Below are 72,089 nucleotides of genomic sequence, written 5' to 3' on the forward strand. Positions count from 1 at the left end.
ATAGAAAGGCCTGTGCCCCTGAAAATTCAGATAGAGATAGATGGGCAGACTCTCTGAAGCTGGGAGAAAAGCCAGCTTCCTTAGCATGGGACTTGTGCGGTTACACAGCGCCCCATTCTCCCAAGGAACCCTGCCCTTGGTTTGATGCTGTGCCTTCACTGTCTTGAAATTAATACTAGTTTTATCTTTGTACCTGTCTTTTATAAGTGAGTCCTATAAGTGGGGGAACAAGTGCCTGAGCAGAGAGATAGGTGGGCAGCAGGACTCAGGCAGGAACACATGCAGGTTCAGGTTCTGGGTCACAGCAGGCTGTGTGAGAGCTGAGCACTGGGCGGGGCCACCTGTGGTGTCTGTGCCTGCTTTGGACTAGCTGGGGCTTTGACATGCAGCCAAGGGTGTATTAAGTATTGTTGGGAAATTACTACAAATGCAAAGTGTTTACCTGGACATTTTAATTAAGTGGCTTGGTAGTTTCTTACACAACTAACATACTCTTATCCTATGATCTAGCAATGGTCTTCCTGAGTCCTTTTATCAAAAGGGTTGAAAACATGTCCACACACAAACCTTACACAGGTGTTTTTTGGCAGTTTATTCACATTTGCCAAATAAATAAATGGTGTTACATCAAAACAATGGAATATGATTTGCTGCTAAAAAGAAATGAACCATGAAGGAGTGAGGAGATAGGGGAAACTTAAAAGCATTTTACTAAGTGAATACAACCCATCTGAAAAGGCTACATAGGGTATGATTCTGGTCCTCTGACTTTTTGGAAAAAGCAATACTATGGAGGGAGTAAAAGACTGTGGTTGCCAAGGGTTGAGGAGAATAGCAGGGATCAATAGAACACAGAATACTTAGTGTAGTGAGCCTTGCCTATATGATACTATAATGGTGGATACATGCCTTATACACTTGTTCACACCCACAGAATGTCGAACAGCAAGAGTGAAACCTAGAAAAACTGTGGGGTTTGGGTGACATGATGTGGCAGTGTAGGCTCCTCTGTTGTGAAATAGTCATGGGGAAGGTGATAGTTGGAAGCCCATACCTGTGTGGGGGTATGAGGTGGACTGAAAGCCTCAGTACATTGGCTTCATTTTTTTAAAAAGAGATTTTATTTATTTATTTGACAGAGAGAGATCACAAGTAGGCAGAGAGGCAGGCAGAGAGAGAGAGAGGAGGGAGCAGGCTCCCTGCTGAGCAGAGAGGCCAACATGGGGCTGGATCCTAGGACTCTGGGATCATGACCTGAGCCGAAGGCAGAGTATTTATCCCACTGAGCCACCCAGGCATCCCAGCCTCATTTTTCTTTGAACCTAGTTGAGATAGTTGAAAAGAAAAAAGTCTTTAAAATATTAAATTCAGAGACAAGAAACTAATATGTATAAAGAGTTAAAGCAATTTATTTTATTTTTTAATTAATTTTTTAAAGATTTTTTTCACTTTTTTATTTGACACAGAGAGAGAGGGAGAGAGAGCACACACAAATAGGTAGAGCGATAGGCACAGGGAGTTGAAGAAGCAGGCTCCCCTCTGAGCAGGGAGCCTTATGTGGGGCTCAATACCAGGACCCAGAGATCATGACCTGAGCCAAAGGCAGAAGCTTAACCAACTGTGCCACCCAGACTCCCCAAGTTAAAGAATTTTAGAAAAATGTCTCCCCTTGAAACATTACCTAATGACAAGTTTTCCCTGGTTTTTGAATAAAGTTCCCACATTTTCATTATGAATTGATCTCAAAAATTGTATACGTATACCTGGCTGGAAATTTTGAAACTCCAAACTAAAGTTTTAAGGAAAAAGCCAGAATGCAGAAAGCAATTAGGCGGTTTTAGAAAGTGCTTCTTGCTTTCCACATTAGTAAGCTCATCTGCCTTCTCGAGTTTGTCTCGATTCTGGAGATTCTTTCTTTTCTTCATACAGTTATATGTATAGATATATATAAGAAATACATCTCCGAAAGAATATCCTGCTTACCCATGGCTCAGCCATGGAGCCCTCTGGTCTCACTGCCTATGAGGAGTTTTCCATCAGTGAACAAAGTCCTATTTTATTTCATGTTAATATTGATATAGTTCTCCTTGATACACTATTGATCTCATAGAAGAAATGAAAGCCAAGATAGGATCTCATTCTAAGAACCATGTCTCTGCTTCTGTCGAGTCCTCAATGTAGGCTAGGATCAACCTCAAACCCACTAGAGAATAGTCTTGGGGTTCCATGATGTAGGCAATTTCACCCACTCTGACACCAGTCCAGAGTGTGTACAACCAGTCCTCGATACATATTTGCATTGTTATATAGTATAAGAGAAATTTAGAGTTGGAAGAGCCCTTAGAAATCCTTCAGTTCAACTTAATTTTACACATCAGAGACTGTATCCAAGATGACCCTATGGAACAATTAGGTAGTGAATAAGCTGGGCAAGAAAGGAAGTGGGTTTCCTCACTTCCGGTTTAGCATTCTTTCCCCTGCCTCCTTGCTGTCAGGCCATTGTGCTGGGTAAAGAAAAAGCATCTAATGCAAGCCCAGCAATATAACTGCAACATTGCTCTGAGAAAATTGTGGTCCATTTAGTTAGAATACCTGAATGGAGAGTTCTAATTTATGTAAATGTTTGAGACCTTGGGCCAGAAGGGAGACTCAGGATGAGTCACTATGATTCTACCAGCAAACTCATACATCACTCACTGTTTCTGTAGGAGGAAGCCGGAGGTGATGGTGTCATGTGAACACCAACATGTATTTCTAAGGACTTTCCCAAAATAACAAATATTTATTATCCCAGGTGCACATCCCTTGAAGGCAGAGTGAGTATAATGAGCATAAGTCACACATGGTTTGCAAAATGATCACTGGGTATTTAGGGGTCCTGCAGCTGGCAGTTCATGAAGATGGTAGATGATGTTTTCCTAGGCCATAAGGAAAACAATATTCTATGAAAACATGATGGAGCTGGGAATTTTACACAAGGGATGGCCTTATCTGTGCAACAGTTAATCCATGGAAGAGAGTCATTCATATGAATGATCACATTGAGTTCTGAAGGTCACACCTAAAAATTACAAAAATTGACCTTCCCACCAGGAGAGGGAATTTTGCCCAGAGAAGAATTTGAGAATTTTTACTTTATGGGGAGTGGAGGACGGAATGGAAGATTCTCAGAATCAAGAAGTTTTCCACACATAAAAACATATTTCATATATATGCATATATTTATATTTTGAGTTGATATTCTTCACTATAGCTGTCTTTAAATCTTTCAAGGTGGGAGGGGAGGATGCACATGAGTTTTATTCTTTGTCCTTTTGTGGATCTAAGAGCAGGTATCACAGAAATTAGGAAAGTCTTGGTCTTGGAAGTGAGGTAGTCTTGGTTTCCCAGGGACCATTACTTTCTTTTCTTTCTTTTTTTTTTTTTTAAGATTTTATTTATTCATTTGACAGACAGAGATCACAAGTAAGCAGAGAGGCAGGCAGAGAGAAAGGAAGAAGCAGTCTCCCTGATGAGCAGAGAGCCTGATGCGGGGCTCAATCCCAGGACTCTGAGACCATGATCTGAGCTGAAGGCAGAGGCTTAACCCACTGAGCTACCCAGGCACCCGGGACCATTTCTCTTGATCAATTCTTTAGGACCAGTTTCTTTTTGGTACCATTTCCTGAGAACATACAGTATTCATGCTTCTGTGAATTTTTTTCTCACAGAGGTCATCAGAAGATTCCAAGATTATCACATGAATGAAAAAGGGGTGTTGGAAGAGAGAGAGAATTTGGAAACTCACAGGACTAGAGAACTTTATCAATGAGTCCTGGGGAAAGAACACTGTCGTAGCATTTAGGAAAAATATGGAATGTGAAACAGTGTTGACCGGAAAGCATGACAGGATGGATAGTGGATTCTTTAGAGAATATTCTTCTGAGTCTATGAGGCAGCATTGCATTGGAGGACATGCCATCTATTTTGATTTGGGAAAATGAAAACACTTTAAGAATAAACTCATATAGTTATATTTTCTGAGTTTGCAGCTTGATTATTTCTCAGAATTTCTACTCTGTATTTCAATACTTTGCATTATATAAGACACATAGCATTCAAATAGATTTCTTAAAGCATGTCAGATTTCTCTATGCAAATTTGTCCCTCAGAGACACAGGCTAAGTGAAAAGCATTTGCCCAGCCAGTTCAGTAGAGATGAGACCATAAGAAGGCAGTGTACCTGCAGAACACGTGGAGGGCTCATTTTAGTGCATCTGATGGACTAGACTATGGCAGAAGGAGAATCTTTTTCTTATTGGCTGGTTGACAATATGGGAAAGTCCTCTGTTAGAGGAAAGAAGGGGCAGTCTGGTAAGAGAGGGAGCTGAGCTGGCTTGAGGCTCTAATTCTGAATTTGAGCTAATGGTGTGGAATCATGAATACATCCATGGGAGCTTTAATCATGTTCTCGTGGCTGCAGCCGAACTTTGAGTTCAGAGTATATTGGTGGATATTCTTCAGAAGTCAAGACTGGCTTATTCAGGTTTCTCCACTTAGTGTAGAAAAAGAGCATTCTGAAGCACAATAACCTGGAATCTCTACTCTTTTCTCTGACCTTTTCTTTCTGCACAGGGTTCAGCCAGGGAGAGAATGTGGAGCAGCATCCTTCCACCCTGAGTGTCCAGGAGGGAAGCAGCTCTGTTATCAACTGTGGTTATTCAGACAGTGCCTCATAATTCTTCACCTGCTATAAGCAAGAACTTGGAAAAGGTCCCCAGCTCCTTGTGTAAAGGCCTACTTAGCTAGAGCAATCCCATCTTGGTAGAACAATCATTTTGCTGTTTATGCAGTGAAATTAAATGGACCCTGCCCCTCCAGAAGAACTTACTTAGAAACAAGACTGGGAAACCAGTAAAATGTGACCAACCAGTTACTGATAAAAGAACCCAGATGCAAGGACGATTCAGGCCAGGTGGAGGTATCCAATCAGTAAAGTGCACCTACTACCTCCCTAACCACCAAAGAATGTAAACTCCACCTTTTGGGTAACCAAACTAAGGCGCTAATTCTGACCAGAGTGATAGGCTAGTTCAAACAGCTACTAAAGGGTAAATTGTAATTCAATTGGCCACCCGTGTGTCACCTAGTATGACTATGCAACTTTTTCTGTGTGCTATAGTCTCATTGTCCAGGCTCAACCACATGGCCTTTGCCATATAAATGCTGGTCTGTGAGCCTCGGGGTGGGGATTGCTCTCTCTGTAAGAGACAGCCCCAACCAGTCAGTTTGATTCTCGGTGCTGGCATGAAATAAAGCTTTGCTTTACCTTTGCTTTGTATCAGTCTTGCTCCTTTGATCATGGACCCCAACATTTGGGGGCTTGTCCAGGATTAAATGACGAGACCTGAGCCAGCATCAGAATATCTGGGAAAAGCCTCCGGAGGTAAGATCTCAAGATTTTATTCTGCGAGATTCTTTCTGTCTGTCTGCTTATGGAGCTCCAGGGTTATAGCCCACTGGGGTGAAGCTGGATGCAGCATTGCTCCCCAGGGCTGGAGTGGATGTGGGGATGCCTAATTCCTCCACTGGTAGATCGCCAGGGGGTTTAGGTCCCCCTAGGCGGTCAGGGGACTGAGAAAATCCCCATCAGTGGCAGGTTGTGTTTTTGAGTTGGGATTATATCTTGCACATCATTAGACCTGATATCTGGTCAAGTAAGGGCCGCTGGGTCTGCAGTTGTCTTTGTCTTGTCTATTTGTTGTCTGTTGTGTAGTTTGTTGTGTTTGAAGAAATGGGGCAAGTGGGGAGTAAGTGACACCCCTATGACACACCTCTGACACCCCTAAGTCTTGTTTCTCAGCATTTCAAGGATTTTCAGGGTAAAGCTACCCAGCTGGGTGACAAGATTTACCAAGGAAAATTAAAAACACTCTGCCAGTTAGAGTGGCCCACTTTCTCCACAGGGTGGCCACCAGAAGGAACATTTGCCTTGGCTCAAATCTACTGTACCCAGAGTAAGGTTTCCGACCGCCATCGAGACCAAATACAATACATCGTGGCCTGGCGATACCTGGTGGAAGAGCCTCAAGTCTCACCTTTCCCCTACTAACAAAAGCATTTTTCTCCCTCTAAGGCAGGTAAGATCACCACAACCAGAACAGAAAAATGAGAGGGAACCAGGCAAGAAGACTGTCCTGCCTCTGTCAGATGTGGAGGACATGGAACTTCCCCCACCTTATCTGTCCCCTAAACCTGACTCTTGGTCCCAAGATACCCTTACTAGTCCACCTCATATGCTGTCGGGATCCACCTATGGCACCACCAAGCAGAAAGACCGTCCCAATCCTTCCCCTTCCCTCTACCCCCCTCTGCCACCCTCTACCTCACCGGTTCCATTGGCACCAATGCTGCCTCTCTGTGAGGTTGCTCTACCAGATGGGAGATAGCACCCCCACCTAACCTATATCCCTTTCTCCTCTTCTGATATCTATAACTGGAAGGCCCAACATAAATCCTTCTCTGTCAATCTCAGGATTTAATTAGTCTCTTGGAGACTGTCTTTCTTACCCACCAGCCCACTTGGGTGTATATTCAGCAGCTCCTTATGGTCCTCTTTAATGCAGAAAAGAGGGATTGCATTACGTGAGAAACCTATAAAGTGATAAATGAGAGACTTGGCTGGGACCTCGATTCCTGGCAAATGAAGGACTACTGCCCAAAGGAACCCCCCAACTGGGATCCAAACTCCGATGAAGGTAAGGAGAGCTTACGATCTACCGCCAGGCTCTACTGGGAGGTCTCTGTGTGGCTCCAAGGAGACCTATAAATTTATCTAAAATTAGTGCGGTGACTCAAGGTAAGAATGAGTCCCCGGGGGCTTTCCTAGAAAGGCTTATTGAGGCCTATAAAATGTATAGTCCGATTGACCCTCAGGTGCCTGAAAATCAGAGGCCAATAAATTTTGCTTTTGCCAGTCAGTCAGCCCCAGACATAAGGAAGAAACTTCAGAAAATTGAAGTTTGAAGGGAAGATTTGAAGGGAAGAATCTGATTGAGTTAATGGAAATAACAGAAAAGGTGTTTAACAATAGGTATGCACAGGAAGATGGAAAACAGACCAATAAAATAGTTAAGGTTTTGGCATTACATGAGGCAGGAAAGAGACAGGAGGCAAGAGGTAATTGTAAAGGGAAAAGGCAGGTAGGAGATGGTCAATGGAAAGAAAAGCCTAAGCACAGAGAAAACAGGTGGGAAGACTTAGATGCAGACCGGTGTGTTTACTCCAAGGAAAAACGACACTGGGCCAAGGAGTGCCCCCAAAAGAAGGCAGCAATGTGGGGCACCAAAGACAGAAGGGACCATGGTTCAGAGCCCCTCCCCAAAACTCATGTCAAAATTGAGGTGGAGGAGAAATCAATTGATTTTTTTGGTGGACATGGGAGCCCAATTTTCATCACTACTTAAACCTATGGGAGAACTATCTGGAGAGGAAGTCTGGGTACAAGGGGCAAATGACACAGAAAGTCATAAATGGACAACAGAAAGGACTCTAAATTTGGCCTTGGGAGTAGTCAAACATTGATTCTTGGTCCTCCCTAATGCCTCATATAACTTGATGGGAAGAGATCTCCTCCACAAACTATGAGCTGGCATTCAGTTCTCGGAAGGAGATAGAACTGTAACTTTGAGAGAACCCACTGTGCACATGCTTGTGGCAGCAGTAGATGAATACCTTCTTTACAAGCCAGACTCAAAACCAGAGGAGACGGTGGGTGGGTGAGGGAGACCTTTTCCAAACTCTACAGGTCGAATTTCCTGAAGTCTGGGCGGAAGGGAAGCTCCCTGGCTTGGCCAAGGGACAGCCTCCAGTGGTGGTACAGTTAAAAGCGACGGCTACGGCCATTCGCATCTGGCAATACTCCCTCCCCTGGGAAACAAAGGAAGGGATCAGAAAACACATTAACCACCTCCAAGGAGATGGGATCCTAGTTCCTTACAAGTCTCCATGGAACACACCTTTGCTTCCCATCAAAAAGGCTGAGACTGGGGAGTACCGACCCATTCAGGAATTGTGGGAAGTTAGTAAATGGGTTGAAGATATCCACCCAACAGTGCCTAACCCCTATACCCTACTCTCCCTCCTGGGCCCCAAAAGAACTATGTATACCATCTTAGATCTCAAGGATGCATTCTTCTGCATACCTTTAGCAAGGGAGTCTCAGCCCCTTTTTGCTTTTGAATGGTCTGACCCACAGGAAGTGTTCCAAGGCCAGCTCACCTGGACAAGACTTCCCCAAGGATTCAAGAATTCACCCACTATCTTTGACGAGGCCTTACACAAGGATTTACATGAGTACAAAACCTCTAACCTGGGAGTCACTCTGTTACAGTATGTTGATGACTTGCTAATAGTCACTGAGGACTATAAGTCATGCTTGCTGAGGAGTAGAGCCCTCTTACAGACTCTGCAGGAAAAAGGGTATCGGGTGTCAGCTTTGTCAGAGCCATGCCACTTATTTAGGCTTTGATCTCCATGAGGGAGTGCCTTCACTCTCTGAGCCCAGGAAAGAGGTGATCACCTGATACCCCCACCCCACCATGCCCTGACAAGTGGGGGAGTTTCTTGGGATGGTGGGCTACTGTAGACTATGGATACCATGGTTTGAGGAGATTGTCCTACCTCTCTACAAACTGATTAAAGGAGGACTCACTCAGCTGAGGCAGAAGGAGCATTTCAGAAATTACAAACAGCCTTACTGAGTGCCCAGCATTGGCCATCCCAGATGTTACCAAGCCCTTCCACTTGTATGTGGATGAAAAGGCAGGGGTGGCCAAAGGAGTTTTGACTCAGACTCTGGGACCTTGGCAAAGGCCAAAGCCTATCATAACAAGAAACTAGATCCAGTAGTGGCTGGGTTCCCCCCTTGCCTCTGCATAATTGCTGCCATGACCCTCCTGGTCGAGGATGCAAGTAAATTGTCTTTGGGTCAAAATCTCATCTTGACCAACATTCATGCTATTTAGGGACTTCTCTGGACTCCACCAGACTGATGAATGACAAACGCCTGAGTGATGAGTATCAGGCCCTCCTCCTCAATGAACTGAAAGTGACTTTCTGGCCCCAGGTGGTGCTACATCCAGCAACGTTGCTACCAGAGGAGCTGGCTGACCACCCATATGACTGTGGGGAAGTCCTCACCCAGGTCGCAGGAATAAGGCTGGATCTCAGAGATGCTCCCCTCCCAGATGTAGAAATGACTCTGGGAGTAGCTACATGGTTGATGGAAAGAGGTATGCGAGGGCTGTGGTGATTTCTCCTGAGCAGGAACTCTGGACAGTAGCCCTGCCATGAAACCTTCCCACTGAGTGGGAAACTTGGAATGTCTCTGGAAGGAACCATTTACTGTCATCCTGACTACCCCCACGACAGTAAAAGTGAGGGCATTGGGGCCTGGATTCACTTGGGTCACGTCAAATGAGCCAAGGACGAGGATGCCCCCCAGAGATGGATTCCACTGCCAATGGATCCTGCCGATAATGGACTAAAGCCAAGACTAAAAAACAATGAGTTCGTTGAGTTAATTGTTGCTCCTATTGTTACCTATTTATGTAAAAACTTCTGAATCACCTCATCAGACAGAAAAGTATAGATGGGAAATTAGACAAATGGAATTAGTAGAAGTAGAAAAGGTTATACAAAGCAGTGAATGGCTAACTCATCAGCCAACTGTGCATTTAATGTAACCATATGTCAACTGGCACCCATAACCCCCTGCATTGCATACACCCCTTATTACATGTGTCCTAATACAGGGGTCCATACAGAATATGGGGGGCTTCAGACTATTACTATGCATGATAGGGTTGTGAGACAATAGCCTCTGACTGGGGAACAAACCATGATCCCCATATAACTGTAGTACCCACCAGAACGAACAACTGTGTAACACAAAAAAAATTTGTCAGGAATTTGGCTGTGGGGATCTTCCCCTCAACCACGTCCTGGCAGTATAGGAGGTTTTGTGCAAATATATCTATCACAATCATCAACCCCAAAGACCGTCTTTGGGAGTATAGCCAATCTTGGGGCCTCAGATATTATAAAGCTGGCACAGACAGAGGCGGGCAATTCACCATCCAAAAAATAAAGATTAGAGAACCACCCCAGCCTATAGGGCCAAACCCAGTTTTAAATCCTCCCAAGCACCAAAATCAACCAGACAACCCATCACCCCAACTCCAAAAGAGGCTGTCATGGAGGATAAAAAAGAGAGTGTTGACAATGACAACAGCACCACCAAAGTTTTACTCCCATTGGTAGATTCAATGTTTAGCTTTTTAAATACTTCAGATCCTAATATTACTCGGGACTGTTTGCTATGTTTAACCCCCCCCCCATATTATATTGGAATGGGGGCCAACCTTACCATAGGGATTCGGAAGGGACAGATTAGGAATGAAAGTTCTTATGACTCTTGTGAATGGGGAAAGGTGCCTAGACTAAACCTAGGGGATATAGAAGGAATGGGACTTTGCCTTGCGAAACAAAAAGGAAAGCAAGCTTCCCAATATAAGGACCTCTGTGAGACCATAATAGCCCCTACTGTCTTTACTAACTTCCTTAAGGCTCCCGCTGGGGCCTGGTTTGCTTGCAGTTCAGGACTCATGCCATGTCTTAATCTTGCTTTGTTCCCAAACTCTTCCTGGAATGAACCCTGTATAACTGCCCACATACTTCCCCAAGTAGATTATTACGGAGGAACCGAGGGGTTTCATCATTTACTGCAGGGATAGAACGGACAAAGCATATGGTTCCCATCCTAATTCCAGCACTAGTGGTGGCAGGGATAGCAGGTCCCACAGCAGTAGGAACCGCAGCCTTAATAAAGGAAAAAGTAGATTTTGAGGCTCTTGGGTCCCAAGTAGATGCTGACAGATGCTATATGCATGAAAATATAGACAAACTAACTGATTCCTTGAGCTCTTTAGCTAAAATAGTACTGCAAAAATAGAAGAGGGCTTGACATACTATTCCTAGAAAAAGGGGGCTGTGCATAGCCTGGCAGAGAAATGCTGCTTCTGGGTAAATCACACCGGAGTCATTAAAAACAGTCTGATGGCCATTAAAAAAAAAAAAATAGATGAGCGCAAACAACAACACAGAACCCCCCAGGGATGGTATAAAAGTTTGCTCAACTGGTCTCCGTGGATGACTTCCCTAATATCAGCAATTTCACGCCCCCTAGTTTTACTATTACTAATGTTACTTTTTGGCCCCTGCATTATAAACACCCTAATGTCATTTGTACAAAAGAGAATTGGGGCAGTAAAAATGTTAATCTTACAAGCTCAATATAACCTCTTACAACAGGAGGACATAGAACTGGCTGAAAAGTCAAGGATTTGACTAATCTCCAAAGAAAAGGGGGAAATGTAAGGGCCTATTTAGCCAGAGCAACCCCATCTCGGTAGAACAGTCATTTTGTTGTTTATGCAGTGAACTTAAATTGACCCCCCCCCCAGAGGAACTTTCTTGAAGCAAGTCTGGGAAACCAGTAAAATATGGCTGACCAGTCCCTGATAAAAGAGCCAGATGCAAGGACGATTCAGGCCAGGTGGAGGTGTCCAATCAGTAAAGCGCACCTACTATCTCCCTAACCACCAAAGAATCTAAACTCTGTCTTTTGGGTGCCAAACGAAGGCGCTAATTCTGACCAGAGTGATAGGCTAGCTCAAACAGCTACTAAAGTGTAAATTGTAATTCAATTGGCCACCCCTGTGTCATCCAGTATGACTATGCAACTGTCTCTGTGTGCTACAATCTCATTGGCCAGGCGCAACCACACGGCCTTTGCTCTGTAAAAGCTGCTCTGTGAGCCTGGGGGTGGGGGGTTGCTCTCTCTGTAAGAGATGGCCCCGAATGGTCGGTTTGATTCTTGGTGCTGGCACAAAATAAATCTTTGCTTGACCTTCACTTTGTATCAGTCTCGCTCCTTTGACCATGGAACCCAACACTTATATACATTTGTTCAAGCATGGCTACAAAAGAAGGCCAAAGACTCACTGTCTCATTCAATGAGACAGCCAAACATCTCTCCCTGCACATCAGAGACACCCATCCTGAAGACTCAGCTGTGTACTTCTGCACAGCAAACACACATTGCTTCCCAGGTTCCTGCTGCCTGCACTGAAACCTGGCAATGGGGCAGCCGCTGTCCTTTGACACAGACCTTCAAGGATAGCTTTTGTGCTGTTGTTTATGTACAAGTGGAAGCTAATGCATTAGACATTAAAAGCATATAAGAGGAAGAGTAAGCTCCTGATGACCTGGACAGTTAGAACATTTTGTTAGAAGACTTTTGCCTAATGGATTCTTGAAGGCAGTTAGTAATGTTTTATCTTGAAATCTGGGTTTTAAAGATGACTTAATATTTGCTATCAGACTCCTTTCCTATAAATAACTCCTTAGTAAGAGTATAACTGTCCTTATTATGGATGGACTCAAACACTGTGTTCCAAAAGAAGCATTTATGATATTTATGATTCTGAAACATAACTGGACATATAGAAATATGGAAAGTATATATACGGAAATAAAAATTCTGTGATCACATAATATTGCTAATATTGCTTTTAGTGTCTAAAAATCCTTATTATAATTATGATTGTGATTATTTCACTTTATATATTTTGATTTGAGCTTGCCCCTTTCATCAATTTTTTTCCCCTCACAGATCTGCTTTATTTTATTTTTTAAGTTAGTCATTTAACATGTGTTTTAAAATAGCTCTTTGAGATATTTTACTTAATTATATTTTCATATTAATTTTGTTTTTCTGTATTTCAGGCAAAATTTGAGAGCCATTTCTATGTCCTTTGATTCCTTTCTTGTTCAGAAATTTTGTCACAGGTTTCCCTGTAGCGCCCAGGGATGGTAAGTAATATTTGTGTGTTTGAAGGAAATTAAGCAGGGAGTGGTTTGACAATGTGAGCTTCAGATAAAACTCAGAAATTTATTCTCATTTACAAAATTCTGTATCTGTTCACAAAAACATTTTCATAGAATTTAGGAGACAGGATTTTGTCTTTTATTCACTGCTATATTTTCAGTAGGTAGAACAAACATTTTCACATAATTCATTATCAGTAGATGTTAACAAAGGAAGGAAAGAAGAATTCTTCTATTCATAATTTAATTTAAGCTTTATGATTGGATTGAATTTGTAAATTTATTTATGACAAATAAAATTCCTTGAAGTGTATGCATGATTATTTGATTGTTTTACAACATACTGTTTCTTTCTATTTATATATGTCTCTAATAGTGTGCAGTGGTTTGAAGATAATTCAATTTTTCCTGGACCTGTAATTTTGTGTTATCATTATAATGAAAACTTTTCTTTCTGAGATATATGGGAAAATATTTATATGTATGTATCAGCCACCTTACTATTTTTTTTAAAAGATTTTATTTATTTATTTGACAGAGAGAGAGTGAGATCACAAGTAGGCAGAGAGGCAGGCAGAGAGAGGGGTGGGGGAAGCAGGCTCCCTGCTGAGTAGAGCCCAATGTGGGGCTCAATCCTAGGACCCTGGGATCCTGACCTGAGCTGAAGACAGAGGCTTTAACCCACTGAGCCACCCAGACGCCCCTAAAGATTTTATTTATTTATTTATTTGTCAGAGAGAGAGAGAGAGAGAGCCCAAGCAGGGGGAGCAGCAGACAGGGGAGAAGCAGGTTACCTGCTAAGCAAGAAGCCTCATGCAGGACTCAACCCCAGGACCCTGGGATCATGACATGAGCAGAAGGTAGAGACTTAACCAACTGAGTCACCCAGGTGCAGCTCAACCCCCTAATTATTATTAGTAGATTGCACAAAGGCATTTGGAGTAATGGCTAATGTAGTGATGACCTTGTTACCAACCTCCCTGCCGCATATATTCATAGTTCACGGAATTAAACATTGTTAATGACAACCTTCTTTTTAAAAAATGTATTTTTCTCTAGTGTTGTAGAGACATCAGTGGAGCTAATGAAGTTGTGTAAATATTTATTTCTCTCATTCTTCCACCTCTGCTCAAGGGTAGGCTCCTTACAATGTTCCTGCAGGTCTTCCTCACTAAAGATGGATATGATTGACAATTGTCATGGTGAGAGTGGTTTCTTTAGGCAGAGTTACAGTTGTGAGTTATTTGCCTACTGGCTTTTTCTTATTGGGAGATGCATCAAATTAAATTCAACTTATCACATCTGACCAAAGGAGGTTAGAACTGTAGCCCAACACATAAATGGGCTTGATTCTTTCCCTCCTTACACCGCCAGGTCCTGTGCATTAGAGGGAAGATGACTCCTGATCCGTGCCTTTCCTCCAAGCCTAATAATGAAGTCAGAAAGAAGCATACTCTATATCATTCGTTTATTTCCTCTTAAATCAATTAGAGGCAAAAGAGAGGGTGCAGTTCCTACAGGTTTGAATGCTTGGTCATACTGAGGTGAGAATTGATGCAGTAGAAGAAAACAAGTGTTTTAGCCTGAGTGTGCACTGAGTCTCGATCCAGATACATTCAGGTTTAAACCTTCATCATGTTTGGTGTATTTGTTTTCTATGTCTTGGGACAAGGTAGTACAAACTTTTAGGCCTTCTCTGGATGCTGTGAAGTCTGATTGGGTGCTGAGATTCTTTTGGTTGCTTTCTCTAGGATAGTGCTGAGTGAACTTGGGTGATTCTCCCAGTCTGGGAGAGTGGGGCTGCTCTCTGCGCATGCTCACTAGCCGCTTACAAAAGCTCGCAGCTGTTGCCCCCCTGTGTGCATGCACTGGTGGGAGGCCACAGGGTGGGAAGAGTATGGGTGAGGGGCTGAGTGTTGTGTGTAGTGTTTAGTGTAATTAGATTTGTTTGTTGTGTGTCATCTGTATTCCCATTTAGTTTCTGAGTGTTCTGCTCTGTGGTGTAGTTTTTACTAGTGTCCTTTCCTTCTTATTAACACCTCTAGCATTAATCCTCCACACTGGAGGTTTACTTGCTTCCCACCAGTCTTATCCACAAATGCTCATAATTAGGAGCTCTTAGGGGAACACTGTGAAGGAGCAGAGTGTGAATTTTCCACTTCGTTCCTGTCCTTGACTTCAACACTCCTTCAATATCACTTTTGGCCAACACCTGGCTCAGTTTGCACACTTCCCAGCACTGTTTGTTTATTGTTCACACTCCAAAATCCTCATCCTCTCTGTTTCCCTCCTTCCACCTCTAACCCCATTCCTACAGTGCCTTAAAATTTGGATGGTGATGGATGGTTGATAATTGGTTTGCATTCTAACACTCTCATATTTGATCTGAAGGCAGATGTGTAGAGTAGAAATCTTAAAAAGAATCTCTTAAAATGTTTTTAATTATAATTTTTTACCATTTTAACATACAATTTACCATTTTACCAGTTTTTAAGTGTAGAATTTACTGGTATGAAATACATTTACATTGTTTTTCAAAAAGAAACACCATTGATTTCTAGAATTCTTTTCATCTTGAAAAACTAAATATTTGTAGTCATTAAACAATAACTCTCCACTACTCCATCCCTCCAGTCTTTGGGAACTACCATTCTGCTTTCTCTTTCCATGAGTTTGACTAGTTTAGATATCTCATAGAAGTCGATTCTGCAGTATGGGTCATTTTGTGACATTTGATTTAACATAATCTACTCAGGATTCATCTATGTTGCAACATGTGACAGAATTTCTTTCCTTTTCAAGGTTGAATAATCTTCCAGTGTATGTCATATCCCATTTTGTTTATCCATTCCTATCTGTTGATGGACTTTGGGGTTGCTTCCACTTTTTGGTAGAAATAGGAATTCAGAAACATCTCAATATTTTTGGTATATAGGCAAATTCTTCCCATTTTTGAGTATATACCAGAAGTGGATTGCTGAATCATAAAGTAATTTGGTTTCTAGGTTTTTGAGAAAGGTTTATACTTGTTAACTGGAACAACAATCCTCTGGACTGGGTTACCACAAGCAATTTTTTTTTTAAGATTTTTTATTTATTTATTTGACAGAGAGAAATCACAAGTAGACGGAGAGGCAGGCAGAGAGAGAGGAAGGGAAGCAGGCTCCCTGCTGAGCAGAGAGCCCGATGCGGGACTCGATCCCATCACCCTGAGATCATGACCCGAGCCGAAGGCAGCGGCTCAACCCACTGAGCCACCCAGGTGCCCCACCACAAGCAATTGTTAAGGAACAGAGTGATCACTAGTCATGAGTGGAGCTCCAATATCACTGAATCTCAAAATCCTAGAATGGTTTGTCTCTTTTGCTACAGTCCATTGCATAGATCAGGTGTTAATAATTGGTCTGAATGGAATGGTGAAGACTCTACTCAGGTGTCAGCTCCTCAATAGCAGTTTGGGCATCCGTAATAATGTATTTTCTTTCCAATTTTGGTAAAGGGGCCAAACCTGCACGTGTTTGAATTTCTTTCTTAGCTCCAATTATATAATAAAGAGCCTGTTAAAGAGTGTCTTAAAATATTTCAAAGGCTTTGGAAGAAGTCATTTTGCTACCCTGCAGTCTCTCTTCCATTTTTTCTCTATCAACAATCCTTAGTGGCAAATACAGGAAATGGGTTTTTTGTTTGTTTGTTTGTGTCTGTTTCATTTTAAAGAATAGTACATTATTGAATGAAAGTACATTATTGAATAATGTACTAATAAGTTTTATTATCAGAAAAATAAGCTTCAATCTTTGATGATGGCCAGATTATATGGTGGAAAGCAATTTCCTTTGTTTTCCATACTGATGGAAAGGTTTCTACTAAATGAAAAAAGTCATACAAGTATATTCACAAATATAGCATCTATCCCAAAACATTTCACATGATTATTCACATCACTCATACAATGACATAAAAATCTGTCATTCTGTCAGATAAGATAAAATATACCAGTAATGAAAAAAATACAAAATCTTCAAACAAAAATTAATAAAAATATACAGGACTGTCCTGACATACCTTAGGGAAATTATTTCTTATATACATATTCCTAAAACTTTGGATTGGTTTATGTGAATAGCATACCAAGTATATATTAAAAAAAAAAAACCAAACAACTCATTTTAGAAATAACTCTGGTGAGGCGCCTGGGTGGCTTAGTGGGTTAAAGCCTCTGCCTTCAGCTCAGGTCATGATCCCAGGGTCCTGGGATCGAGCCCCACATCAGTCTCTGCTTGGCAGGGAGCCACTTCCTCCGCTCTCTCTCTCTCTGCCTGCCTCTCTGCCTACTTGTGATCTCTGTCTGTCAAATAAATAAAAAAAAAAAGAAAGAACTCTGGTTACTCCCATACCCCACAGGTCATATGAGGATTTAAACAGCAATCATGGATTTTGAAAAAAAATGTATATGTATATATAATTTATATATATATAATCTTACCTATAAAAACAGTAGTATACAAACTTCAAACTCAAAGGTTATGCAAAGTAACACACAAATGTTCTAAATTTTTTTTAAGATTTTATTTATTTTTTTGACAGAGAGAGACACAGCAAAAGAGGAAACACAGCAGAGAGAGTAGGAGAGGGAGAAGCAGGATCCCCGTGGAGCAGGGAGACTGATGTGGGGCTCCATCTCAGGACTCTGGGATCATGAACTGAGCCAAAGGCAGATGCTGAATGACTGAGCCACCCAGGCACCCCCAAATGTTCTAAATCTTTTTTTTGTTGTTGTTGTTAAGATTTATTTATTTATTTATTTGACAGACAGAGATCATAAGTAGGCAGAGAGGCAGGCAGAGAGAGAGGCAGGAAGCAGGCTCCCTGCTGAGCAGAGAGCCCGATGTGGGGCTCGATCCCAGGACCCTGGGATCATGACCTGAACTGAAGGCAGAGGCTATAACCCACTGGACCACCCAGGCACACACCCCCCCAAAATGTTCTAAATCTTAAGGAAACTTTAAAATACCTCTTCTATTTGTAAATAAAAGCAGAATAAAACTGATCTGATTGCCTTATTAGGTAATTTATTCTGGAAACTTGTTAATAAAGTATTGGTGGGAATTCTCAGTCTTCATTATGCTGTCACCTGAAGCACTCAATCATTTTCTTCAGTAAAGAGTAAGTAAACAAATAGACTACATGTCAGTTACCATGTGTTACAACCAGTCTAATTCTGACAATAACAGGAGTGGCCACACAGTTTCTCAGAGTCGGCTGCATCTTGAATATCTCACCGAAGGATTGGGCCAATCTAACTTGGAACAATTTTATCAGTAGACAGCAACAATAAGTGTCTTTTTATCCTGTTTTCTTAAAGTCCATATCACTAGTCTTTAACAGATAACAATGAGATAGCTTTAGCAGATGAAGCAGGAAGGGAACTATGTTCTAGAAGAAGCATTTATCTGTCTTTGATACAAGCTTCTTGATTAAATCCTGAAGAGGTGCCAACTCATGCCTATCAATCAGATTAAACTCCTCGAGAAAGAAAATAAAGGGCTTAAGGGGGATGTTGAGATGGGCCTCTTCTCACAGCTGCATCACAGAATCAAACTGCTGGTGATAAATAGGGACATAAACCCAGAACACATGCTTTGAATGGTCTTTGCCATAGACATAAAGTTTTTTGGAAAGGGGACACCAAACTTAGAAGGCAAAAGACTTTCATCATCAAGCTGATCCTGAACATCAGATTCACTTTTCGATATTAGTACCATTTTCCCAATGATATTCATATCTTGGACCTGCAGACCTGACTGGACAGCTTGCTTCAGTGCAGAATTCTGTAATACCATACAGCATGTTGATCTGGTTGAAGAAATCTACAGTGTTAACTGCAATCCATTCACTAGATCCTCTCCCTCTGGCAACATAAGAGCTTGTCTCAGATTTCCACTTCGTAGAGTTGCTTCTGATGAGAGCTGGTGAGAGCTAATGAGAGCCCTCAGGCATATTCTTCTTTGGTTTGAATATTTTAGAAGAGTGGCGCCTAAAGAGGTAGCTCAACTTCTATCCTCAGAGGAGAGGGACCGCTGCCCCCCAGTGCTGTCTGGATTCAGAGCCCAGGCAGGCACCAGAAGAAAGAAAACAGTCCTCAACTCTTGGCCCATGAAAGTACTGGGTGCCCCTGCTATGAACCACAGATCTAGCAGGAGCAAGTTGCTATGCTGGCCTCCCCCACCTTGCTGACCTGAAAATCAGGGAACAGGCTTTTTTCTATCATCTATCTCTGTGTTCAGAAGTATTAGCTCTGCCATCAAGTTCTTGATACTTTTGAGCTTGCTTTATTCATTTTTATTTTTATTTATTTTTAAATATTTTACTTATTTAACTGAAAGAGAGAGAGAGAGATACAGAGCACAAGCAGAGGGAGCTGCAGGCTCCCTGCTGAGCAAGTAGCCAGATGTGGGACTTGATCCTAGGACCCCCCCGGGATCGTGACCTGAGCAGAAGGCAGCCGCTTAACTGACTGAGCCACCCAGGTGCCCCTTGAGCTTGTTTTATTATTTGTAAATTTGGGAGAATGATATCTTCTTTAATATTTTGTTGGACAACGTATCAGTAATATATCCAAAGAGATTGGCACATAGCAGATGAGCAATTTAGGAAGGTACCTCAATAGGTACAGAAGAAGTGTCTGACAAATCCAGAAACTCACGGTGAATAAGAATTGAAGGAAATCTCCTTAATGAGAAAGGGCTCAACCAAAAACCTACATCAAATGTCATAGTTGGTGGTGAAAACCTAAATGCTTTCTCCTTAGTTTCAGAAATAAGGTGAGAGTTTTGGCTCTCGCCACTTGTATTTCATATCGAAGTAGAGGTTCCAGCCAATGCAATACAGCATAGAGAAGAAACAAACACCACATAGTCTGGAAAGGGGGAAGTGAACTTATCTTTTAACAGTCAACATAACCATCTGAGTGGAAAACTCAAGAGAATCTATAAAACAGCTTCTAGGACAAGTTGGTTTAAGAAAGTCAAATGTTTGCTTACCATATGACCCAGCTGTTGTACTCAGAAATTGATCCAAGAGAAATGAAAGCATATGTCTATAAAACATCTTATACACAAATGTTCATAGCAGCTTTATTTCTAAGAACCCCACTGGGATTAATTGAGATGGTCAGCAACAGGTGAATAGACAAGTTGCTTTATAGGCATATGATGGGGTAGTACAGAGCAACAGAAAGAAACAAAGTCTTGATAAATATGACTACAGAAGAATCTCAAGATATTTATGCTGAGAAGAAGCCAGGCAAAAGATACATATGATTTCATTTATGCAAAATTGTAAAATATGCAAACTAATTTCTGACAGAAAGGTTCCCTGGGAATGGGGATGAGGAGGGTTGAGAGGAGGATTACAAAGTGACATAAAGAAACTTTTGGGGTGATGTATGTGTTCATTTCTCAATTGTAGTGATGGCTTCACAAATACTAAATACATCAAATCCTATAGAATTGTTGAATTTGCTGCACTTTATTGTTATGTAAATTATGTATTAATAACAGCCATTCAATATCATTCTATGCACTATTTTCCCTCACTGCAGTGCCAGTCTTCCTGTGTAACATAAAATGCAAAATATTTCTCCTATAGGCTTTCATTGGCCTGAAAGTATATGTTTTTTTTAATTTATGCCTAATGACTTTCTGCATCCAAGTGTTATACTGTTTATTTTCAACCAGCATCATCCCAACCTATTTAGCATTGTCCCAGAGATCTTTTTTTTTCTTAAGATTTGTATTTATTTGATGCAACATGGGGGCTTAAGTGGGTAGGAGAAGAATAAATGAAACAAGATGGGATTGGGAGGGAGACAAACCATAAGTGACTCTTAATCTCACAAAACAAACTGAGGGTTGCTGGGGGGAGGGGGGTTGGGAGAAGGGGGGTGGGGTTATGGACATTGGGGAGGGTATGTGCTTTGGTGAGTGCTGTGAAGTGTGTAAACCTGGGGATTCACAGACCTGTACCCCTGGGGATAAAATATATATGTTTATAAAAAATAAAAAAATTTTAAAAAAAGATTTGTATTTATTTGACACAGAAAGATACAGCGAGAAAGGGAGATAAGCAGGGGAGAGGGAGAGGGAGAAGCAGGCTTCTGAGCAGGGACCCTGATGTGGGGCTTGATCCCAAGACCATAGGATCATGACCCCAGCAGAAGGCAGAAGCGCAACGACAGAGCCACCCACGCGCCCCGTCCCTGCATATCTGGAGAGACATTTGTAGTGGCTTGTCTAAAATTGCTTTCTAGCATAATTTTGAGGCAGGTTCTGACAATGTGATTTGGAAGGTGAAGGGGAAGGGAACAGATACATGAATGGAAAGTGTCCAGGCCTGAATTTCTTACTTCACTATATATATGGGAAACTGTTCCCATGTTGGCTCTGGACTCTGATATTCCTCCACCTGAATGTGTGGTGAATCACCTCCAGGAAACAGCTGAGCTAAGCTTCCTAATGTGTTTAGGGTATATGATTACAGGGCCTTACAGAAGATGTGTCCCTTTCCTGAACTTTTAACTGATCATCCTGATTTCTTACCTATTGAGAAAAATTATTTGATTAATGTTTGGCAACAAAAAGTGTCAGATGGATGATAATAGAAAGCATCCTTGAAGTTAAGCCTGTTAAGAAGATAGGATTAGTATTTGTTGCTGAATTCATGTACACTAGTTACCTTATATTGGAGTCAATAAAACTGTGAGAACATAAGACTATCAAATCATTCTATAGGGATTTGATGACTCCATGTGTGAGTTTATTCTGTCTGAAATTCCTATTTTTCACTTTTTAATTATTCTAAAAATCAGGAATATTTGACTATTAGATAGTGTGACTTCTGAAAATTTTTTTTTCCACTTTTTTTTTGAACTTAATTTTTTTTATTTTTTTTATAAACATATATTTTTATCCCCAGGGGTTTAATAATTTTTATTAAAACAGTTTTTATTGCAATTGCTAATAGTTTAGGAATAAGTAAATACGGCATTTCAAATAAATGCTATTTGTTCATTATATTTGTTTAATTTAAAAATATTTATTGAGTACTTAAAAAATGAGTCACTGTTCTAAATATTGCATAAAGTGCCAAAATCACAGAATCAGTCACCAATGACTTGACTTCCTATTACTTTCTCTGTATTCAACTCCAGCTCCTTTTCTGGCAGTCAGTAGGAGGCCAGCCCACATGGACACATGAGAATATAAAGTACTGTAGTAAAATGCTTCTGAAGATTGTTACCCTCCCAGCTACAGAAATGCCCTGAGGTACTGTGTTAAAGAACTTCCATATCAGACCTGATATGGAAATAAGAGAACAAAACAGACCTGAGAACAAAACAGACCTGAGAAGACAGGATTGCTGATATTCAGACATCCCAAGGCCACCTGAAGACTGACATGTGCCTCATGAGGTCAGGGATGAAACAAATGGCTGACTTGGGGAGGATTCTGGCTAACATGCACGCATTTTATTCCCTGTCCACCAGGGGGGTGCAGCTTCCTACTGCAGTCACATTTCCTGTATGGAATGTGGGTTTCTACTGATCATTTCTGTCACTCCAACCTTCTTCATAGTAAGAATGAAGAACATTATTTAGGTGATGCTACAGAGATGAGGTTTTCTCCAGGCTTCATGACTGTGGTACTCTTAATGCTTGGTAAGTACCATTCCTCTTAAAATTTGGATTCTTTCTTCCATGGTGTCAGCAAAACCTTTAACTATTATTTATCCATGAGTTTTATGCCCAAGGTGACACAGATTTCCTTTCTCTTTCCTCAGGACAAACCCACGGAGCCTCAGTGACTCAGATGGAAGGCCAAGTGACCCTCTTAGAAGAGGCTTCTCTGACTATGAACTGCACTTATTCAATATCAGGGTCCCTTACTCTTTTCTGGTATGTCCAGTATCCCAGTGAAGGTCTACAGCTCCACCTGAAAGCCTTGAGGGACAAGGAGAAGAAAAGCAACAAAGGATTTGAAGCCACCTTCCACAGCAAATCGAAAGCCTTCCACTTGGAGAAAGGCGCAGTGCAAGCCTCAGATTTAGCTGTGTACTACTCTGCCCTGAGTGACACAGTGATGGGGACTACAGGAGGACCTGAGCACAACCTCTGAGTAGAACAGGGCCCTAGAAGCTGAGTGTCTTTGCCTGATGCAGTCTGGTTCCAGCACAATCTGTTGTTTGTTTGTCAGTGTCTGGTTGGTAAAAAATCATACAAATGACTAGAGCATAGGAACCAGCAGTAACATTCCCCAACCCCAAGTGTTCCTTTGTGACATTAAAAACAGTTCAATGCCAAGAGTTCCTCGACCAGGGTGTAACTAATTTCAAGGTAGAATTACACAACAATGAAGTGGTCTTGGAGTGTCCACTAGGTTAGGTGTCTGACTCTTGATCCGCTCAGGTTATGATCTCAGGTTTGTTTGATCGAGCCCCAACATCAGACTCCCTGAATGCTGGGTTGGAATTCTGCTTCTCTCTATTTCTCCCTGTCCTTCTGCACCCCCCCAACTGACTCTCTCTCTCTCTCTTTCTCTCCAAAATAAATAAATCTTTAAAATAAACAAACAGTTATGGATGAATTGGTCTCTTGTTCATCTTTGTGGTGAAATCCAGGCTGAGAAGTTGTTCAGGCCATCCTTGTGTGTGTTGCTGTGTCTATGACACTTCTAGATACACACAGTGTCCCTGAGAAAGTGGCCTCTGCCAAATACCTTCCTGACTGAGTATAAGCAGGAGAGGTGGTGGGAGAGCTTTAGTGCAGAGCAGAGTTTATTACAGAAAGAATGGAACAGAAGAAAGGAGGAGGAGCACATGTACCTGGGCAAGGAAAAGAGAGGCCATCCACCTCTTCCATGGTTTCTTTTCTAGTAAATCAGGTGGTAGACACAGACTGATATTAAATATAAGGGTTGGGGAAAGAAACAGAATGGAGGAAGAGGTTCATGTTTTGGCCAGATAAATAGCTCAGTTCGCTTTCTGACAGTAAGAACTCAAGTGAGATCATTCTCAGCGCCTAGGAAATATGGTGAGAGAAAATGCTCTTGCACTGATGTTTCCTAACAAGGCAGATTGATAGGTGATACAGGGGGAAAATCCTGTAGATTTCTCTAACTCCTGTTTTGCAATGTCTCACAGAGAGCCACAAATCAGGGAACTAGAGAATGCAAAGGAGTCAGCAAAGTAGTGCAAAAAGTAGTAGAGACCACAATATGGACCCTTAACTCTATGGTCAACTAATCTTTGACAAAGCAGGAAAGAATATCCAATGGAAAAAGGAGAGTCTTCTCAATCAATGGTGCTGGGAAAACTGGACAGTCACGTGCAGAAGAATGAACCTGGCCCACTCTGTTACACCATACACAAAGATAAACTCAAAATGGATAAGAGACCTACATGTGAGGCAGAATCCATCAAAATCCTAGAGGAGAACATCGGCAGAGTAACTTCTTCAACATTGGTCACAGCAACTTCTTTCAAGATAAGTCTCTAAAGGTAAGGGAAACAAAAGCAAAAATGAACTTTGGGACTTCATCAAGACAAAAAGCTTCTTCACAGCAAAGGAAACAGTCAACAAAAGTAAGAGGCAAAAAAAAAAAAAAAAAAGAAGTAAGAGGCAACCCACGGAATGGGAGAAGATATTTGCAAATGACATTTCAGGTAAAGGGCTGGTAGTCAAGTTCTATAAAACACTTTTCAAACTCAACATCCAAAACATAATAATCCAGTCAAAAAAATGAGCAGAAGTAATAACAGACATTTCTCCCAGAAGACATACAAATGGCTAACAGACACGTGAAAAAATGGTCAATATCACCAACCATCATTGAAATACCAATCAAAACCACAGTGAGACACCATCTTACATCAGTCAGAATGGCAAAAATTAATAAGATGGGAAAGAACAAGTGTTGGTGATGATGTGGAGAACAGGAAACCCTCTTACACTGTTGGGAACACAAGCTGGTACAGCCACTCTGGAAAATAGTTTAGAGGTTCCTCAAGACATTAAAAATAGAGCTAACCTACAACCTAGCAATTGCACTACTAGATTTTTATCCTAAAAACAAAGGTGTAGTGAAATAAGGGGCACAGGCACCCCAATGTTTATAGCAGTTATGTCTACAGTAGCCAAACTGTGGAAGGAGGTTAGATGTCCTTCCACAGATGAATGGATAAAGAAGATACGGTTCCTATATATAATGGAATACTATTCAGCCATCAGAAAAGATGAATACCTATCATTTGCACTGATATGGAAGGGATTATTTGCACTGATATGGAAGGGATTATGCTAAGTGAAATAAGTCAAGCTGAGAAAGACAATTATCATATGGTTTCACTTGTATGTGGAACATATGGAATAGCCTGGAGGACCACAGGGGAAAGGAGGGAAAATTGGATGGGAAGAAATCAGAAGGGCAGATAAACCGTGAGAGACTCTGGACTCAGGGAAACAAACCAAGGGTTACAGAACGGAGGGGTGGGACAGCTAGGTGATGGGTATTAAGGAGGTCATGTGTTGTGATGAGCACTGGGTGTTAATAAAACTAACGAATCCTTGAACAGCACATCAAAAACTAATGATGTACTATATGTTGGCTAATTGAATATAAGAAAAAACATAATAGAATAAAGCAATGTTTGTATTGTACTGCATCACTTTGCCAATATGGTTGCATTCTTCTTTGTTTTTTAAGTATTTTTAATGACTTACTTATTTTAGGAGGACTTACAGAAAGGTATACCCAAAATGTTTATTGTGTTATAAGAAAGTCTAAATAGAATACCGTCTATTTCCTAGTGAAATCTAGTAAAACACCTTGAAACATCATCTCCAAATTATCAAGATGAGGAACGACTTAGCATAGTAAGTGACAAAGGGTCAGAACTGGGGTTGTCCACTCCCCATCATCTCATCCCTCCCACCCCCTTCCTCTCCAGCAACCCTCAGTTTGTTTCCTGGGATTAAGATTCCCTTATGGTTTGTCTCCCTCTCTGATTTCATCTTATTTCATTTGTTCTCTCCTTTTCCCTATGATACTGTCTTGTTTCTCAAATTCCTGATATCAGTGTGATCATATGATATTTGTCTTTCTCTGATTACCTATTTCACTCAGCATGATACCCTCAGTTCCATTCATGTCATTGCAAATGGCAAGATTTCATTTCTTTTGATGGCATATACCACATCTTCTTTATCCATTCATCTGTTGATGTACATCTTAGTCTCTTCCCACAGTTTGGCTATTATGGACATTGCTCCTGTAACCATTGGGATGCATGTGCCCATTCGGATCCCTACATTTGTACCTTTAGGGTAAATACACAGTAGTACAGTTGCTGGGTCATAGGGTAGCTCTATTTTCAACATTTTGAGGAACCTCCTTACTGACTTCCAGAGTCTTGCATTCCCACCAGCAATGTAGGAGGGTTTCCCTTTCTCTGCATCCTCACCAACATCTGTCGTTTCCTAACTGGTTAATTTTAGCCATTCTCACTGGTATGAGGTGGTATCTCACTTCACTCACAGTTTTTATTTAAATTCCAGTTAGTTAATATACAGTGTTATATTATTGTCAGGTGTACAATATAGTGATTCAATACTTCCACAGAACACCCAGTGCTCATCAGGACTAGAGCACTGCTTCATCCCCTCAGCTTTGAACTCATACTCCAACCCTCTCCCTTCTGATAACCATCACTTTGATCTCTCTAATTAAGAGTCTGTTTCTTGATTTATCTCTCTCTGTCTTATTTTTTCTCCTTTGCTTGTTTGGTTTGTTTCTCAAATTATGTATGAGTAACATTACATAGTATTGTTCTTTCTCTGACTGACTCATTTCCCTCAGCATTATACTCCCTAGCTCCATCCATGTCATTGCAAATAGCAAGATTTCACTCTTTTTTATGGGCTGAATAATATTCCATTATACTTTTATATATTCTAAACAACTAGTAAATTACCCCACTGAAACTAAAAGCTCAAGAAATATTTATATTTTTTGACTAAGGTAAAGAAATTAAATAAGTAGCACACGATGAGACTTACTAAATTATTTTCTGATACTAATTTCCATGCGATTCCATTTTAAAAGTAGGATGTGGTTCACTTGTAATCCCCATTCAGTCTAAGCAGTTATCTTCCTTTCTGACCATCTGCTTTTCCTTCATCAGGAAGCCTGGAATGAATGGGGCTGGGATCTGAGGTGTTCTTGCCAACCTTGTCAGTACCCTAGGGGGCACTCTAGACCTTAAAAGAAACAGAGACTCTCTGAGGGTCCAACCTTGAACAGTTAAAGAGAGAACAGAAATCATGCAAGCCATTCTAATTATAAATAGCAAAGGTAGGGAAGATAGGAGACAGAGTTTGTATAAAATTCACCTCAGGTTTTCAGTTCTGCCATTTCATGTCAACTTCAGACTTCTGGAGGCCATGTCTCTAGAAATCCATCATACAGATAATTCCTCATAGGTACCAGAATAGGATTATTTCTAGGTATTGTGAGCCTGGAAACTCAACAGAAAAATCCCATTACCTGTTGTCAATTGTTATGAATAAAATCTCCCAACTTACTGGTCTTGGAACTATCTCAATATCCCAGATATACTACCTTTTCATCTATCTCTGCTGAAAGTAGAGAACAAGAATGAAGAGAAGAAGAGGAGAGGAAACAATAAGGAACACAAAGAGAAGGAAAGGGAGAGAACAACATTGACTTTGAACAGCAGCAAGTGGCCCAGTCAGACTCAGCTGTGTGGATGTGCAGGGTCCATGAATTTCACAGGAGAGGTGGAGATGTGAAAGTTATCTGAGAGAGGACAGTATCCTACATCCTATTTTTCACCAAGAAAATTATGGTTGGAATAATTTTCTATGCAGATAGTGACTGTCTGTTTCATTTCTAGAGCTCTCTTAATTTCAAGAAGGTGTATTTACTTCTCAATACACAATACATGCTATCAGATACTTTTCCCTTATCCATATTTTTATATAATTGAATTCTCACATTGTCTGTCAGACTGTGTGACTAGGGAAATGGTGTCACTCTTCCTTAGGATTCTTTGAAGTTCTAGGTAACCCCCTAGGCACTGACTCTTCTAGAAATATCATTCACCTTTACTCACACACTAACTAACAAATCTATTACTTAAAGTATTTTAAGAAAAAAAAAAAACAACCATTTATCCTCTTATATTAGAAGTATTGTCCCTACCTCCCTGCACTGTTGAGCAGCACAGTTTTGGAGACATAAGCATGCCCTGTCCTGGGCCACTGTGGGTGGAGTCTGGAGTTCTGTGAATGACAGGGCTGAGGTGTGATTGGTGCTCGGTGGTTCTGTTGAAAGGGATTGACTGTAAGACACAGTTTCTCTGAATCCAAGACTCTACACTCTGCAGCAAGCCAAAGTACCTCATCACGTAGACAAGGAATCATGAGGAAACATGGGGAGGCTCTCCTGGGGCTCCTGTGCATCCAGGTTTGCTGTGAGTGGGGACGTTCCTCATGGGTACTCAGGTGGAGTCCACAGCCCACAGCCCACAGTGGTGGGGGAACTCCAAGAGGGTCCTACAACCTCAGTGGTGTGTCTTAGCATATTTTGCAAGTTTGGAAACTGCATCAGTGACCTCCTAGTGACATCACTTGTGTTTGTTTTTCTCTTTCCACACAGGGGTGAGAGGGATGACTGTGGAGCAAAGCCCTTCAGCCCTGAGCCACCAGGAGGGAGCCAGCTTTACTCTCCAGTGCAATTTTTCCCAAACTGCGGGCAGTGTGCAGTGGTTCCGACAGCACCCTGGGGGCGGCGGTCTCACCAGGCTGTTTTACATTGCTTCAGGGATGCAGCAGAGTGGAAGGTTAAACTGCACAGTGAATACTAGGGAACGGCCCAGCACCCTCCACATTGGGGCCTCCCGACTGGAAGACTCAGCCACCTACCTGTGTGCAGCCCAGGCACAGTGCTCCCTGGTGATCTGCAGCCTGCACCCAAACTGCGCTGCACCTGCAGCCCCTGCCCTTCCCCATGGCTGGCATTTGCCCCACAGCAGACTTTGCACATGTTCAGACTTTCAGATTTACCTTAGGGCATGTTTTTCCTCCTAAAATTAGACCCATCAGGGCTGTCCTTTCACTTGCTTTTCTTGCCCTTCTTCTTCCCAGAAAGCCCTTTGCAGGTAAAAATTTCTTCGAAGGAGCTACTGGATCAAGTGACAGAGATGCTCCTATCTAGTGCCCTGAAAAAACAGATCTTCTGGCAGGTAAAATAAAATGTATATGTATATTACTCAAATGAAAAAGGCTTGACAAAATAATGCTTTAATTATGCTTTAATTTATAATTATTATTAGTGCTTTAACATTTATTGCTATGCTATCACTATCTTAAAACTAATATTAGTTTTATTGTTGTACCTGTATTTTAAAAGTGAGTTCTACAAATGGGGGAACAAGTGCTGAACAGAGAGATATGTAGGGTAGCAGAACACAGGCAGGAACACATGCAGGCTCAGGTTCTGGGTCACAGCAGGCTGTGTGTGAGCTGAGCACTTGGCCGGACCACCTGTGCTGTTTATGCCTGCTTTGGACTAGCTGTGGTTTTTACATGCAACAAAGGGTGTAGTTAATATTGTCAGGAAATTACTACAAAATGAAAGTTTATACCTGGACATTTCAATAAAACAATCTGGCTGTTTCTTACAGAACTATGGCTTTCCTGAGTATTTTCACTGACAGGGTTGAAAACTCTTGTCCACACACAAGTCTCTTCACAGGTGTTTTATAGCTGTTCATATATAATTACCAAAGCTTGGAAGTATCAGCATGTCCTTCAACAGATAAATGAATAAATAAATGGTGTTCCATACAAGCAATGGAATATGATTTGGTGCTAAAACGATCAGAGCTATGAAGTCATGCAGAGATAGGAGAATCTTACATGCATTTTACCAAGTGAAAATAGCCTATCTGAAAAGGCAATGTTGTGTATGATTTGATCCTATGACCTTCTGGAAAAGGCAAAACTATGGAGGGAGTAAAAGATTGTGGTTGCCAAGGATTGAGGGGAAAAGCAGGGATGAATAACACGGAAAATACTTAGTGTAGTGAGCGTACTCTCTCCAATACTATACTGGTGGACACATGTCTTATACAATTGTTTACACTCACAGAATGTACAACAACAAGAAGGAACCCTAAATAAACTGTGGGCTTTGGGTGATATGGTGTGGCAGTGTAGGCTCATCCATTCTGAAAAGGCCAGGGGGAGGTTGACAATGGGAGAAGCTATACCTGTGTGGGGACAAGAGGTACATTGGAAGCCTCAGTACATCTGCCTCATTTTTCTTTGAACCTGGTTGAGATGGTTAAAAAGAAGAAAGTCTTTAAAACATTAAAATCAGACACATGAAGCTAAAGTGTATGAAGAGTTAGAGTATTTTACATATATGATTCCCCTAGAAATATTACCTAATGATATCTTTTCCCTCCTTTTTGCAAAAAGATCCCAAGTTTTCATTTTGAAATGTTCTCAAAAATTGTACATGCATCCCTGACTGGAAATTCTGAACTTCTAAGTTAAAATTTCAAGGATAAACCCAAAATCCAGAAAACAATTAGGCTGTTTTAGAGAGAATGCTCCTTGCTTTCCATATTAGTAAGCGCATCCACCTCCTCTAGGGTGTCTCAATAGAGGAGTTTCTTTTATTCATATAATATGTAATTGTATGAAATAAAAATATTTAGGAAATATGTCTTCAAAAGAGCATCCTGTTTGCCTATGGTTGAACCATGGTACCCCTCGGTCTCACTGCTTGTGAAAGAATTTCAGTCAGTGAATAAAGTCTCATTTTTTTCCAGTGTCAATATGAATTTATTTTCTCCTTGATATATTATTGATGTCATAGGAGAAATGAAAACCTGATAGAATCTCATCCTGTGTCTCTGTTTCTGAAGAGGCTTCAGCCATTGGTTAGGACCAACCTCAGAACCAGTAGATCACATGTGGTTGTGCAAATGGTCTTGGGGTCCATGATGCAGGCAGTTTCACCCCACTCTGACACCAGTCCACATTGCACACAACCAGTTCTTAGTAAAAGTTTGCTTTTTATATAGTATGAATGAAATTTGGAGCTGGAAGTACCTTTAGAAATCCTTTAGTCCAATTTAATGTTATAATTCAGAGACTATAATCAAGTTGGCTGTAAAAAACAATTAGGTAGGGAATGAGCTGGAGGAAAGAGAAAGTGGGTTTCCTCACTTCCTCTTTAACATTCTTGCTCCTGCCTCCTTGTTGTAGGACCATTCTGCTGGGTAAAGAGGACATATATAATGCAAACCCAGCCACTTAGATCTCTGCACTTTGAATCTGAGAAAGATGTGGTTCAATCAGTTTGAACACCTGAATGGAGAGTTCCAATTTGTGTAAATGTCTGAGACCTTGGGCTGGAAAGGAGACTTGGGCTGAGCCACTGTCTTTCTACCAGCAAACTTATCCATCACTCACTGTTTCTGTAGGAGAAATCCAGAGGTGATAGTTTCACCTGAACATCTACATGTATTTCTAAGGACGTTCCCCAAAATAGAAAATATATTTATTATGCCAGGCAGACATCCCTTGAAGGCAGGATGAGTATAATGAGCATAACTTACACATTATAGGATTTGGAAGATTTCTGCAGTGCAAAAACCAGGAAGCTGTTAGACGATATTTTCTAGGCCAATACTTGAAAATAAGTAAAGTAATATTCTGTAAAAACATCGTGGAGCTGGAAATTTTGCCCAAGGGTTGGCGTTATCTGTGCAACAGTTAGTCCATGGAAGAGATCCATTCATACGAATGGTCACATTCAGTTCTGAGAGTCACACCTAAAATTTGCAAAAATTGACCTTCCCGCCAGCAGAGGGAACTTCACCCAGAGAAGAATCTGAGAATTCTTATTTTATGGGGAATGGGGGAGAGAATGGAAGATTCTCAGACTCAAGAAGTTTTCCACACATAAAAACACATTTCTTATATATGCATATACTTATATATTCAATTGATTTTCTTCACTGTAGCTGTCTTTGAATCATTCATGTAGGGAGAGGAGGATGAAAATGAGTTTTACTCTTCGTCCTTTCTCAGATCTGAGAGTAGGCTTCACAAAAAAGGGGCTTCTCCTTTTGAAAATGAGGTAGTCTTGGTTTCCCAAAAATCATTTCTCCTGATCAGCTCTTTAAGGCCAGTTTCTGGGTGGCACCATTCCGGGGGATGCACAGTATTTGTGCTTCCCTATTATTCCCCTGCTCCCTTATCATTGAGATTTGGTTCTTTACTTTTGTCACAGTCATCTCAACTGACAATGATTCCACATTTTGACTGTTGGTATTGTCAGTCCTCTGGGAAGAAATTCAAAGTCATGGGCAAGAGCAAGTAGGAGGAGGAGAGTCTGAGGTAAGAGATACTTAAAATATCAAATGATCTTCATTCTTTTACCCTAATCCTTGCTTCCATGTGCCTTTTAGAAATAGTTTTTCTCCATAATAGACAACTGAGGATGGTATATTTGGCACAAAGGAAAAGTTTTGTTTTCTTTGTTTAAGGGAGTAAATCATGATTTCAAACATGTATACCCAGCCCATCCTAAAATAAACAACAATAGCATCTACCTCTTTCCAACTTACTAACAGTGACTCAGTGGCATGCAGGCATGTAAATCTTGTTCTCTACATTCCTACTGTACAGTTCATCCCTGATCTAAGATATAACTTGCTTGACTGATTGCTGCCTTGATGCAGATGAGTCCCTCAGAGACACCAGCTAAGAGAAGAGCATTTCTCCAGCGAGTTCAGTAGAGATGTGACCACAAGACATCAGTGCACCTGTGATGATGCAGAACATGTGGAATTTTCATTTTAGTGCATCTGATGGACTAGACTATGGCAATAGCAGAATCTTTTCTTATTGGCTGGTATTAAATGTGGGAAGTTACCCTGTTACAGGAAAGAAGGGATGGCCTGATAAGAGAGGGAGCTGATTGGAGGCCGCAATTCTGAACGTGAGCTTAACTGGGAGGAACCATAAAGACATCCATGGGAGCTTTAATCATGTTCTCGTGGCTGCAGCTAAACTGTGAGTTGAATGTTTATGGGCAACAGTATATTAGTGGATATTCTCCAGAATTGAAGACTGGCTTTACTCAGGTTTCCTCCACTTAGTGTAGAAAAAGAGAATTCTGAAGCATAATAACCTGGAATCTCTTCTCCTTTCTCTGAACTTTTTCTTTCTGCACACAGTTCAGCCAGGGAGAGAATGTGGAGCAGCATCCTTCTACCCTGAGTGAAAAGGAGGGAAGCAGCTCTGTTATCAACTGCAGTTATTCAGACAGTGTCTCCTTTTACTTCCCCTAGTATAAGCAAGAACTTGGGAACAGTTCCCAGCTCCTTATAGACATTCGTTCAAGTGTGGCCACAAAAGAAGACCAAAGACTCACTCTTTCATTTAATAGGACGGCCAAACATCTCTCCCTGCACATCAGAGACACACAGCCTGAAGACTCAGCTGTGCACTTCAGTGCAGCAAGCACACATTGCTTCCCAGGCACCTGCTGCCTGCACTCAGACCTGGGACTGGGGCAGCCTCCTGTCCTATGACACAGGCCATCAAGGATAGCTTTTGTGCTGTTGTCTGTCTATAGGTGGAAGCTAATATGTTAGACTATTAGGATTTAGATGACCCAAATAGGGTGAAAACATTTTGAAACATTTTGTTAGATGAATCTTGTTTTTGGATTCTTGATATGATTTAATAAAGTTTTATTTTGAAATTCAGATCTTCAAGATGACTTTACATTTGTTCTTCTCACTCTCTCTTATAAATACCCACTTAGTACTGATATTACAGTCCTTATTATGGAAGGCCATTTAACCATTGCATTTCAAAAGTATCGATAATGAATTTTGTGATTCTAAAACTTACATGTCAACATGGAAATATGGAAAATAGAAAAATGAGAGTTATAATTCTGTAATCACAAATATTGCAGATATTCCTTTTAGTCTCTAAGGATTCTTATTATAATGAGGGTCATGAAATTTTTACCTTGTGTATTTCAATTTTAACATTCCCTTCTTCACTAATTCTTTCCCTCAAACATCTGCTTTTTAAAATGTAAATTTGGGGTGGGAGGTGTCGAGATGGTGGAAATGTAGCTGGCTGAGTTGACATCAGATAGCAGGAGAATAGCTAGATAGTTTATCAAACAATTCCGAATACCTACAATTCCAACAAGAGATGGAAGAGAAGAGCAGTAATTCTAGAAACAGAAAATCGACCTCTTTCTGAAAGGTAGGACCTGCTTTGAAGTGAATCCAAAGCGACGGGAAGATAGACTGTGGGGGGAGGAGCCATCTCACGGCAAGCAGCAGAGCAATGGAGCAAAAAGTCAGAACTTTTAAAAGTCTGCTCCATGCAGGCCATCGCTCCAGAGGCTAAGCCAGGGTGAAGCCCATGTGGGGACAGTGTGGTCTCATGTCCCATGGGGTCACAGTAGGATCTGGGTTCTTGAGTGTCACAGAGCTTGAAGTATTAGAGCAGGGAAGCCAGCTATGGAGATGGGGTTATGGAGTGAGCTCTCAACTTGGGGTTACCTTAAACTGTGGTCCGTGTCACAGTCAGAACACTGCTCTGTGAGCAGAGAGCCCATAATATCTGGGGAGAGCCCCCTGGAAGAGTGCAGGGATCTGCTGGTTTGGGAGACTCCAGGAGGGGCTATGTGCCAGATCAGAGCCTCTTGGTCACAAGCTGGGTGAGCTTGGAGCGAGGCCAGAGGCCAGGGAGATGGGAGTGATTAGGCGCATTTCTTGAAGGTTGTACTGAGGAGTGGGGCCCCCCAGCTCTCTGCTTCTCCAGGCCAGAGATTGGGAACCTTCCATTTTCATTCCCATCCTCCAGAACTCTATAGAAAGCATTCAGGGAACAAAAGCTCCAGAAAGTGAACCCGAACCCAAGCAGATTACTTAGCTTGGCCCCTGGTAAGGGCAGTGCAATTCCACCTCATGCAAAGACACTTGAGAATCACTACAACAGGCCCTTCCTCCGGAAGATCAGCAAGAAATCCAGCCAAGGCCAAGTTCACTTTACCAAGGAGAACAGCTGAATTCCAGAGGAGGAAAAAGCAAAGCTTGGAATTCAAGGCTTTCCCCCCCATGATTCTTTATTCTTGCAAAGTTAATTAATTTTTTTAATTTTATTTTTTTCTTTTGCTAAAATTTTTTTAACTTTCACTCTTTCCTATTTTAACATTTTTTAACTAGTTTAGCTTAACAATACCTTCCATTAAAAAAATCTTTTTTAAACCTTCATTATTATAGTCATATTTTATCCTTCATTGTATGTAACTCTATTTTTTGTATGCACAAAGTGTTTTTTCTTCTAAAAAATATTTTGGGTGAAGCCCACACGGGGTCAGCGTGGCCTTAGGTCCCGCAGGGTCACAGAAGGATTGGGGGTGTCTGAGTGTCACAGAGCTTACAGGTATTATAATGGGGAAGCCAGCTACAGAGACAGAGCCGACAGTGAGCTCACAGCTTGGGGGTACCTTGAACCGGGCACAGGCTTGGTGAGCTCAGAGCGCGGCCGGAGGTCAGGCAGATGGGAGTTACTGGGCGCTGTTCTCTGAGGGCGCACTGAGGAGTGGGGCCCTGGGCTCTCGGCTCCTCCGGGCCAGAGACCAGGAGGCCACCATTTGTATTCCTGTCCTCCAGAACTCTATGGAAGGTGCGCAGGGAACAAAAGCTCCTGAAAGCAAACCCGAGTGGATTACTCAGCCTGGGCCCAGGTAAGGGCGGTGCAATTTCACCTGGGGCAAAGACACTTGAGAATCACTACAACAGGCCCCTCCCCAAGAAGATCAACAAGAAATCCAGCGAAGACCAAGTTCACCTACCAAGGAGTGCAGTTTCAATACCAAGGAGAGCAGCAGAATTCCAGAGGAGGAGAAAGGAAAGCATGGAACTCATGGCTTTCTCCCTATGATTCTTTAGTCTTGCAGTTAATTTAATTTTTTTCTTTTTCATTTTTTTTCTCTTCTTCCGCTAAAATTTTTTTAACTTTTACCCTTTTCTTTTTTAACATTTTAAACTAGTTTATTTTTTTCTTTTTTATACTTTTCTTTATTTGTTTTCTTTTTTTAATTCTTTTCATTTCTTTTTCTTTTTCTTTCTTTCTTTCTGAACCTCTTTTTATCCCCTTTCTCCCCCCTCACGATTTGGGATCTCTTCTGATTTGGTTAAAGCATATTTCCTTGGGGTTGTTGCCACCCTTTTAGTATTTTACTTGCTCCTTCATATACTCTTATCTGGACAAAATGACAAGGCAGAAAAATTCACCACACAAAAAAAGAACAAGAGGCAGTACCGAAGGCTAGGGACCTAATCAATACAGACATTGGTAATATGTCACATCTAGAGTTCAGAATGACAATTCTCAAGGTTCTAGCCGGGCTGGAAAAAGGCATGGAAGGTATTAGAGAAACCCTCTTGGGAGATATAAAAGCCCTTTCTGGAGAAATAAAAGAACTAAAATCTAACCAAGTTGAAATCAAAAAAGCTATTAATGAGGTGCAATAAAAAATGGAGGCTCTCACTGCTAGGATAAATGAGGCAGAAGAAAGAATTAGTGATATAGAAGACCAAATGACAGAGAATAAAGAAGCTGAGCAAAAGAGGGACAAACAGCTGCTGGACCATGAGGGGAGAATTCGAGAGATAAGTGACACCATAAGACAAAAGAACATTAGAATAATTGGGATTCCAGAAGAAGAAAAAAGAGAGAGGGGAGCAGAAGGTATACTGGAGAGAATTATTGGGGAGAATTTCCCCAGTACGGCAAAGGGAACAAGCATCAAAATTCAGGAGGTGCAGAGAATGCCCCTCAGGATCAATAAGAATAGGCCCACACCCCGTCACCTAATAGTAAAATTTACAAGTCTCAGTGACAAAGAGAAAATCCTGAAAGCAGCCCTGGAAAAGAGGTCTGTAACATACAATGGTAAAAATATTAGATTGGCAGCTGACTTATCCACAGGGACCTGGCAGGCCAGAAAGAGCTGGCATGATATATTCAGAGCACTAAACAAGAAAAACATGCAGCCAAGAATACTATATCCAGCTAGGCTATCATTGAAAATAGAAGGAGAGATTAAAAGCTTCCAGGACAAACAAAAACTGAAAGAATTTGCAAACACCAAACCAGCTCTACAGGAAATCTTGAAAGGGGTCCTCTAAGCAAAGAGAGAGCCTACAAGTGGTAGATCAGAAAGGAACAGAGACCATATACAGTAACAGTCACCTTATAGGCAATACAATGGCACTAAATTTATATCTCTCAATAGGTACCCTGAATGTTAATGGACTAAATACCCCAATCAAAAGACACAGGGTATCAGAATGGATAAAAAAAAAAAAAACAACCATCTATGTGTTGCCTCCAGAAACTCATTTTAAGCCCGAAGACACCTCCAGATTTAAAGTGAGTGGGTGGAAAAGAATTTACCATGATAATGGACATCAGAAGAAAACAGGAGTGGCAATCCTTATATCAGATTAATTAGATTGCCAAAGACTATAAAAGAGATGAGGAAGGACACTATATCATACTCAAAGGGTCTGTCCGACAAGAACATCTAACAATTTTAAATATCTATGCCCCCAAAGTGGGAGCAGCCAACTATATAAACCAATTAATAACAAAATCAAAGAAACACATCAACAATAATACAATAATAGTAGGGGACTTTAACACTCCCCTCACTGAAATGGACAGATCATCCAAGCAAAAGATAAACAAGGAAATAAAGGCCTTAAATGACACGGTGGACCAGATGGACATCAGAGATATATTTAGAACATTTCATCCCAAAGCAACAGAATACACATTCTTCTCTAGTGCACATGGAACATTCTCCAGAATAGATCACATCCTCGGTCCTAAATCAGGACTAACCCGGTATCAGAAGATTGGGATCATACCCCGCATATTTTCAGACCACAATGCTCTGAAGCTAGAACTCAACCACAAGAGGAAGTTTGGAAAGAACCCAAATACATGGAGACTAAACAGCATCCTTCTAAAGAATGAATGGGTCAACCGGGAAATTAAAGAAGAATTGAAAAAAATCATGGAAACAAATGATAATGAAAGTACAACGGTTCAAAATCTGTGGGACACAACAAAGGCAGTCCTGAGAGGAAAATACATAGCAGTACAAGCTTTTCACAAGAAACAAGAAAGGTCACAGGTACACAACCTAACCCTACACCTAAAGGAGCTAGAGAAAGAACACAAAAGAAACCCTAAACCCAGCAGGAGAAGAGAAATCATAAAGATCAGAGCAGAAATCAATGAACTAGAAACCAAAAAAACAATAGAACAAATCAATGAAACTAGAAGCTTGTTCTTTGAAAGAATTAATAAAATGGATAGACCACTGGCCAGACTTATCAAAAAGAAAAGAGAAAGGACCCAAATAAATAAGATCATGAATGAAAGAGGAGAGATCACAACTAACACCAAAGAAATACAAACAATTATAAGAACATACTATGAACAACTCTACACCAATAAATTTGACAATCTGGAAGAAATGGATGCATTCCTAGAAACATATAAACTACCACAACTGAATCAGGAAGAAATAGAAAGCCTGAACAGACCCATAACCGGTAAGGAGATAGAAACAGTCACGAGAGACTATGGACTCTGGAAAACAATCTGAGGGGTTTGAAGTGGCAGGGGGGTGGGGGTTGGGGTACCAGGTAGTGGATATTATAGAGGGCATGGATTGCATGGAGCACTGGGTGTGATGGAAAAATAATGAATACTGTTTTTCTGAAAATAAATAAATTAATTTAAAAAAATCTCCAAACAAACAAAAGCCCAGGGCCAAACAGCTTCCCAGGGGAATTCTACCAAACATTTAAAGAAGAACTAATTCCTATTCTCCTGAAACTGTTCCAAAAAATAGAAATGGAAGGAAGACTTCCAAACTCATTTTATGAGGCCAGCATCACCTTGATCCCAAAACCAGACAAGGATCCCATCAAAAAAGAGAGCTATAGACCAATATCCTTGATGAACACAGATGCGAAAATTCTCACCAAAATACTAGCCAATAGGATTCAACAGTACAATGAAAGGATTATTCACCACGACCAGGTGGGATTTATTCCAGGCCTGCAAGGTTGGTTCGACATCCGCAAATCAATCAATGTGATACAATACATCAATAAAAGAAAGAGCAAGAACCATATGATACTCTCAATAGATGCTGAAAAAGCATTTGACAAAGTACAGCATCCCTTCCTGATCAAAACTCTTCAAAGTGTAGGGATAGAGGGCACATATTTCAATATTATCAAAGCCATTTATGAAAAACCCACTGCAAATGTCATTCTCAATAGAGAAAAACTGAAAGCTTTTCCGCTAAGGTCAGGAACACGCCAGGGATGTCCATTATCACCACTGCTATTCAACATATTACTAGAGGTCCTAACCTCAGCAATCAGACAACAAAAGGAAATTAAGGGCATCCAAATAGGCAAAGAAGAAGTCAAACTATCACTCTTTGCAGATGATATGATACTATATGTGGAAAACCCAAAAGACTCCACTCCAAAACTGCTAGAACTTCTACAGGAATTCAGTAAAGTGTTGGATATAAAATCAATGCACAGAAATCAGTTGCATTTCTCTACACCAACAACAAGACAGAAGAAAGAGAAATTAAGGAGTCCATCCCATTTACAATTGCACCCCAAACCATAAGATACCTAGGAATAAACCTAACCAAAGAGACACAGAATCTATATGCAGAAAACTATAAAGTACTCACGAAAGAAATTGAGGAAGAGACAAAGAAATGGAAAAATGTTCCATGCTCCTGGATTGGAAGAATAAATATTGTGAAAATGTCTATGCTACCTAAAGCAATCTACATATTTAATGCAATTCCTATCAAAGTACCATCCATCTTTTTCAAAGAGATGGAACAAAATAATCCTAAAATTTATAGGGAACCAGAAAAGACCTCGAATAGCTAAAGGAATATTGAAAAAGAGAGCCAAAGTTGGTGGCATCACAATTCCGGACTTCAAACTCTATTACAAAGCTGTCATCATCAAGACAGCATGGTACTGGCACAAAAACAGACACATAGATCAATGGAACAGAATAGAAAGCCCAGAAATAGACCCTCAACTCTATGGTCAATGAATCTTCGACAAAGCAGGAAAGAATGTCCAATGGAAAAAAGACAGCCTTTTCAATAAATGGTGTTGGGAAAATTGGGCAGCCACATGCATAAAAATGAAACTGGACCATTTCCTTACACCACACACAAAAATAGACTCAAAATGGATGAAGGACCTCAATGTGAGAAAGGAATCCATCAAAATCCTTGAGGAGAACACAGGCAGCAACCTCTTCAACCTCAGCCTCAGCAACATCTTCCTAGGAACAATGCCAAAGGCAAGGGAAGCAAGGGCAAAAATGAACTACTGGGATTTCATCAAGATCAAAAGCTTTTGCACAGCAAAGGAAACAGTTAACAAAACCAAAAGACAACTGACAGAATGGGAGAAGATATTTGCAAACGACATATCAGATAAAGGGCTAGTGTCCAAAATCTATAAAGAACTTAGCAAACTAAACACCCAAAGAACAAATAATCCAATCAAGAAATGGGCAGAGGACATGAACAGACCTTTCTGCAAAGAAGACATTCAGATGGCCAACAGACACGTGAAAAAGTGCTCCATGTCACTTGGCATCAGGGAAATACAAATCAAAACCACAATGAGATATCACCTCACACCAATCAGAATGTCTAAAATTAACAAGTCAGGAAAAGACAGTTGCTTGCGAGGATGTTGGTGGGAATGCAAGCTGGTGCAGCCACTCTGGAAAACAACATGGAGGTTCCTCAAAATGTTGAAAATAGAACTGCCCTATGACCCAGCAATTGCACTACTGGGCATTTACCCTAAAGATACAAACGTAGTGATCTGAAGGGTCACGTGCACCCAAATGTTTATAGCAACAATGTCCACAATAGCCAAACTATGGAAAGAACCTAGATGCCCATGAACAGATGAATGAATAAAGAAGATGTGGTATATATACACAATGGAATACAATGCAGTCATTAAAAGAAATGAAATTTTGCCATTTGCGACAACATGGATGGAACTAGAGTATATGATGCTTAGTGAAATAAATCAGTCGGAGAAAGACATCATATGATCTCCCTGATATGAGGAAGTGGTGATGCAACATGGGGGCTTAATGAAACAAGAATGGGATTGGGAGGGAGACAAACCATAAGTGACTCTTAATCTCACAAAACAAACTGAGGGTTGCTGGGGGGAGGGAGGTTGGGAGAATGGGGGTGGGGTTACGGACTTTGGGGAGGGTATGTGCTTTGGTGAGTGCTGTGAAGTGTGTAAACTGGGCGATTCACAGACCTGTACCCCTGGGGATAAAAATATGTTTATAAAAAATAAAAAATGAAAAAAAGATTTTGGGATAGAGCTTCTTCTAATATCAAAATATACCCTAAATTTAGCACAGGGCTTTGTTCAAGTCTCCAACCTGAGCAAATTCTCTCCGCTTTCTTTTTCTTTTCTCCCAACCAACTTATCTTATCAACTCCTCTTTTAGAAATTAAAAAATTTTTTTTCATACTCATTTGCCATCCCTTCATGGTGTTTACCCTTAGTGTGTGTGTGTGTGAGTGTGTGTGTGTATTTCATTCTTTAAAATTTTTGGAGGTAGTTTCTTCTAAGAGACCAAAATACTCCCAAAATTAATTGGGTGACTCTGTCTTATTCACTGGTCTAATATATATATTTTCTTTTTTATATTTTTTCTTAATTTTTCTCTTTTTAAATTTTTTCATTTTATTTTATTTTATTTCTTTTCAGTGTTCAAGAATTCATTGTTTATACACCCCATCCAGTACTCCATGCAATATGTGCCCTCCATATTATCCACCACCAGGCTCACCTACCTCCCCTAACCTCCCCTCCAAAACCCTCAGTTTGTTTCTCAGAGTCCATAGTCTATCAGTATTTATAACACTTAACAAATTTCTTATAATGGCATTTTTCAAAAGAAATTTAGTTTAAAAAAGAGAATAAGGGAAATGGTCTTAAGTAAGCATATGCTACCATTTAGGTGTTTGTATACATTATATTTTATTAATTTAAAAAATATTTTATAAACATATAATGTGTTTTTATCTCCAGAGGTACAGGTCTGTGAATCACCAGGTTTACACATTTCACAGCACTCATCATAGCACATACACTCCCCAATGTCCATAACCCCACCACCATCTCCTGATTCCCCACCCCCTTCTCCTGACTCCCCACCCCAGCAACCCTCAACCTGTTTTGTGAGATTGAGTCTTTTATTGTTTGTCTCCTTCCCAATCCATCTGCTTTCCTTTTTTTCTTTTCATACCCCCAAACCCCCATGTTACATCTCCACTTCCTCATATCAGGAAATAATATGATAGTTGTCTCTCTCCGAGTGACTTATTTCGTTAAGCATAATACCCTCTGGTTTCATCCATGTGATCACAAATGGCAAGATTTCATTTCTTTTGATGGCTGCATAGTATTCCATTGTGTGTGTGTGTGTGTATACCACATCTTTATCCATTCATCTGTTGGTGGACATCTAGGTTCTTTCCACAGTTTGGTTATTGTAGACATTGCTGCTATAAACATTTGGGGTCACGTGCCCCTTTGGATCACTACATTTGTATTTTTAGGGTTAAAACCCATCAGTGCAATTGCTGGGTCATAGGGTAGCTCTATTTTCAACCTCATGCTGTTTTCCAGAGTGGTTGCACCAGCCTGTATTCCCACCAACAGTATAGGAGGGTTCCCCTTTCTCTGCATCCTTGCCAGCATCTGTTGTTTCCTGACATGTTAATTTTAGCCATTCTGACTGGTGTGGTTTTGATTTGCATTTCCCTGATGCTGAATGATGTGAAGCACTTTTTTATGTATGTGCTGGCCTTATCCAATATTTCTTACGCATTTTTGAACTAGCATTGTCTGTGCAGAGCTGAACTATAACACTAGGGTGGGTATTGTCTCAAATAAAGGCTATACCCATGCAAGATATTTTATTAGTGAAAAAACATTCAGGATAGCCACAAATATCTAAGATTTTACCATTAGAGTGAGAAAATATGTCTAAAAGGATAAAAATAACCTCTAAAGGATACAATGGAAACTATTAAAATTGGTGGCTCCTAATATCTAGGAGAATTCTTTTCTTCTTTTTTTATCCTTAACTTTTATTTAGTTCCTATTTTTTTTAATTGTGTTATGTTAGTCACCACCCAATGCATCATTGGTTTTGGGGACTTCATTAAGATAAAGAATTTCTGCACAGCAAAGGAAACAGTCAACAAAACAAAGACCCTGGTGGTGAGAATTCTTTTCTAATTGTCTTAGATGGAGCTGTTCATCATGAAGTTACATGTTTATTTTTCCTACGGTATTATGTGTACAGTCATCGTGGAGTGTCTGCTCTGGTGTTTCTCCAGAAAACCTCAGTCTAAGATCTCTAATATGAGTAACTTTTTCAATTTCTGTCACTGAAGAATGTAGAATGTCATAGTATTTGATAAACATGTAACCAAGGATCCATTTCCTCTACTTTATCTGCTAAATTAGTAATAAGTGGAACCTGTAAGGTTATTTCACAATTCTCAGTGACAGTTTTTTTCTGGGATTTTGTTCAGGGCACCAAAGGATTAGGTCATGTAATGGTGATGAAATGAATGTCTACAGAGCAGTCTGTACCTGTGAGGAAAGCAAGAATATCAAGGCTTTACTTATTTAGTTCAATAGTTTGGGAAGGCTGGAATTCGTATGGTTTGGGATATCTGAGTTATGTGGGCTACAGTGACCAGTCCAAAGTGAGACAGCCTAGGACTTTGTAAGGAAGGCACAGCGCCGTGAAGGCTAAGGCTGTACCAGACCACAGCAGTTCAAGGGTAACTGCTACAGTTACTCATTTCAGTTGAACACTGCATTTGTTGTTTCCAGTTTTCCACAGGATCTGGGTGTGATAGGAGAAGAGAAGTTTCTATGTGAGTCCTAACTTTACCTAACTTTCTCAGACACTTTTGCTCCACCCTCTAGAGAGTATTTGAAATGGTAGAGGCATTAAACATAAAATCCAATTGATATTTGACTCTTAAAAAAAACTTATTTATTCACTAGACAGAGAGAGAGAGCACACAGGCAAGGGAGTGGCAGCCAGAGGAAGTAGAAGCAGGCTCCTTGCTGAGCCGGATGGGGGACTCAATCCCAGGACCTCGGGATCAGGACCTGAGGTGAAGGCAGATGCTCAACCGACTGAGCTACGCTGGTGCCCCTGATATTTGACTCTTGTGATTGTTGTGGCTCTCAGGAAAGAGAATGGTTCAATCCATGTAGAAAACAAAATACTATTACCCATCCACACTCTTAGCTCAGGCAGGGAATGCAACTGTGTTATATCCCTTTGGAGACACACAAAAGTTTCCTTAGGAGAGTATTTCAGAGCATATCCCACCGTTCCAAATTTCGTGGGATCTCATTGACTCCCAGAAAGGCATGGAAAGCCCCATTGTCTGTCCTAGAAAAATCTCCCCACTAGTGTTTGGTTTAATGTTGCATCCAGTATATTCCCAGTGTGAAGTGTTGTCTCTGCTGGATTGTAGCAAGTGTTTGTTGGTATCATTTGGCTGCACTAGATATCTGTCCTGGCTTTGCTATATCTTGTTCTCATGGATCATCAAATCAATCATTCATAGTGATTCTTTACAAAATTTAGTGTCAAATATTCTACAACCAAGATAGAATTAATTGAACTTTTACTTGGTTTTGTTGTTATTTTTTTAGAGAAGTGCTTACATAAGGACCATCTTGGAATTCATATTTATGATGACCTGCTCAAGCATTTTTTCTTAGCTTCTACTAGTGTCTTTTTAAACCTGAGAATTGTTTTGATGACAATAAAAAAAAATTCATGAATATGTGAAATAATTAATGTATTTGCTATTCCTTTATAGTATAATGCAGGAGATACGTGAAAGGGTTAAGAAAAGTTGGAAACTTAAGAAACCAGATTGTCTTTATAGTATTGGGAGCAATGACCAACCTTAAAAACATACTCACTGACATCAACCACATAATTTTTTGTAAATTGACATATCCAAGAGATACTCATTAGTTCAACTACTTGATTTAATGATGCTTCTCAAGGGACTGGATTTTGTAAAGAGGTCTGGAGTAGTAATTGCATGACCAGTCTGGTCGTGTTTTTCAGTGTTTAAGGATTCTGGCCAACAAGCACCCATTTCAGCCCCTGTCCACCAGGGGGTGCAGCTTCCTACTGCAATCACATTTCCTGTGTGAAATGTGGGCTTCCACTGATCATTTCTCTGTCACTCCAAACTTATTTATTGTAAGAAAGAAAAACATTATTTAGGTGACACGCCAGAGATGAAGTGTTCTCTGGGCTTTGGGACTGTGGTACTCTTAATGCTTGGTAAGTAAAATGCTTCTTAAAATTTGGATTCTTTTTCTTTTGTATCAGTAAAAAGTTGAGCTATAATTTATCCAAGAGCTTCCTGCCCAAGGTGACACAGGTCTCTTTTCTTTTTCCTCAGGACAAACCCGTGGAAACTCAGTGACTCAGACGGAAGGCCAAGTGACCCTCTCAGAAAATGCTTTCCTGACTATGAATTGTACTTATTCAGCATCATGGTACCCTGCCCTTTTCTGGTATGTCCAGTATCCTGGTGAAGGTCTAGAGCTCCTCCTGAAAGCCTTGAAGGACAAGGAGAAAGGAAGCAACAAAGGATTTGAAGCCACCTACGATGGCAAATCCAAATCCTTCCACTTGGAGAAACGCTCAGTGCAAGCCTCAGATTCAGCTGTGTACTACTGTGCCATGAATGACACAGTGATGGGGACTGTAGGGGGAGCTGAGCGCAAACTCTGAGCAGAACAGGGCCCTGGAAGCTGAGTGTCTCTGCCTGATCCATTCTGGTCCCAGCACAGTCTGTGGTTGTTTGTCCCTCAGTGTCTGGTTGATACAAAATCATTCAGAGAACAAGAGTATAGGAGCCAGAATAACATTCCCCAACTCCAGGTGTTTCTTAGTGACATTGAAAACTGTTTGATGGCAAGAGTTCCTCAGCCAGAGTGTAACTAATTTCAAGGTAGAATCACATAACAATGAAGTGGTCTTGTGGTCATCCTTGCAGTGAACGTCCAGCCCCACAAGTTGTTCATTGGCACCCTGGTAGGTGTTGCTGTGTTCATGACACTTTTAGAGACACACGATGTGTCTGAGAAGGTGATGATGCCTAATGTCTTCCTAACAGAGAATGGCAGTGGACGTGATGCTGACCATCAACCCCAAAACAGATTTTAGTAGAGAAAGAAGGGAAGGGAAGAAAGGAGGAGGAACACATGTACTTGACCAAGGAAAGAGAGGTCAGGGACCTCTGCCCTGCGTTTTTTTCTAGTAAATCAGGTGGTAGACTCAGGATGATACTTGAAATGAAGGCTTGGGACTAGCAACAGAATGGAGAAATGGCTTATGTCCTGGCCAGTTAAATAGATCAGTTGGCTTTCTGACAATAAGAACTCAAGGGAGATAGCTTTCAGTGTCCAGGAAATGTGGTGGGTAAAAATGCTCTTGCACTGAGGTTTCCTAATTATATGAATATATAGGTGACACTGGGAGGGAAATCCTATTGATTTCTCCTAACTCTTGTTTTGCCACCTTTCAGAGAGAGCCAGAAATCATGGGATTTGGAAAATGTGTGGGAAAAAGTGCAGCTGTACAAAAAATAATAGAAAAAACAATGTCTTTTGCAGTACAGGAATATGCCAGTATTATTTCAATCTTCTTTAATTACTATCTCCTTATTTGCAGATTTTATGAATGAGCTATGATTAGAATATTAATATATTCCCTTAAATATTTGTTAAGTATTCTTGGTTAGTTAATTTTTATTTCATTGGTTTAAAATGAAAATTTTATTTTCAAACCTGTATAAATATAAATGCATGTGAATATGTACTTTAAAGTATTTAAAGGATATATAATAAGAGTTTTCCTAGACTTCTGAGAAACGCAGTAGACTAGGGGTGCCTGATGGACTCCGGTTTGAGTTGGAATTCTGATTCTCCAGGTTGTAACTTTGAGCCCATATTGGGTAGAGATTACTTAAAATTGAAATCTCTAAAAAACAAACAAACAAACAACTCAAGGTAGATTAATAGTACATATTTATCTCTTAATTTCTCTAATACCCTTTTTTTAAAATCAACTATTTATTTATTTGAGGGAGAGAGTGCATGAGCACAGCAGGAGAAGAAGGGGAGGGAGAAGCACACTTCCCACTGAGCAGTGAGCCCAACAGGTGGCTGGATCCTAGGACATGGAGATCATGATGTTAACTGAACTTAGAAGCTTAATTGAATAGCCAACCAAGCCCCTCTAATAGTCTTTAAGAACTTTAGCAAAGCTATCCTAAAGGGCAAAAAGCTGAAAACAGAAAGCAAAACAGGAAAGAACCTATCAGCAGACAGTGCCATCATAATTTTAGAAAATGAGCTGTATCTGGACAGAGGGGAACTTGCATGAGAAACTAAATAAGGAGAAACCCAGGCCTGGTGTAGAAGAACCTCAGTGTATGCTCTGCCCTCCAGAAAGGGTTGGGGAAAAGAAGCACCACATAATTTTAGAAAATTGAGGAAGATGACATTGCCCATGTTGGCACGCACATGTGTGTGCACAGGTGTGCATGTGTGTATGTGTGTGTTGAGGGTATTGGGCAGAAGGAAGAATACAAATAGGCAGAGTGGTCACCTTGGGCCTCAGAACTGAGTATGTGACCCTTGGAAGCTTACTGTGGTTCAGTTGAGGTAAGGGAAACACATAAATTTGAAGGACTGATAACTTACAACCAAAATTTGGTGTCCATTCTGGCCTTTCTGAACAGAGCACAGCTGAGCTGAGCTGTGGAGAAAAAACAATGAGAAACAATGAGAAGGAGACCTGGGTGTGTGGATCTGTCATCCGAGGGCTTCAGCCTGAACCCTTCAGCGGAGAATGATCAGATTTTCTGCTTTTGGCTCCAACATAGGCATCTGAACATACACAGGTAGTGAGGAGGAACACTAGCATAACAATAGGTACATTGGGCGCCTGGGTGGCTCAGTGGGTTAAAGCCTCTGCCTTCAGCTCAGGTCATGATCCCAGGGTCCTGGGATTGAGCCCCGCATCGGGCTCTCTGCTCAGCAGGGAGCCTGCTTCCTCCTCTCTCTCTCTGCCTGCCTCTCTGCCTACATGTAATCTCTCTCTGTCAAATAAATAAATAAAATCTTAAAAAAAAATAGGTACATTGAAAGAGCTACAGTGATTAGTCTAAATGCTTTGCCTTCTTATCATAGTGTGATTTATTTCTACCTTAAATCATAGAGTGTGAACATGCATGATTCTTACAACATTTTTTCATAATTCTTACATTTTATGTTGTTTACATAATTAATTAAAAGCAGTTTTTTAAAATTATGAAATGCTTCTGGAATTTGCATGTCATTCTTGCACAAGGTCATGCTGATTATCTCTGTATCATTCTAATTTTAGTATATATGCTGCCAAAGTGAGCCCTACCTGTCATATTTTCAGTAAGTGCCATCCACCCACTTTTATCACAGATGCAGTGAATAAACATATCACAGTTCGCTAAATCATTGATCCACAATCCTCATTTCAATATAAATTTTACTCATGTTTATTTTCAGTTGTAATGGTTTTATTTAAAGTTGCTTAATGCCCACTGGGTGCTGTCCGCAACTGATGAATTGTTGAACACTACATCTGAAACTATGTGAGGTACTATGTGTTGCTAACTGAATTTAAATAAGAAAAAGTTGCCTAATGCAAAAGGATGTGGGGTAGTGAGACTCTCAGCTAGAACACAGAGAATTATGACAGGACTCACACAATTTGCTATACCAGGAAACCCCTGTTTCCCGTTCTGGGGCCACAGCAGCACATAACCAGCAATCCTTCCCTCACCCAGTCAGGTTCTTCTCACAGTGCTGAGCCCTGAACTTGAAGAGGAAGAAGACATTTTCCTTCTAGTGGGAGAACTCAAACATGTTGCTCTCCAACCTTCTCAAGGTGGTCATGGCTTCCGTGTGGCTAGGTAAGGATGGTCCCTGTGGGAATGTGTCTCCTCTATGACTTAAAATCAAGAGAGATAGGCATACCTTGTGCATACCTTGGGAAGAAGGGATGACAGTGGATAAAACAGATGTTCTTTGTGCCACTCACCTATTCCAGAAGTCTCAGATTCTGTGGGGTTTTTTTTTTCCCCCTTCAGGATCCAGTATTGCCCAGAAGATCACTCAAGCCCAACCAGCAATGTTAGTGCAGGAGAAGGGGACTGTCATTCTGGAATGCACATATAACACCAATGAACCACGTTATAGTCTTTTGTGGTACAAGCAGCCCAGCAGTGGGGCAATGGTTTTTCTTATTCGTCAGGATTCTTACAACCTGCAAAACGCCACTGAAGGTCGCTACTCACTGAATTTTCAGAAGACAAGAAATTTCATCCAACTTGTCATCTCAGCTTCACAGCTGGAGGACTCCGCAGTGTATTTCTGTGCACTGAGGGAGGCCACAGTGAGAGGCATGATGGAAGGAGGTATACCCAAACCCCAGGGCTCTTGCTGATGCTTCTTCCTGCAGTAGGGCCCAAGTGGGGCAATTGCCATCCCAGAAAGGAAGTGGCACAGGTGCAGGTTTAGAAGAAGAACCTCACTTTAAGAAAATACCGCTATGGACACTGGGGAGGGTATGTGCTTTGGTGAGTGCTGTGAAGTGTGTAAACCTGGTGATTCACAGACCTGTACCCCTGGGGATAAAAATATATGTTTATATAAAAAATAAAAAATTATAATTAAAAAAAAAGAAAATACCGCTCTGAATAAGAGTTATCATTCTTCAAACACTTCCTAATCCCTGAAAAGTTGTGCTAAAATAATTTGTTGAAGACTAGAGTAACCACAATTTGCCATTTTGCAGTTAGATTCAGCCAAAGAATTGGCTAAAGAAGTTTAGAAACCTTTGGCTCAAGGTCAGCAATAATGTGTGTTAGTTGTTGGATTTTTCAAATCACTTTGTTCAGTAAACATTTACTGAGTTTATATTGTTGCTCAAATATTATTGAGCATATATTATGTTACAGACATTGCAAAATATGATAGGCCATGAAATGTTTCTGTGGATATATGTGTGTGTGTGTATGTATGCGTGTGTATACACTTTATGCATATGTGTATATATATACACACATACATTCATATGTGTATATATATGCACATCATGCTGTTTTATACAATTTAGTGACAGTTTAATTGGGTTTGTTTGCTGTGAATTAATTGTACTCCCATTTAGTTTCCAAGGAGTCTGCTCTATAGCGTAGTTTTTTCTCATTTTATCTTATTAACACCACTTGTTAATACTTGTACTTAGTACAAGTACAAGTACTTAGTACTAAATACTTGTACTTAGTTTGCATATAGGAGGTTTACCTGCTATCCACCAGACTTATCCACAAATACTCATAATTAGGGGCTCTAGGGGGACACTGTGAAGGACAGAGTGTGAATTTTCCTCTATATCAGCTCCTGCCCTTCACTTCAATCTTTCTCCAAAGATTTTGTTATTTCACCTTCCTGGTTCCAGCGCTCATAGCATCTCCCTCCCCCTTCTGTTTAATTTAAGTTGGTGAGACTACTTTGGAAAATATTGTGGATGTTCCACAAGAAATTAAAAATAGACCTACCCTATGACCCAGCAGTTGCACTATGAGGCATTTATTCCAAAGATACCGAGGTAGTGAAAAGAAGAGTCACAGGCACCCCAATGTTCATAGCAGCAATGTCCACAATAGGCAAACTGTGGAGGGAGGTAAGATGACCTTCAACAGAAGAATGCATAAAGATGTGATCCATAAGTACTCAATGAACTATTACTCAGCCATCAGAAGGATGGATACCTACCATTTGAACTGACATGGATGGAACTGGAGGAGAGTATGGTAAATGAAATAAGTCAGACGGAGAAAGTCAATTATTTTTTGGTTTCACTTATTTGTGGAACATAAGGAATAGCATGGAGGACATTAGGAGAAGGAAGGAAAAAATGAAGGGCATGGGAATCAGTGAGGGTGATGAACCATGAGACACTATGGATCTTGGAAACAAACTGAGGGTTTCGGAGGGGAGGGATTGGGGGTTGGGTGAGCCCAGTGATGGGTATGAAGGAGAGCACATATTACATGGAGCACTGGGTGTTATACGCAAACAATGAATCTTGGAACACTACATCAAAAACTAATGATGTGGGGCGCCTGGGTGGCTCAGTGGGTTAAGCTACTGCCTTCGGCTCAGGTCATGATCTCAGGGTCCTGGGATAGAGTCCCGCATCGGGCTCTCTGCTCAGCAGGAAGCCTGCTTCCCTTCCTCTCTCTCTGTCTGCCTCCCTGCCTACTTGTGATCTCTATCTGTCAAGTAAATAAATAAATAAATAAAATCTTAAAAAAAAAAAAAAAACCTAATGATGACTAACATCATTAGTGGTGATGGTGACTAACATATGTAATAAATGTTGACTAACATAATGTAAAAAAAAGCAATTATGGTGCTAACATAATATAATATGGTGACTAACATAATGTAATAAAAAGCAATTAAAAATCATCTATATTTAAAAAACATAAAAGCACATTTTTTGGCCAACAGATGAGTTAGTTTGCACATTTCCCAACCATCCTTTTTGATCAATGTTCCACACTCCAAATCTTCATTCTCTCCATTTTCATCCTCCCAGTTCTAACCCCAATGACCTAAGGCCTTAAAATTAAATGGTAATAGATGGTTGATAGTTGGTCTTACATCAAACACCCTCTTATATTTGTTTGGTAGGCAGATTTGTAGAGTGGAAATCTTAAGTATCTCCTCAAGTTTCTTTAGTCATAGAACCTGAACATTTTCACCATTTGAGAATATTTTGAGTGTATAGTTCAGGGTTATGAAATACACGTACATTGTTGTTCAATCAGCAGCACCTTTCATTTCTAGAATCTTGTCACCTTGAAAAACTGAATATTTGGACTCATTAAACAATAACTCCCCTCTATTCCATTCCTTCACTCCTTCAGAACTACTATTTTACATTCTCTTTCCTTGAGCTGAAGCTCTTTAGCTCTCATAGAAGTGGAATTATGCAGTATTGGTCATTTTCCAAAATTTCGTTTGACATACTGTCTCCATGATGCATCCACTTGCATTATGTGTCAGAATTTCTTTACTCTTTAAGGTTGAACAATATTCCTGTGTATGTAATATACCATTTTATTTATCCATGTCTATCTGTTGATGGACTTTTGGGTTGCTTCCTCTTTTTGGTAGAAACTGGAATTCAAAAACATCTCAATATTTATGGAAATATCAAAATTCTTTCAATTTTTGAGTATATATCAGAAGTGGATTGCTGGGTCATAAGGTAATTCTATTTTAAGAAATTTAGACATATTTATAATGGTTATTTGTAAAAACGATGCTCTAGACTGCAGTATCACAAATAAGTTTCAAGGAACAGAGAAACAGAGTGATCACTAATCATGAATGGAGCCCGGAACCTGATGCGGGACTCAATCCCGGGACTCTGGGATCATGATCTGAGCCAAAGGCAGTCACTTAACCAACTGAGGAACCCAGGCTCTCCGGAAGGATAATCTTAATAGGTACTGAAAAAGCATTTGACAAAATTCAGATCCATTCCTGATTAAAACTACCAGCAAATTACACAAAATTGAAGGGAATTTCCTCACCTTAAAAAAGGGCTTAAAAAAAGTCTATATCAAATGTCACACTTGATGGTGAAAGCTTAAGTGCTTTCTCCTTAGTTTCAGAAGTAAGGCAAAAGTTTTGGCTTCACCATTTGTATTTAATATTGAAGTAGAGGTTCAATCCAATGTAATAAGGCAAGGAGAAGAAACAAAAGCCATACAGTTTAGAAAAGAAGAAGTGAACTTATCTTTATTACCAGAAATCATATCTGTGCATAAAATGCAAGGGAATATCCAGAACAGAGTGAAACAAACTACTAGAACAAATTGGTTTAAGAAAGTCAAGTGTACATCTACCACATTCTACTCCCAGATATAGCCCCAGGGGAAATAAAAGAATAGGTCTATAAAAAATCTTATATGCTAATGTTCATAGCAGTTTTCTTTGTATGGACCCACTGGAACTACTCCATATGGCCAGCAACAGGTGAATAGACCAACTCTTTTATAGGCATACGCTGAGATACTACACAGCAACAGAAGAAAACACTCTTGATAGTTATGACTATGGAAGAATTTTAAAATAATTATATTGTGAAGTGCCAGATAAGAGCATAAATATAATCCCATAATTCATAATATAAATTATGCAGGCTAAAGCATGACAAAAGCGTTCCCTGGAAATGGGAGTGGTGAGGGTTGAGAGAGGGGCTGCCAAGAGACATGAGGAAACTTTTGGGATGATGCATATGTTCATAATCTTGAATATCTTTTTTTTTTAATCTTGAATATCTTGAGTGCTTCACAAATACAAATGTCAAATTATATAGAATTGTCTAATTGGTGCAGTTTATTTTAATGTAAAATATGCATTAATAAAAGCCAGTAAGTATCCATATTTACTAGGCAGTACCTTCCCTCAATGACATGCAAATCCTCCGTGTGACACAGAGTGCAAAATATTTCTCCTATAGGTTTTCATTGACCTGAAATTTTTTCTAAAGTTATGGATAGGGATGCCTGGGTGGCTCAGTCGGTTAAGCATCTGCTTTTGGCTCATGTCATGATCCCAGGGTCCAGGGACTGAGTCCTGCATGCGGCTCCTTGCTCAGCAGGGAGTCTGCTTCTCCCTCTGCCTCCTGCTCCTCCTGCTTGTGTCCTTTCTCTCTCTCTCTCTCTCTGACAAATTAAAAAAAAATAAACTATTTAAAAAATTAAAGTTACAGATAATGACTTTCTGCATCCATGTACTATATTGTTTATTTTCCTTTTTAAAGAAGATTTTATTTATTTATTTTAGAGGGAATGATAGAGTGATAGAGAGTACGAGAGAGACACAGAGAGAAAGCAGACTCCGAATGAAAGCAGAGGCCCATGCAGGGCTCTGATCCCGAGATCATGACCCTAGCCATAACCAAGATCCTAAAGCTCTACCAGGTGAGCCATCTTGGTGCCCCATGTTTATTTTCAACCATTATCATTCTAACCTCCTTGGGATTTCCCCTGCATATCTGAATACAACTTTGCAGGGGTTTGTCCCAAATTCCTTTCTAGTATAGTTATGTGCAGGACTGACAAAATGATTTGGAAGGTAGAGGGGAAGCAAAGGGACACGTGAACCCAAACAGTATCTAGGCCTGAATTTCTTACTTCTCTCTGCATTTGGGAAAGTGTTTCCATGTTGGTTCTGGACTCATGAACCTCCTTGATCTGAATCAGCTCATGATCCCAGAGTCCTGAATCCAGGATATAGCTTGGGCTAAGCTTCCATCTATGTGTTTAGAGATAAATGTTTACAGGGCTTTACAGAAGATGTGTCCCTTTCCTTATATATTAGTCATATATTCTTGGTTTCAATTAATTTTTTATGTAATTGGTTTAAAATATAAACTTATCTTCATACCTCTATAAATATAAAGCCTGTGAAAATGTACTTTAAACAATTCAAGAGGGTATGCAATAGAAATTTTTCTCAGGCTTTTAAATAAACATTGTAGACTAGGGGTGCCTGACTGGCTCTGTGGGTAGAGCTGGGACTCTGGATCTCAAAGTCATAAATTTGAGACCTGTGGTGTGTGTTGAAAGTACTTAAAATCTCTAAGAAAAAAAAAAAACCATTGTAGATTAATAATACTATTTATCTCTTGATTTCTCTAAAACCATTTTAAAAAGATAGTGCAGATACTCCAAAGGGCAGAAAGCCACAAAAACAAAGAGAAACAAGAAAGAAGCTATCAGCAGTCAGTGACATCAGCCACTTTTAGAAAATAGGCTGTTTATGGATAGAGGCACTCTTGCAGGAAAGATTAGATAAGAGGACATCTGGGCCTACTGGGAAAGCACTTGTTTTTTTTTTTTTTAAGATTTTATTTGTTTATTTGACAGAGAGAGCAAGCACAAGCAGGGGGAGTAGCAGGCAAAGGGAAGGGAGAAGCAGGTTCCCTGCTGAGCAGAGAACCCGATCTGGGACTTGATCTCAGGACTCTAGGATCATGAGTGTGCTCATGTGTGTGCTGTGTGCTGTGCCCTCTGGAAAGGGTCAGGGAAAAGAAGCACCACATGATTTTGGGTAATTGAGGAAGATGTTGCCCACGCTGGTGCATGGGTGGGTGCGTGCATGTGTTTGCATATGTTGAAGGTATTGAGGTGGAGGGAAGTAAAATATGTGGACACAGTGAGGCAATTTTCCAAGTCACAGAACAGCTATGCATCCACGACCCTATAAGAAACAATGATCATCTTCTAAACCCAGCAGAAAATGGGACTTTGGTCTTTGAGGAATTGAGAAGAGGACATAAAACATTTTCCCCAAATATTGTGCATTACAGAGCTTTTTGATTTTTGCTCACCAGTTCAACTTTCCTTTACTTAAAGATGTTCTTCTGTTCTTCCCTCCAATCCCTGGCAACCACTGGTCTTTTTATTGTCTGCATAGTTTTCCTCTTCCAGAATGTCCTATCTTGGGTGTCAAACAAATGCAGCCTTTTCAGATTAGCTTCTTTCACTTTGAAGTATGCATGTAGGGCCCCCTGGGTAGCTCAGTGGATTAGCCATCTGCCTTTAGCTCAGCTCATGATCCCAGAGTCCTGAGATCGAGTCCCATGTCGGGTTCTCTGCTCAGCAGTGAGCCTGCTTCTCCCTTCCCTTTGCCTGCTACTCCCCCTGCTTGTGCTTGCTCTCTCTGTCAAATAAACAAAATCTTAAAAAAGAAAAAGAAGAAAATATTCACACATGTTTCCTCCATGTCTTTCCATGGCTTGATGGCTCATTTCTTTTCAGCACTGAATAAGATTCCCTTGTCTGGATGTACCATTGTTTACTCACCCTTTCTTCTACTGAAGGATGTCTTGGTTACTTTCATGTTTTGGCAATTAGGAATAAAGGTGTTATAAACATTTGTGTGTTGATTTCAATTCTTTTTGAAAAATACTCAGAAGTGGGATTACTAGATCATATGGTAGTTCTATTTTATACTCTTGGAAGAACTTTTATACTGTTTTCCATGGTTACAGCATTGTGCATTGCCTCCAACAGTGAACAAGTGTCCCAATCTCTTCACATCCTCGACCACACTTGCATTTTGTGTTTTTGAAAATAGCATTCAATTTTTTTTTGATCTTTAAAGTATGAAAGGTACCAGGGAATTTATTGTAATTGTAGAGGCAAATACATTGAGATAGTCATCATTAAAAAGGAACTAGAAAATTACACATTTAAAGTATTTTCTTTTTTACTGCCACCTTCAATTTGTGGCTAGTACCAACATTTTATTTTATTATATTTTATTTTTAAACTATTTAAATTCAATTAATAAACATATATTGTATTATTAGTTTCAGAGTGATTCACCAGTCTTATATAACACCCAGTGCTCATTACATCATGTGGCCTCATTGATGCCCGTCACCCAGGTACCCCATCTCTCCACCCCACTCTCCTCCAGCAACCCTCAATTTGTTTTCTATGATTATGAGTGTCTTATAGTTTGTGTCCCTCTCTGGCTTCATTTTGTTTTATCTTTTCCTCTCTTCCCTGATGATTCTTTGCCTTGTTTCTTATATTCCTCATATCAGTGAGATCGTAAGATAATTGTCTTTCTCTGATTGATTTATTTCATTTAGCATAATACCTTCTAGTTCCAACCATGTCATTGCAAATGGCAAGATTTCAAAATTTTTTTTTTCTTCAAAGATTTTATTTTTTTGACAGACAGAGATCACAAGTGGGCAGAGAGGCAGGCAGAGAGAGAGAGGAGGAAGCAGGCTCCCTGCTGAGCAGAGAGCCCAATGCGGGGCTTGATCCCAGGACCCTGAGATGATGACCTGAGCTGAAGGCAGAGGCTTAACTCATTGAGCCACCCAGGCACCCCAAGATTTCAAATTTTTTTATGGTTGTGTAATATTCCATTGTTTATATGGTCAATAGGTTTAAGTTTTGATTTCTTTTTGATTTATTTTTATTTATGTTTTGATTACTGATATATTTGAACTTATTTCTAATATTTTGGTTTTGCTCCATATGCTTTTGCTTATTTCTTCTCTTTCCTTTTTTCTTGCACTGGTAGAATTTTCTCTTTTTAAATAAAGTACTTTTTTGTTTCATTGACAATAGCCTCAAACTGTTTGTGTGTGTACATGTGCAAGTGTGTACATTTTTTCTCTAATTTTATTCTGTTATACGTTTTCCTTGTATATTCCATGGCTTCTCCTTGGGTGTGCTTTTTCTCCTGCTGATTTAGTATATTTAGAGAACTTCAGTGCCTGATTGAAGCAAACTATACACTATCTCTATATCAGGACAGAATTTCAGAAATAGTTTATCAAATGAGCTGATAAGCTCCAGTTTTAATGCACATTAAGGAAAACATAGAAAATGAAAATCTTCCAGCACAATAATGAGAACATGAGTTCTCTTCATTCTTCTTCAAGCCCTTTGTCCCTGACTTTCCTCCACCTGGAGTAATTTTCACCTGCCAGCCTCAGGGCTTATTCTTCATTTCCTCCTAGTCTCTGTTCCTAGAAAAACATGTGCTCATGTGAGGAATGCGTATAAGGTTTGTTGTAGTGTAATATTTCCTAGATTAAATAAGTCGACATAACCTTTAATCAATAGAGAAAATAATGCATAAATGGAAGTATATCCACAATATGGAATATAATGGAACAAAGGATATATATGGGTTAATGTAATAAGACCTACAAGATTTACTATTGAGGTTATAAATAAGAAATTTATATTTATATTATAATAAAGTCTAAATAAAATGCTGTATATTTTATGTTGGTTCAAATCTAGTAAAACATCTGGGAACGTCAACCCCAAATTGTCAAGATGAATAAAGAAATAAGGTAATAAGTGATGAAAGCATCAGAATTGAAAGTGGTAGTCAAAAAGGATTTTACTCCAAAAAAAAAAAAAAAAGGATTTTACTCTATGGGTAACGTTTTATTACTTTTAATAATTCACATATTCACAAATTTCTCCTATTGCTAAAACTATTGAGAATCATAAAGGCTTATCTGTGTTCCCCTCCCTTCTTGGTACCAAAAAAGGGAAAGGAGAGATGATCACCTTTTTCATAACATTATGTCCATTGACCTAAACTATACATATTTCTCTGGGGTCACATAGTTTTTAGTTTGCCCTTCGCTTAGTGTCCTATTCTTTGACTCGATTATACTTATATATATTTTCATCTTCCTCTGTAGATGGTAAACTAGTATGTGTTCCTCTTTTGTATATTTTATTTGTATATGTATTGTTTTCATTTTATTTCCAGTTAGTTAACATACAATGTTATATTAGTTTCAGGTGTATATATAGTGATGCAAAACTTCCACAGATCACCCGTGCTCATCAGGAACAGGGCACTCCTTCATGCCCTCACCTATTGAACCCATCTCCCAACCCTATCCATCTGGTAACCATCAGTTAGTTCTGTTTAATTGAGTTGTTTAATTGATTCGTTTTTGTCTTGTTTTTTTCCTCCTTGCTTGTTTGGTTTGTTTCTTAAATTCCACTAGAGTGACATCACATGGTAGTTGTCTTTCTCTGACTGACTTATTTCCCTCAGAGTTATATTCTCTAGCTCCATCCCTGTCATTGCGAATGGCAGAATTTCATTTTTTGATGGCTGAAGAATATTCTACTACACTTTATATATTCTGAGCATCTAGGAAATTACCCCTTTGAAAAAGCTCAATGAATACTTATGGATTTCTTTCTTTTGAACTCTGGTAAAGAAATAAAATGACACAAAGTGAAATATATAAAATTTATTTTCTGATCTCAATTTCCATGCAATTTCATTTTAAAAGTAGGATTTGGTTTACCTGTAATACCCATTCAAACTAAGCAGTTATCTTCTTTTCTGACCATCTGCATTTCTTTCACCAGGAAGATTGGAATGAAAGGGGCTGGGGATTTGAGTCTGCTGAGTGGCTTGTTCTAAGAGGTCTTTGCCACCAGCTTCATTCCTCTAGGGGGCACTCTAGACCTTAAGAGAAACCAGACTTCATGATGGGTGGAAGGTTGAATAGATACACAGAACAGAAATCATGAGAGCCAGTCCACTTATAGATAGCAAAGATAGGAGAGAGAGAGGACAGTTTTTTTTTGTAAAGACCGTCTCAGGTTTTCAATTCTGCCATTGCATATCAACTTCAGACATCTGGAGGCCATGTCTCTAGAAATCCATTATGCAGATAATTCTTCACAGGTACCAGCATAGGAATATTTCTGGGCATTGTGAGTATGGAAACTCAACAGAAAATATCCCATTATCTGCTGTCAATTGTTATGAATAAAATCACCCAAATTTACTGGCCTTGAAACCATTTCAATACCCACATATCCTACCTTTTCATGTGCTGAGCGTGGAGGGAAACAAAATGAAGAGAAGAGAGGAAACAATAAGGAACAAAAAGCAAAGGAAAGGGAGAGGACAATATTGACTTTGGCCAGCAACGTGTGGCTGGTCAGACTGAGCTCTGTGGGTGAGCATGGTGTCTAGCAGTAGCACAGGAGAGATGGAGAGGTGAAAATTACATCAGAGAGGACATTAAGCACCACATCCTATCTTTCACTGACCACATTCTGGTAGGAATCATTTTCTTTACAGATAGTGACTGTCTGTCTTGGTTTCTAGAACTCTTTTGATGAATTGTATTTACTTCTACAATACTGAGTGGATGCTATCAGATAGTTTTCCTTTATCAGTATTTTTACATAACTGAATGCTCACATTGTCTGTCAAACTATGCAATTTGGGGAATGGAGTCATTCTTACCTATGATTCTTCAAGGTTGTGGGTAATCCCATAAGATCTGTGTCTTCTAGAAGAATCATTCACCTTTCTTCACACATTAACCCACACTTTTCTTACATAAAGTGTTTTAAGAAAAAAATAAAAAAAACCTTACATCTTCCTATATTGGAAATATTACTCCTACCTGCTGGCACTGCCCACAAGCACAGTTTGGGAGAGATTCCTGTGCAGTGTTAAAGGGCTACTGTGGGTGGAGTCTCAAGTTCTGTGAATGACAGGGCTGAGTTGTGATTGGTGCTCAGTGATTCTGGTGGGAAGGATTCACTGTAAGAACACAATTCCTCTGGACCCAAGACTACACTCTACACAGTAGGGGTGAAGGCACCTCATTAACTAGACAAAGAATTATGAGGAGACACTGGGGAGCTCTGCTGGGAATCCTGTGGCTCCAGGTTTGCTGTGAGTGGGGACGTTCCAGATGGGGGATGGGGAGTGTTCCACAATGCACAGTGATGGGAGGAGCTGACACTGAGCTCCTAGAGTCCTGTATCCTCAGGGATGTGTTTTGAAATATTTTGCAAATTTGAAAACTGTATCAGTGACTCTCCAGTGACATCATTTGTGTTTGTTTCCTTCTTTCCACACAGGGGTGAGAGGGATGACGGTGGAGCAGAGCCCTTCAGCCCTGAGTCTCCAGGAGGGAGCCAGCTCTACTATCAAGTGCAATTTTTCTAGCACAGTATACAATGTGCAGTGGTTCCGACAGCACCCCAGGGGCGGCGGCCTCACCAGGCTGTTTTATATAACTTCAGGGATGCAGCACAGTGGAAGGTTAAACTGCACAGTCAATACTAAGGAACAGTCCAGCACCCTCCACATCATGGCGTCCCGACTGGAAGACTCAGCCACCTACCTATGTGCAGCCCAGGCACAGTGCTCTCTGGTGATCTGCAGCCTGCACCCAAACTGCACCTGGGCTTGCAGACCCGCCCTTCCTCGGGGCGGGCACTTGCTCCCATGCAGCCTTTGCACATTTTCAGATTTATGTAACAGTGTCTTTTCCCTCCTAAAATTAGACCTACCGATGCTCTCATTTCACTTGCTTTTCTTGCACTTCTTTTTCCAAAAAGCTCTTTGCAGGTAAAAAGCTCTACCATGGAACCTTTGGAACAAGTGACAGAGATGTCCATATCCAGTACCCTGGGAAGACAGATGTCCTTGCCGCTACCATATAAATTATATATAAATTACTTAAATGGAAAATCCTAAAAAAAAAAATAGTCATGAACAAACAAACAAAAGACGTGACATAATTTTTAAGTTTCCTGTAGGTTATTTTTCTGTATAATGTAAAGAGACCATGTAGAATGTTTTTACAAGTCTATTCAGCCTTTTTTTTTTTTTTTTACAACTGGAAATAGAAATGTAATAAAATAATTCCTTAGAGGTTCACTCACTCTACTTATCTTATTACATTTATTTTCTTTATCAGTAAGATAAAACCCTGTAAATAAGTACTTTCATTTTATGAATGAATAAAGGGAGGATTTTAAATTTTTTATTTTTTTTAGAGCACAAGTGACTTGGTGGAACTCATATCATTCCAAAGTTGGTGAATCTGAGGTGACACAAATGCTTATCCTCTGAATGCCGATACAGAAGACCCTACAGAATCACAAAATCTCAGTGATTTCTATTGATCAATTTGTACAATATGTTAACAATATGTTATTGATCAATTTGGACACCACTGACAGAAATATCCATTTAAGTCATTTCTAAATAGCACCTTTTGTGGTTAAGCTCATGGAAATAATCATTCTGTTCCATGAATATCATTGCTCTTCCTTTCATTTTGAATGAACCTTTTTTCATGATCTTGCAGCTTCATTCCCAGTTTGGAAAAGGGAGCAGAAATCCTCCAGGACAACCCTAAAAGAACCCTTCTCGTTGTCGCCATGGAGCAAGACTGTTGACCCCAACACCAAAGTTGAAACTTGCATGTGGAAGATTCCAGCACATACTGAGTTCCAGCCTGCACTAGTTTTTATGTTGAGAAAAGGGCACTGATAGGAAGGCCTGTGCCCCTGAAAATTCAGATGAAGGTAAGTGGTCAGACTACTAGAAGCTAGGAGCAGAGTCAGCTTCTGGATCATGGGACCTGTGCAGTTACACAGCCTCCAACTCTCCCAAGGTGGTTAAATGCTGTGCCCCCATTGTTTTGACACTAATACTAGTTTTATCTTTGTACCTGACTTTTAAAAGTGAGTTCCATAAGTTGGAAGAGCAAGTGCTTGAGCAGAGAGATATGTGGGCAGCAGGACTCAGGCAGGAACACATGCAGACTCAGGTTCTCGGTCACAGCAGGCTGTGTGTGAGCTGAGCAGTTGGCTAGGCCACCTGTGGTGTCTGTGCCTGCTTTGGACTAGCTGGGGCTTTGACATGCAACCAAGGGTGTAGTAAGTATCGTTGGGAAATTATTACAAATTGGAAGTGCATATCTGGACATTTGAAAAAAGCAGTTTGGCAGTTTTACAGACCTAAACATACTCTTACCATATTGTCCAGACTTCCATTGTATTTATCCAAAGGGTTTGAAAAGTTATGTGTACACACAGACCTGTACGCAGGTGTTTTATTGAGGTTTTGTTCATAATTACCAAACTTGGAAGTAAGCAACATGTCTTTCAATAAGTGAATGAATAAATAAATCGTGGTACATTGAAACAATGGAATATGATTTGGTGCAAGAAAGAAATAAGGTATAAAGCCATGAAGAGATAGGTGAAAATTGTATGCATTTTGCCAAGTAAAAACAACCCATCTGAAAAGGCCTTAAGGTATGATTTAGACTCTATGGCTTTCTGGAAAAGACAAAACACTGGAGGGAGTAAAAGATTGTTGTTGCCAAGGGTTGAGGGGAACAAGAGGTATCAGTGTAGCTCAGAGCATGTTTAATGTAATGACTTACTGTCTATGATACTGCAATGGTGGATACATACTTTACACATTTGTTCAAACCCAAAGAACATACAACAGCAAGAATGAACTCTAGAGAAACTGTGGGAATTGGGTCACATGATGTGGCAACATAGGGTCTTCCACGGTGAAAAGGTCATGGGGAAGGTGATAATGGAAAGGCAATACCTATGTGGGGTCAGAGGGTATACAGGATACCTCAGCACAGTGTCCTCCTTTTTCTTTGAACCTGGTTGTGATGGTTGAAAAGAAGAAAAACTTTAAAAAATTAAATTGGGAGACATGAAACTAATATGTATGAAGAGTTAAAGCATTTTAGATAAATGATTCCCATAGAAACATTACCTAATGATGTATTTTAACCTGGTTTTTGAATTGTTTCCAAGTTTTCATTTTGAGATGATCTCAAAAATTATAGGGGCATCCCTGTTTGGAAATTTTGAAACTATGAACTAAAGATTCAAAGAGAAAGCTAGAATCCATAAAATAATTTGGCTGTTTTAAAAAGTGTATTTCGCTTTCTATATTAGTCAGCTCATCCACCTCCCCTAGGTTTTCTCAACTGCAGAGATTGTTTCTTTTTTCATACAGAACATAAGTTATCTCTAAAAGATATTTTTAAGAAATTGAAACATCAAAAGATTTTCCTGCTTACCCATGGCTCAGGTCATAGTGCACTCTCATCTCAGCGCCTCTTAAGGACTCCACTCAGTGAATAGATTCCCATTTTATTCGATGTTAATTTGGATTTATTTCTCCTTGATACATTAGTGATCTTAGAGAAGAAATGAATACCTAGATAGTGATCTCAGAGAAGAAACGAAAACCCAGGTAGGATCTCATCTTATTTCATCCTGCTGAAGAGGCCTCGGGGTGAGTTAGGATCAACCTCAGACCCACTAGATCACATGTGGTTATGAAAATGGTCCTGGGGTTCCATGATGCAGGCAATTTCACCCAATCTGACACCAGTCCACATTACACACAACCAGTCATCAATAAATATTTGCTTCGTTATATAGCATAGAAGAAATTAAGAGCTAAAAGGGCCCTTAGGAATTCTTGAGTCCAATTTAATTTTACACATCTTGACTGTTTCCAAGATGACTGTATGGAAAAATTAGGTAGTGAATGAGCTGGAGGAGAAAGACACTGGGTTTCCTAATTTCCTCTTTAGCATCCATTCCCCTGCCTCCTTCCTGTAGGACCATCGTGCTGAGCAAAGAGAAAGTGTCTAATGTAATCCCAGGCATTTATCTCTGTGGTTTGGGTCTGAGAAAGTTGTGGTCCCATCAGTTTGAAACCCTGAATGGAGAGTTCCAATTTGTATAAATGTCTGAGACCTTGGGCAGGAAGGGAGACTCAGGCTGAGCTACTGTGATTTTACCAGAAAACTCATGCATCACCCACTGTTTTTATAAGAGTAAGCCAAAGGTGTTGGCACCATGTGAACACCTACATGTATTTCTAAGAACTTACCTTAAAAAGAAAAAACAAAAAAAACATATTTAATATGTCAGTTGGGCATCCCTTGAAGGCATGATGCACATAATGTACATAACTCACACATTGTCTGCAAAAAGATCACTGGAATTGGAAGACTTGCAGCTGGCAGTCCATGAAGATGGTAGATGAAGGTTTTCTAGGCTAACACTAGGAACATACTAAAACAAGAGTCTATGAAATAAGGAGTTGGAAATTTTGCATAAGGGATCGCCTTTTGTGTGTAATAGTGGATAAATGGAAAAGTGTTATTACACAGAAGGATCATATTCATACCATTACATTCAGTTCTAATAGTCATGCCTAAAAAGTGCAAATATTGACCTAAATAATGTATGTTGGAGAAGAGGGAAATTTACCCAGAGTAGTGTGAGAATTCTTACTTTATGAAGAATGTGTGAAAAAATAGAAGATTCTCAGAACCAAGAAGTTTTCCATACATAAAAACACATTTCATATATACACATATATTAATATATTGAGTTGATGTTCTGATAGCTGTCTTTAAATCTTCCAGGGTAGAATAGTAGAAAGAAGAAGAGTTGTATTCTTTGTCATTTGAGAGGCTCCATGAGTAGGAATCATAGGAAAGGGGATTCCATTTTTGGAAATGAGGTAGTCTTGGTTTCTCAGAGACCATTTCTCTTGATCAGTTCTTTAGGACCAATTTTCTGTTGGTACCATCCCCCAGCACACACAATATTTATGGTTTCCTGGATTTTTTCTCATAGAGGTCATCAGAAGATTCCAAAAAATTCATATGAATGAGAAAGGGGTTTTGGAAGAGAGAGATAATTCTGGAAACTCACAGGACTAGAGAACTTTACTAATGAGTCCTGGGGAAAGTACACTGTATTGGAGTTTAGGAGAAATATAATGGAGTATGGAATGTGGAGTAGTGTTGACCAGGAAGTGGGAAGCATGACAGGATGGATGGCTAATACTTTAGTGGAAATTCTCCTTACGCGGTGAGTCAGTAACATTGGAGGACATGCCGTGTATTTTGATTTGAGAAAAGGAAATCACCTCAAGGATAAATTTACATGTGTTCATATTTTTCAAGTTTGCAGATTGATGTTTTTTTTTCAGAATTTCTATTGGGATTATTCTAAATATACTGTCAGATATCTCTATATAAATATTACTGCAATATTAGGTCAAAAAGTTTCCTATCATTGAAAAAAGAATAACAGTTGGAAGTTATCTTTGCTCCCTTATCATTTAGAGTTTGTCCATGACTTCTTGTCATAGTCATCTTAACTGAAAGGATAGTCCCCATTTTGACTGTTGGTACTGTCAATTCTTTTGAAAAAACAAGGTCAGGCAACACCATCCAGGAAGCAGAGCCTGAGATCAGAAGCATTTGAAATATCAAATAATCTTCTCTCTCTTACTGTAATCTTTGGTTACATTTTCCTTTTACAAAAGAGTTTTCTCTGTAATAGACAATTGAGGACAGTGGATTTGATAGAACAGAAAGAAAGTAAATCATGATTCCTTCCTGATTTCAAACATATACACCAGGACCATCACTGAATAAACAGCAATAGCATCTACCTCTTTCCAACTTATTAACAGTGACTCAGTAGTGTGCAGGTGGGTAAACCTTGATTTCCACATTCTTACTGTGCCCTTCATCCAGCATCTAAGATATAATTTGCTTGACCAATTGCTGCCTTGATGCATGTAAGTCCCTCAGAGGCACAGGCTAAGAGAAGAGCATTTCCCCAGAGAGTTCAATAGAGATGTGACCACAAGACGGCACTGCACCTGTGCTGATGCAGAACACATGGAGGATTCATCTTAGTGCACCTGATGGACTAGACCATGGCAGCAGCGGAGTCTTTACTTATTGGCAGGTAGACAGTGTGGGAATTACTCTGTTAGAGGAAAGATGGCCTGATAAGAAAAGGAGCTGAGCTGGCTGGAGGCTGCAATTCTGAACGTGAGCTTAACTGGGAGGAACTATGAAGACATCCATGGGAGCTTTAATCATGTTCTCATGGCTACCACTGAACTGTGAATTGAGCGTTTATGGGCAACAGAGTATATTAGGGGATATTACTCAGAGGTCAAGACTGGCTTTACTCAGGTTTCCTTCACTTAGTTTAGAAAAAGAGCATTCTGAAGCAGAATAACCTGGAATCTCTTCTCTTTTCTCTGTCCTTTTCTTTCTGCACAGGGTTCAGCCTGGGAGAGAATGTGGAGCAGCATCCTTCTACCCTGAGTGTTCAGGAGGGAAGCATCTCTGCTACCAACTGCAGTTATTCAGACAGTAACTCAGACTTCCTTCCCCTGGTATAAGCAAGAACTTGGAAAAGGTCCCCAGATCCTTATGATATACATTCTTTCAAGCATGGCTGCAAAAGAAGACCAAAGACTCACTGTTTCATTGAATAGGACTGCCAAACAAACGTTTCTCCCTGCACATCAGAGACACCCAGCCCGAAGACTCAGCTGTGTACTTCTGTGCAGCAAGCACACATTGCTTCCCAGGCCTGCTGCCTGCACTCAAACGTGGGACTGGGGCAGCCCCCTGTCCTTTGACATATGCCTTCAAGGATAGGCTTTGTCCTGTTGTTTTTCTGTACATTGAATCTAATATTTTATTATTTTCTAAAATTTAAATTCAGTTAGCTATTGTATAGGACATTACTTGTTCCAAATGTAGTGTTCAATGATTCATCCATTGCATGTAACACCCAGTTCTCATCACATCACATGCCCACCTAGTGCCATCTTCCAGTTACCCCAGAAGCTAATATTTTAGACATTAAAAACAAATTATATAACTGTTATGATGATAGTAACCCAAAAAGGGTTAGAACACTTTGTTGGATGACTAGTGCTTAATGGATTCTTGAATGGAGTTAGTAATGTTTTATTTTGAAATTCAGGCATTGAGGAGCTCTACATTTGTTATTGAGATTCCTCTCCTTTAAATAAGTTTTCAGTACCAGTTTCACAATTCTTATTATCAATGGTCACTTAAATATTGTGTTTCAAAAGGAGTGATTATGATTTTCTGATTCTAAGACATTGCATGCTAAATACAGAAGGATTTAAGATGCAAATATAAATGTCATAATTCTGTAATATTGTAATATTGCTAATATACCTTTTACTCTCAGAAATTCTTATTATTATCAGGATCATGATTTTTTCACCTCATGTGTTTTGATTTGAGTATTCCCCAATTCCTCAAGTCACTACCTCAATCATCTCCTTTGTTTTAATTCTATTTTTTGTTTTAATTTATGTTTTACAGTAGCTCTGTGAGGTATTTTAATTATTTACAGTTGCATTTTCACTTTGTTCCCCTTTATTTGGGGCAAAATATCACAGCCATTTCATGTGTCTTCATCACTTTCTTGTTTAGAAATCGTGTTATGAGATTTCCATAAGAGTTCAGGGATGGCATGTGTTATTTGTGTGTTTGAGGGAAATTAAGAAATTTGACAATGTGAGCTTCCGATCAATCTCAGAAAAATATTCTTGTTTACAAATTCTGTCCATATCTGTCACAATAATTCTCTCAGAGGATTTATAAGACTGAATTTTATATTCATTTATTGCTATATTCGCAGTGCCTAGCACAATCTTTTCCACATGATTATCAGTAAATGCTAGAGAAGAAAGAAGGGATAATTCTGTTACTGACTCATAATTTTAATTTAAGCTTTCTGTTTGAATTATATTTATAAATTGATTTGTGAAAAATAAAACTCCTTAAAGTATATATGTGATTATTTGATTGTTTGAAAACATACTGTTTCATTCCATTTTTATGTCTCTTTCATAATGATGCTCTGCTGTTAGAAGATTATTCAATTCATTCTTGAACTTGTAATTTTTTGTTATCATAATGAAAGGCTTTCTTTCTGAGGTATATGGGAAAACTTTTGTGTGCATATGTCAGCTACCTTACTATTATTAGTAGATTGCACAAAGGTATTTGGACTAATTGCTAATGTAGAGATGACGTGCTACCAACCTCCCTCCATGTTCACGTTTGACTGATATAACATGAACCACAACAGTTATTAAAAAAAAAAAATTCCCTAGTGCGGCATAGAAATCAATGGAATTAAACAAATTGAGTAAATATTTGATTCCCTCATTCTCCCACCCCTGCTCAAGGGTAGTAGGCTCCTTTCAAGGTCCCTCCAAGTTTTCCTAAATAATGATGGATATAATTGTTAGGGTGGATGTTATAATTGTTCGGATGGTTATAATAAATAGAGTGACAGTTGTTCCTCTTAGCTGAGTTATGGTTGCCAGGTATTTGGTGAATGGCGTTCTCTTCCTGGAGAAGTCCCCAGACTAAATTCAGCTTATCACATCTGACCAAAGGAGGTTAGAACTGTAGCGAAACACGTCAGCGGGCTACTTTCCCTTCTTATGCTGCCAGCTCCTGTGCAGTAGAAGGAAGACGACTCCTGATTCATGCCTTTCCTCCAAGCCTGATAATGGAGTCAGAAGGAAGCATGCTTCTATATTATTCATATTTCCTCTTAAATCAATTAGAAGCAAGCCAGAGGGTACAGTTCCTACAGGTTTGAATGCTTGATCAGACTGAGGTGAGAATTGATGCAGTGGAAGAAAAGAAGTATTTAGCCTGAGTGTGCACTGAGTCTCAGATCCAGAAATATTCAGGTTTAAACCTTCATCATGTTTGGTATATTTGTTTCCTACGTCAGGGGACAAGGTAGTACAAACTTTTAGGCCTTCTCTTGATCCTGTGAAGCCAGACTGGGTGCTGAAAGTCTCCTTTTTGTTTCCTTTCTCTAGGATGGTGCTGACTGAATTTGTGTGATTTCTCCCAGTTCAGGATAGTGGGTCTACTCTCTGCGCATGCTCACTAGCCGCTTACAAAAGCTCTCTGCTGTTGTTATTCTGTGTGCACTGGTGGGAGGCCACAGGGTGGGATGATGTGTGGGTGAGGGACTGAGTGTTGTGCGTGCTCATGGACCACTTGTGGGGGTTTGCAGGCCATCTCCAGTGGGTCACAGGCAGATTCCTAAAAGAGGCTGCGCCATGGTGTGTAGGGTCCATGCTGTTTTACTGCCCTCCTAGAGCCCTGGGTGCTGTTCTGCGAGGAGGACCCCACTCCTTAGTGGCAGTACAGCTCAAGTATTCTGGATGGGGCTAGAAAGATCCCTCTTTGGGAGCATCCTCCAGACCTGGAGCGGCATATGTGCACTCACATATACCCACGTCCCTCTATGGGGAAATCACAGGCTGGAAGGTTCCTCTTGGTTGGGAGCTGTGCCATGTGCAGGGGTGAAGAAGGATAGTGAAATTGTTCTTCATGCCATCCTTAATCTGTCAAAATCGTATTTGTTGTTGTTGTTCAACAGTGTGCTACGTGTTCTCTGCTGGACTTTTTCATAGGTACTCTTTTTAGTTTCTGATTTTGAAAATCAGTAGTCTTGGGGAGGGGTGGAGATGGTAAAAAATTTCTATTTTGCCATTTTGATCTCAGTGTTTGAATTTTTCATTTTAAAATAATTATTAGGAAAAATGGACTTTGTGTGTGTGTGTGTGTGTGTGTGTGTGTGTGTGTGTATGGCTCTATTTCTTTTTTTAATTTTTTATTTATTTTCAGCATAACAGTATTCATTTTTTTTGCGCCCCATCCAGTGCTCCATGCAATCCGTGCCCTCTATAATACCCACCACCTGGTACCCCAACCTCCCACCCCCGCCCCTTTAAAACCCTCAGATTGTTTTTCAGAGTCCATAGTCTCTCATGGTTCACCTCCTCTTCCAATTTCCCCCAACTCCCTTCTCCTCTCCATCTCCCCTTGTCCTCCATGCTATTTGTTATGCTCCACAAATAAGTGAAACCATATGATAATTGACTCTCTCTGCTTGACTTATTTCACTCAGCATAATCTCTTCCAGTCCCGTCCATGTTGCTACAAAAGTTGGGTCTTCATCTTTTCTGATGGAGGCACTATTTTTGATGTGCAGCTCTGTGAATTTTGAATTTTAGTACATTGTATAGATCATGTAATGATACAAGATCATGACACAGAATAGTATCATTACCCCCAAAAACTCCCTTGAGCTAGTCTAACGCTATCTCACATTTCCATATTCCCCACTCCTTGCAAACATTGGTCTATTCTTATTTTGTGTTTTTAAAAATGTCAGAGTGATGGGAGCATACAACCCATAGTCTTTTGAGTACTGTGTGCCTTGGTGGGAGGAAGCACATGCCACAGGACACATGTATGACCTCACCCTTGTCACCTGTCTCAGTGCTTCCTACCCCTAAGGTTTTGAACTTTGAAGTTATTTTCATAGGAATAGTTCATCATTTCAAGTGTTTGAATTCCTTTAGACAGTTGATTTATAGTTCTACAAAATATATTTGGCAATTGATAATGCAGAACTGGTGTTGAAGTTTGGATCATCTTATATAATCAAGTGGAGTCATGTTCTGTATACAAGTTCTATATACAAACTCCTTTCTAAATTATTATCAATAGATACTTTCTCACATTTTGAGGGTAATTTAATTAATGAAGGTTCATTCTAGCCATACCCATTAGAGTATGATTATTATTTGGCTTTTACAGGAGTCTATATGAAATAACATATCCAAAAATTCTTATACTTGTAGCATTCACAATGTCTGTGCAGAGCGGAACTATAGCAATAGGGTGGGTATTATGTCAGATAAAGGCCATACCCATGCAAGTTATTTTATTAGTAAGAGAACAAAATCAGAATAATCAGAAACACATAATATTTTACCATTAAAGTGGGAAAGTACCTCTAACGGGGTAAAAATAACCTGAAAAGTTCCATCCACCTCATCACAAATGCAAGATTTCATTTCTGATGGCTGCATAGTATTCCATCGCATATATATATACCACCTCTTCATTATCCATTCATCTGTTGATGGACATCTAGTTTATTTCCATAGTCTGCCTATTGTGGACATTGCTGCTATAAACATTCAGGTGCAGGTGCCCCTTCAGATCACTACATTTGTATCTTTGGGGTAAATACCTAGGAGTGAAATTGCTGGGTCATAAGGTAGCTCTATTTTCAACTATTTGAGGAACCTCTATTTTCCAGAGTGGCTGCACCAGCTTGCATTCCTACCAGCAGTATAGGAGGATTCCCCTGCACATCTTTGCCAACATCTGTCATTTCCTGACTTGTTAATTTTAGCCACTCTGACTGTTGTGAGATGCTATCTCATTGTGGTTTTGATTTGTATTTCCCTGATGCTGAGTGATGGTGAGCATTTTTTTGAGTATCTGTTGGCCATTTGTATCTTTTCTTTGGAGAAATTTCTGTTCATGTCTTCTGTCCATTTCTTGACTGAATTATATGTTCTTGGTTGTTGTGTTTGATAAGTTCTTTATAGATTTTGAATACTAACCCTTTATTTAATATGTCATT

At 40.0% G+C, this 72,089-nt stretch overlaps 1 non-coding gene, 1 pseudogene and 5 gene segments (V, D, J or C); 5 read left to right on the top strand and 2 right to left on the bottom strand.

The window, feature by feature from the left end:
- Positions 1–18,363: 18,363 nt before the first annotated feature.
- LOC101687033 lies at positions 18,364–22,560 on the bottom strand (annotated as a pseudogene).
- Positions 22,561–22,563: 3 nt separating this feature from the next.
- On the top strand, positions 22,564–23,102 carry LOC101686748. The segment is given in 2 exon segments: positions 22,564–22,645; positions 22,768–23,102. Coding segments are annotated over 2 exon segments (381 nt in total).
- Positions 23,103–28,376: 5,274 nt separating this feature from the next.
- On the top strand, positions 28,377–29,241 carry LOC101686463. The segment is given in 2 exon segments: positions 28,377–28,476; positions 28,662–29,241. Coding segments are annotated over 2 exon segments (483 nt in total).
- Positions 29,242–45,474: 16,233 nt separating this feature from the next.
- On the top strand, positions 45,475–46,036 carry LOC101685891. The segment is given in 2 exon segments: positions 45,475–45,580; positions 45,702–46,036. Coding segments are annotated over 2 exon segments (381 nt in total).
- Positions 46,037–48,615: 2,579 nt separating this feature from the next.
- Positions 48,616–48,721, bottom strand: LOC123388377. The gene has a single exon (XR_006602933.1). It is a non-coding gene; the product is annotated as a U6 spliceosomal RNA (small nuclear RNA).
- Positions 48,722–49,084: 363 nt separating this feature from the next.
- On the top strand, positions 49,085–49,905 carry LOC106004720. The segment is given in 2 exon segments: positions 49,085–49,262; positions 49,440–49,905. Coding segments are annotated over 2 exon segments (405 nt in total).
- A 10,633-nt stretch (positions 49,906–60,538) lies between these two features.
- Positions 60,539–61,504, top strand: LOC101685606. The segment is given in 2 exon segments: positions 60,539–60,642; positions 60,831–61,504. Coding segments are annotated over 2 exon segments (549 nt in total).
- Positions 61,505–72,089: the final 10,585 nt, after the last annotated feature.

Source organism: Mustela putorius, unplaced genomic scaffold (assembly GCF_011764305.1).
Source record: "Mustela putorius furo isolate JIRA1106 unplaced genomic scaffold, ASM1176430v1.1 tig00003898_pilon_pilon_pilon, whole genome shotgun sequence".
NCBI classification, from domain to species: Eukaryota; Metazoa; Chordata; class Mammalia; order Carnivora; family Mustelidae; genus Mustela; species Mustela putorius.